The 72,089-nt window shown below is 41.1% G+C and overlaps 1 protein-coding gene across 3 annotated transcripts; it reads left to right on the forward strand.

The window, feature by feature from the left end:
• Positions 1 to 18,734: 18,734 nt before the first annotated feature.
• On the forward strand, positions 18,735 to 34,983 carry YPEL5 (yippee like 5). Of its 3 annotated transcripts, none has more exons than XM_004377649.3 (3): positions 18,735 to 18,876; positions 31,387 to 31,551; positions 33,089 to 34,983. In XM_004377649.3, the coding sequence occupies exons 2-3, from the start codon at positions 31,411 to 31,413 to the stop codon at positions 33,311 to 33,313; spliced, it is 366 nt and encodes a 121-aa protein (XP_004377706.1). In that variant the 5' UTR covers positions 18,735 to 18,876; positions 31,387 to 31,410; the 3' UTR covers positions 33,314 to 34,983. The 3 variants fall into 3 exon arrangements, with proteins under 3 accessions (XP_004377706.1, XP_023588223.1, XP_023588224.1); XM_023732455.1 differs by lacking the exon at positions 18,735 to 18,876 and adding an exon at positions 28,050 to 28,076; XM_023732456.1 differs by lacking the exon at positions 18,735 to 18,876 and adding an exon at positions 30,749 to 30,855.
• The last annotated feature ends 37,106 nt before the right edge of the window (positions 34,984 to 72,089 follow it).

A 72,089-nucleotide genomic window follows, 5' to 3' on the forward strand; every position in this document is an offset into this window, starting at 1 on the left:
TCACCAGGCCTTTCTTCCACAGTGCCACCGGGTGAGTTCGAACCACCAATCTTTAAGTTGGTAGTCGAGCACAAACCCAAGGACCTTTCCACATAGGGATTTTCAATTTTCTGTTACCTCTGCCTGGAAGACTTTTCCTCCACATTTGCACATGACAGCTCCTGTTCAAATGCCCCTTCCTGTTGTTGTTGTTAGGTGCCACTGAGTTGGTTCTGACTTGCAGCGACCGTATGTATGACAAAATAAAACACTGCCCAGTCCTACACCATCCTCACAATCTTTGCTATGTTTGAGCCCACTGTTGCAGCCACTGTGTCAATCCATCCTGTTGAGGGTCTTCCTCTTTTTTGTTGTTACCAAGCGTGATGTCCTTCTCCAGGGACTGGTCCCTCCTGATAACATGTCCAAAATACATGAGACAAAATCTCTCCATCTTCACTTTCAAGGAGCACTCTGGCTATGCTTCTTCCAAGACAGATTTGTTCGTTCTTCTGGCAGTCCGTGATATACTCAATATTCTTCGCCAACACTATAATTCAAAGGCATCTATTCTTTTTGGTCTTCCTTATTCATTGTCCAGCTTTCGCATGCATGTGAGGCAACTGAAAATATCATGGTTTGGGTCAGGCACACCTTAGTCCTCAAAGTGACATCTTTGCTTTCGAACACTTTAAAGAGGTCTTTTGCAGCAGATTTGCCCAATACAATACATCATTTGATTTCTTGACTGCTACTTCCATGGTCATTGATTGTGGATCCAAGTAAAATGAAATCCTTGACAACTTCAATATTTTCTTCCGACACTACTTCAAAAAGCCACTCCACCTCTGCCCTTCACACTGCTAAATTTTCTTCACGGCACTTGCAATAATCTGAAATTATTTAACTACTTATTTGTTCCATTTCTCTCTCACAAGAGTATGTCAACCATGAGGGCAAGGACTTGGTCTTACATAGCACTGTTTCTCCAGTTTCTAAAGCAGTGTCTGGGACATAGTAAGTACTCATAAATATTTGTTAAATGAAAGAATGAAAACATACATACGTATCCAGGATTTTTAAAATAATGGTTAATACTATATATACTTTTTTAACTTGTTCTTTTTATTTAAAAATATTACATGAATATCATTCTATGTCAGTACATAAACCCCACTTGTACTATGTTTGTACCATAGTTTATTGAATCATCTTCCTACTTATAGACATTTAGATTATTTCCAACGTTGTTTCTTTTGATTTTGGGGTTTGTTTTGGTATCACAAACTGTGCTTAAACTCTCTTTGATATATATTCTTGAACCCTTGAATAAGTGTTTTCATAGACTAAGTTCTAAGAAGTTGAATTGCTGGTTTAGAGCTTTACTTGCCTTTAAAGAGATAACTGTGGAGTAGAAGAACGAGCATGGACTTCATTTCAGAAGATCTGAATTTGAATCTCAGCTTTGCCACGCATTTGCTCTGTAATCTTTGCAGCCTCTCTGAGACAGTGTCCCAACCTATACATCCATGTGATATAATAATTGTATAAGTATCTTCTAGAATGTAAAATTCTGTACAAATGGGAAATTTATGTATAAAGCAGTACTGTGGAATAGTGGTTAAGAGCATGAACTCTGGAGTCATACCGCCTATGTGCTAATGCAGGCACCACTATTTATTAGCTGGGTGCCATGGGCAGGTTGATTAACATTTCTATGCCTCAGTTTTGTCATCTGTATATAAGATGGGGATAATAGCAGTATCTCCCAGAGTTATCATGAGGATTCCATAAATTAATATGGGTAAAATGTTTTGAATACTGAGTAGCAGCAAATGGTAAATACTATGTGTCTCAGTCATCTAGTGCTGCTCTAACAGAAATACCACAAGTGGATGGTTTTAACAAAGAGAAATTTATTTTCTCAGAGTCTAGTAAGCTAGAAGTCCAAATTCAGGGCGTCAGCTCCAGGGGAAGGCTTTCTCTGTCAGCTCTGGAGGAAGGTCCTCGTCATCATCAGTCTTTCCCCAGACCAGGAGCTTCTCTGCGCAGGAACCTTGGGTCCCAAGGACGTGCTCTGCTCCTGGTGCTTCTTTCTTGGTGGTATAAGGTCCCTGATTCTCCACTTGCTTCCCTTTCCTTTTATCTCTCACAAAAGATAAAAGGTGGTGCAGGCCACACCCCAGGGAAACTCCCTTTACAGTGGAACAGGGATGTACCCTGGGTTAGGGTAGTGTTACAAACCACCCTAATCCTTTTTAATGTAAAATTACACCCACAAAATGGAGGACAACCACACAACACTGGGAATCATGGCCTAGCCAAATTGACAAACACATTTTTTGGGGGACACAATTCAATCCATGACACTATATAAACGCTATCATTATTGTTATTGTTGTGATTTATTTGACAGCATCAAAAGCATTACTTCGTGAAGAACAGAGCTAACTAAATATTTCTTGATACTTCTTTTGGTTAAAAACATAATCCCCGTGTGTTGATAAATTATAAATATCTCTCTCTCACCATTTCCACCCCTTTACTTGAACCTTCTTACCACTTCATAAATTCGTTATCCTTTTCAACTTGCTCACAGGTCACACAGATCACTACATATAATTTTACACGTCACTCAAAAACAGGATAAAGAAAAAGAAAGCCCTAATATTTCTCAGTGCTATCTAAAAAATAAACATGATGATACAGTGCTGCTCTGAGAAAATTTAAAAATAAAAAATAAAGACTGCCAGTATACTATACTGTCATATACCATCACCAAAACATACTGGTTATTACTCATGGTGTGTTCATCTTGAAATGTAGAAGGCACAAGCATGAAAGACAAAGCTCAGCCCTGCTTGAAGTCTTTCGGCAGCACTCTTAAACTGAGCTAAACTACACGGCTAAAACAGAGCTGTTAACAATGAGTACAGTTAACTCTCTGCCTGAGCTTTCCCATGAACACAATGGCCATGGCACTGAGGAAAGAGAAGGCTATTTACAATTTGATAAACAAGCATGGATCTATGTTTCTATATACTGTGGGATCATTTTTTAAATTCTGTACTTCTCTTTTTCTTTGGCCAAGAAGCTACAAGTTTGACCATTCTTCAAAGTCCCTCATTTTGGAACCAGAGAACACAGGTCAAAAATGTGCTAGCCATGAGTCACCTCCCAGCTTACCGATACAATTTCAACCTTTGTCAAAACAAAGGGTTTTCATGAACTCCACAGAATGAAATCTTTTCAAATAAAAGCTTATTTAGCTGGTACTAATTAAAATTTAGGATTACAGTAAGGATGAAAGGTATCTTGATAGAACTAAGTCAGCCAGTCCTATCCTCAACATACGTTTAACAGACTCGTTTAATTGACATTCAATAAAGATTTGCATATAGTATTTGCTTTCCAATAGTGAGGCCTCTGTTCCTGAAAATCCAGGTTTTGGAAAATTTGAAGGATTTTATGATAAAGTCTTTGGGATTTTTTAAAAAAAAAAAAAAAACAAAAAAAAAAACCACTTCCCTGTTATCGAATGTTAAAAGAAATTATTGGTCCAGCCAGATTTCTTAGACTGGGCGTTACGGCTCATATACTATCTGTTCTCAACCTAAGTTTCCATCATCACCTATACACAGCTCTTTAGGGGTAACACTCTGTTAAACAGAGTCCCTCAGGCTTCCAGTACTGGGGAGGCACCTGGGCTGGACTCCACACACCTGGCCATGTGACTAGTCTCTGATCCAGCCAGGCCAATCAGAATCCTTCTCTGGGACTTTTCTAACTGGAGCTTGCAGGGAAGGCTTTCCTCTCAGGTCAGGAAGCCTTAAGATATAAGCATGGAACTGCTTGAGGTCAAGATTCCAAGCTCAGGGAAGTTTAAGGAGTTAACATGCAAAGAAAAAGAGAAATGGAGACAAAGCCAGTCAGTCTTGGCTGCAGCTGAGTTCCCTAAGACCAGATCAAACCGCCTTTCCTGCTCTTTGATAATATGGCATATGGGTCAATGAATTTCCATTTTATGCTTCAGCTACTTCAAGTTGAATTTCTACTACTCATAACCTACCATTCCTGAATGGTAGTGGTAATTTTGCAGAAGATGCAAATTCTTCACATGATTGCTTTTTTGTATCAATTCTCAAAAAAACCAAGGACAAACTAAATTTGAAAATGCTTATGGCTTTAAAATGTATCTTTATCAGTTTTATCATTGCCAAAGTTAATCATATGCGCTGTAAAATATCTTTATGAAATCTAGGACAATGTAGAAAATGAATATTATAGTTCTGCATAAAATGAAGCATATAATGCGTATAATGATATTATTTTACAAAAAGTAGATCAGACTATGAATATACTCCTACAAATTACAATTTCCACTTACTTAGGGTTGCTATGAGTTGAAACTGACTCGACAACAATGAGTTTAATGTATTTGGGATCTGCTCATATAGACCTGCTTGGTGCTCGGTGGTGCTTTAAATGTTTATGTTCAAAGCATGTCCTTCTAAATGACTAACCCTGGTAATGGTGGTAACTATGAGTGTGCATTATCTTATTGATGGAATTCTAGCTTAGAGCCCAGAGACCTTTGCTATTGACTTTTTGTGAGCAGACAGGTTTTGAAAGAAGTTGAATGGCTCATTTTCCATTTCCATGATATAAATCATGTCAAGCTATTGTCAGTATTTTAAGTACTCTGTTGATTCAGGGTTGAACTACACTAGAGCGCTATCAGGCATTTGACTGGCAATCTGTGAGGTGATCTTACCATTTTGTAATGTGGACAGGGCAGAGAAAATAGCAAAACCTGCTCACCCTGGACTCAGCTTTTTTCTTTTTTTGTTTAATTGTACTTTAGGTGAAGGTTTACAGAACAAATAGTTTCTCACTAAACAGTCAGTACACATATTGTTTTATGACATTGGTTAACAACCCCACGACGTGTCAACCCTCTCCCTTCTCGCCTTTTTTTTTGGTCAAAATATACATAGCCAAAGATACACCATTTCAAAAATTTCTACATGCACAATTCAGTGACATTGATTACGTTCTTCCAGTTGTGCTGCTATTCTCACTTTAGATGAAGGTTTACAGAACAAAATAGTTTCTCATTAAACAGTTAGTACCATGTTGCCCTATGACAATGGTTAACAACCCCATTACATGTCAACACTGTCCTTACTCAACCTTGGGTACCCTATCACCAGATTTCCTGTCCCCTTCTGCCTTCTAGTCCTTGTCCCTGGGTTGCTGTGCCTCATTAGTCCTGTTTTGTTTTATGGGTCTGTCCAATCCCCGGCTGAACGGTGAACCTCAGAAGTGACTTCACCACTGAGCTAAAAGGGTATCTGGGGGGCATACTCTCAGGGTTTCTCTAGTCTCTTTCAGGCCAGTAAATCCGATCTATTTTTTGTGTGTGTTAGAATTTTGTTCTACATCCTTCTCCAGCTCTGTCTAGAACCCTCTACTGTGAACCAAGTCAGAGCAGTCAGTGGCGGTAGCCGGGCACCATCTAGTTGTACTGGACTCAGTCTGGTGGAGGCCTTCGTAGCTGTGGTCCATTAGTCCTTTGGACTAATCTTTTCCTTGTATCCTGTTCTGGACTCAGCTTCTTAATTAAGAGTAATAATAATGAGAACTAACACAACAGCAATTTTTAGTAAACATGTAACATGTCCCAGGGACACTGCCAAAACATTGAACACCAATTACGTTATTTAAGATTCACAATAACCCTAAGACTACCACTATTTTTAGTAGTTAAATTGAAGTGCGCTCATGGTCACACAGCTAGGAAACAGCAGTGCTGGGATTTGACCTCAAACTAAATAACTCTAAAGTCCACCCTCTTTCCCATCATTTATACTGTCCTCCAATTTGCTCAATCACTTGTGACATTAATCCATCCATACCCCAAGTCAAATTTTGAGGTGTAAAAGTTTTCATTGTTAGGAAAGTTTGTAGAAATTTTATTAAAGCTTTTATTTTTGTTGTTTTTAAAGTAAATTTAGGGAAAGGTATTACAATATTTTCTTGGTTGGTGTGACCTGATGTAAGTAAGGGTTATGTATTTGTTGGCTAAGGTTCTGTCCCCTGACCACTTCAACAGTTGCTTGAGAGAGACAGCCCACCATGGAGACTTAGTCACACACACCATGTGGTCCCCCTACAGCAAAGAACTGAAAACCCAAGTGAAACAGATACAGATGACAATCTGGGAACACAGAATAGCAAATGGAAGGATGAAGAATTAGATTGAGCACCGAAGGAAAGGAGAAACTGAACGAAAACAGCAAACTAGGAGACTTATGGGCTGTAGGCACCATGCCAGCCAGCTTGGTGCAGTGTGGCCATCTTGAAACAAAAGTGAGCAGTGTTCATGGGTGAGAAGCGCAGGAAGATAACTTCACAGAATCCCCAACAGGAGACAGAGATACTGTGTAGACAAACCTGGACCAAAGCAAGGTGAGCAGAACATGAACTTGATCTAAAGAGGGAAAGTACAGGAACGTGAGTTTCTTAGGCTGGGTTCTCTAGAGAAGCAAAACCAGTAAAGTGTATAAATACATACAGAGAGAAATTTATATCAAGTATAAGGCTCACATGGTTGTAGAGGCTGGAACATCCCGAGTCTGTAGGTCAGGATAGAGGCTTCTCCTGATTCATGTAGCTGCAGGGCTGGCAAACCCATGATGGGCAGGTCAGACAGCAGGGCTCTCACTCACAGGCTGCGAAGATAGATGAATCCCAAGATTGGCAAGAAAGATGGCAGGTAAGCTACTAGCTCAAGTCCTAAGAACCAGAAGTCCGACAAATAGGAGCCAGCTGCAGGATCCAGAGTGAGCAAAAGCCTGCAAGTTTTGCCAGAAAGTCCGCTTATATATTCAATGTTGGCCACACACCCAAGAAAACTCCCTTTCAACTGACTACTCACAGCAGATCCCATCATGGAGGTGATCACATTACATCAAATCTCATCATGGAAGTGATTACATCATCATATGACTGCCAAACTACATCATAACTGCCAAACCACAAAGAATCTTGGCTCAGCCAATTTGACATATAACCTTCATGACCACAGTTGGCAGAAGCCCTATCCAGGCGACCATACAGCAGGGAGGGAGCCAGAAAACAGGCATAGAACTACTCACCAACAGTGGTCCCTGATCATTTGGGTGGACGGTGCTCACAGAGTGGACAATCCTTGGAGTGGTGGCTAGAGATCCCCCACCCAGCTGGACTCTGGAGAGCCCCCCCACCATCATTTGGTCAGGGCTGGTTCCTGATTGCCAGCTGCACTCTGTGGAAGTGCCTCAGCACCCATGCCAGAAACTGAGGAAACATGCTTCCTTTCCCCCTTCTGCTGCACACTCAATGACCAGTGGTGTGCCCTCCCTCACTCGCTGCTGGATGATCTGTAGCATACACTTTCATGCTGTCAAACCTGTGACCAGAGACTTGTGTTCACCCCATCCATCCTGATGCCACTCTGCCTGCCCACTGACCGGCCACACAGACACATCACCTCATCAGCAACATCAGTCACATCCTGACAAGTGCCATCTGCACCTCTGCCAGATGAGCAGATCCTAGTGCGCTCATCCAACATCTGCCTGGCTACAAAGTCACACATCCCACACCCGAACAGTTCCTGCAGGCTGTCTGCACTTACACTGAAACCCTTTGATATCCCACCATCTACTGAGATGCCAATTCATGCACGCACAGCAGGCCTACCCCATCCATTTGTGTAGCACCCCTTCACAGTGGATACATAGACATGCTGCCCTGACCTCCAGAGAATGTACTAACTGCCACCTTTAACACAGAAGTCTCACAAGGGCTGTGGAGGGACCCTGACCACCCAATAATTATCACCCATATCAGGGAAAGAACCTGCTCTCCCACCTCCACTCAATCTGGTAAGGGAAGACATACAAGCCTAACCACAGAGGACTCGCATGGGGGCATGACCCACCATACCCACTAGTGACAGGAAATTACACCCACCAAAGTCATACACAGACCAGAACCACAAAACAATAACAATTAAAATAATACAACAGAAGAAAGACACTCTAAAGAGAAAGAGAAGGAACAAAGCTCTGGATAGGTCAAAACAAAACAAAAAGAACCAGTACAAAAGAAACACACATACAATCAGTAAAGAAATATATAATTAAATAAATTAACACCTTAATGGCTAAGAAACAGCTGGCAATAACAAATCCTAAGAAGAAACAGGATAAGATGACTCAAACAAATGAGCAAAATAAAGGGGAAGAAAACCTTACTGAGGAAAAAATGGTAATAGAACTATCTGATCAGGAAGTCAAAAGACTTATATATAGGATCCTCAAAGAGATCAAGGAAACAGACAAAACCCTAGAGGAATTCAGGAAAACAATACAAGAGCAAAATGACCAAATAAATAGACAATTAGAAACCATACAAAAACAATAACTGAAAATCCAGAAGATTAACAATATCAGAAATAGATAATTCAATGGAAGATCACAGAAGTAGAATTGAATCAATAGAAGAAAGAATCAGTAAAATAGAGGAAAAATTCCCTGACACTAATTTGTTTGAGGACCAATCAGAAAAAAGAATGAAGAAAAATGAAGAAAGCCTAAGAGTTGTGTGGGACACTATCAAGAGAAATAATTTACACATAATAGGAATTCCAGAAGAGAACGATAAAAAACAGTACAGAGAGAATTTTTGAAGCTTTATGGGCAGAAAGCTTCCTTAATATCATGAAAGATGAGAAGGTTTCCATCCAAGAAGCTCAAATAACTACATACAGGATAGACCCCAAAAGAAAGTCACCAAGACATACCATAATCAAACTTTCCAAAACCAAAGACGAAAAAAGAATAGTGAGAGCAACTTGTGAAAAACGAAATATCACCTACAAAGGGGCACCAATGAAACTAAAAGCTGATTTCTTGGCAAAAACCATGCAAGCAAGAATGCAATAGGGTGACATATGTAAAACCCTGAAAGAAAACAACTGCCAACCAAGAATCACATATCCGGCCAAACTGTCTTTCAAATATGATGACAAAACTAGGATATTTCCAGACAGAAATAAAGGGAATTTGTAAAAACCAGACCCACCTTACAAGAAATATTACAGGGAGTCCTTAGGACAGAGAACCAACAACATCAGACAACAACCTGAGATTAAGACATGCAACAGCATCACCCAGATACCAACCCAGATAAAGAATTCTCAAAAGTAAAATAAAGCTGCAAAACTCAAAACAGGGAACCAAACATATGAATCTGTAAGTGACAACTTCAAAATAAAAAGGGGAAAATAAATGGTGTAGTTACAGAACTTTCACATGGAGAGGAAGTCAAGGCGATATCAAGATATAACAGACTCTTTTAAACTTAGGAAGATAAAGGTAAATTTCAGAGTAACCACAAAGAAAATTAGTAAATCTACTCACCAAAATAAAGAAGAAGGAAACCAAAAAGACTCAGTAAACACAAAATCAACAGCAACGAAGGATACAAAAAGAAAATCCATAAACAAAAAGAACTCAGCACAGAAAATTTATTGGAACAATTGTTAACACCAAAAAAAAAGCATAATGAAATGTTAGCAGTAAATTTATATGTATCAATAATCACACTGAATATAAAATGGTTAAATGAACCAATCAAGAGATAAAGACTGGAAGAGTGGATAAAAAGACATGACCCATCAATATACTGCCTACAAGAGACACACCTTAGACACAAAGACATAAATGGGTTAAAAATCAAAGGATGGAAAAAATATATCAAGCAAACTAACCAAAAGAGAGTAGGAGCAGCAACGATAATCTCTGATAAAATAGACTTTAAGTCAAAATCCATTATAAGAGACAAAGAATGGAATTTAATAATGATTAAAGGGTCAATCCACTAAGAGGACATAACCATGATAAATATTTACGCACCCAAGACCGCCCCAAAATACATAATAAAAGACTCTAACAATTGAAAAGAGAAATAGACAGTTCTACAATAATAGTAGGAGGCTTTAACACACAACTTGTGATGATGGACATTAACAACTAGAAAGAAACTCAACAAAGATACAAAAGATGTGTATAACACAATCAACCAACTCAACCTCATAGACATATACAAAACACACCACTCAACAACAGCACACTACACATTCTTCTCCAAAGCACATGGATCATTTTCCAGAACAGACCATATTTTAAGCCCAAAGCCAGCCTAAATAAATTCAAAAACACTGAAATAGTACAAAGTATCTTCTCTGATCAAAATGCTATAAAATTAGAAATAACAGCAGAAAGAATGAGGAAAAACATTAAATACGTGGAAACCAAATAATGCATTACTTAAAAACTGCTGGGTAATAGAAGATATTAAAAATAAAATTTCAAAATTCTTAAAATCAAACGAGAACAAAAACACTACATACAAAAACCTTTGGAACACAGCAAAAGCAGTGCTCAGAAGCAATAAATGCACATATCAAAAAAGAAGAAAGGGCCAAAATCAACAGCTTAATCCTACAACTCGAACAAATAGAAAAGGAGCAGCAAAAGAAGACCACAGTCATCAGAAGAAAGGAAATAATAAAGATCAGACCAGAAATAAATGAAATAGAAAACAGAAAAACAATACAAAGAATCAACAGGACTGAAATTGGTTCTTTAAGGAGATCAATAAAATTGACAAACCACTGGCCAAACTGACAAAGGAAAAAAATGAGAAGATGCAAATAACCAAAATAAGAATAAGAGACCATGGTTTGTGTGCACTATTAGTCCATGGACTAGTTTCTTCTTTGAACCCTTGGTTTGGATATCTCTAGGAAGCTATTTCCTTGATATAAATCTCTCTCTCTCTTCACAGGTTTTGCTTCTCTAGAGAACCTAGTCTAAGATAGAAGGCACATGCTAGTAAATGCACATGCATGTATAGGTGTATCTGCAGGCATATGTAGGTACACGTTTGTGTGTGCTGCTTATATATCCACATATATAACAAACCACATAGGGGCACTGTTACATTGGCTTCCTAGACATATCCAAACAACTCTCAGGATTGGTTTACTGGGTTAAAAGGCTTGGGACCATAGTCTTGGGCATAACAATTGGCATAACATAGTCACAAAGATAATGTTCTACATCCTACTTTGGTAAGTAGCGTTTGGGGTGTTAAAAGCTTGCAAGCAGCCATCTAAGATACAACTATTGGCCTCTACTCATATGGAACAAAAGAGAATGAAGGAAACCAAAGGATCAAAGAAGAACCTAGTTCATGGGACTAATAGTGCACACAAACCACAGCCTTTTCTAACCTGAGTCCAGAAGGACTACATGGTGCCCAGATACCACTACAGACCATGCTGACCAGGGACACGTTAGACGGTCCTGGATAGGAGAAAAACGTAGAACAAAACTCAAATTCCTGAAAAAGACCAGACCTACTGGACCAACATAAACTAGAGGAACCCCTGAGACTATCATCATAAAATACCCTTTGAACTTGGAATTGAAGCTATTTCTGCAGGTCCCTCTCAACCAAATAATAGTCTGGCTTATAAAATAAACAGTATCACCCATAAGTAATGTGCTTCCCTTAACAATTAACTATATGAGACCAAGTGGTCAACATTTACCCAAAAGCAAAGACAAAAAGGCAAGGAGGGGAAGGTAAGCTAGATCAATGGAATCAGAACAAAACAGAATGGAAATAATGAAAATGCTGACACATTGGAAAAATTATAACCAATGACATGGAATAATTTGTATAAAATTGTTAAAGAGTAAACTAATTCACCTAAAACACAATAAAAATATTATTTAAAAAAAGAAGAAAAAAATTGCTTGAGTCAGACTTACAGAAATAATATACATTAGAAAAAACATAGGTATGTGTATGTCTTAGTTTGCTGGTGCTACTATAATAGAAATATCACAAGTGGGTAGCTTAACAAACTGAAATTTATTTTCTCAGAGTTCAGGAGGTCAGAAATTTGAACTCACAGAGCCAGCTCTAGGGGAAGGCTCTCTCTGCTCTGGGGGAAAATCCTTGTTTCAGCTTCTGAAATGTACTTCTCAGCATTCCTTGGAGATCTCCACATGGCATCTATCTCCCATTCCTTCTTGCCTTCTTCTGTGCCTAATTTGCTCTTTTATGTCTCAAAAGTGATTAGCTTAAGATACACCCTACACTGATATGACCTCATTAACATAACAAAGAAAACCCTATTCCCAGATAGGATTACATTAACAGATATACCCAAAACCAAACCCACTGCCATCAAGTCAATTCGGACTCCTAGTGACCCTATAGAACCGAGTAAAACTGCCCCATAGGGTTTCCAAACAGTACCTGGTGGATTCGAACTGCCAACCTTTTGGTTAGCAGCCGAACTCTTAACCACTACGTCACCAGGGTTTCCTTAACAGGTATAGCGGTTAGGATTTATAACATATATTTTGGGGGGACACAATTCAATCCATAACATTGTATTAACAAAAGGAAAACTAATTATAAACAGCACCAAATAATTAGTAAGAAAACTTAATATAAAATAAGATGTTAGGCAAATCAAGAGATGTATTAGTTTCCTACTGCTGCTGTAACAATTTACCACAAATTTAGTGGCTTAAAACAACACAAATTTACTATCTTACAGTTCCAGAGATCACAAGTCCACCATGGGTCTCATGAGGCTAAAATCAAAGATTCACCAGGGCTGTGTTCCTTTTGGTAAACCCTAGTGGTGCAGTGGTTAAGAGATACTACAGCTAACCAAAAGGTCAGCAATTTGAATCCACCAGGTGCTCCTTGGAAACCCTACACGGCACGTTTACTCTGTTCTGTAGGGTCACTATGAGTCGGAATCAACTCAACGGCAACAGGTTTGGGTTTTTTTTTTTTTTTTTGGTGTTTCTTTTGGAGACTGTACTGGAGAATCCATTTCCTTGCCTTTTTCCAACTTCTAGAGCTGCCTGCATTCTGTGGCTAATGACTCTGCATCACTCCAACCAACTGGATATTTTTCAAGTCTCTTACTCTTTTTATTTTCTCTGCCATATTTATTACATTTTCTTCAACTGTACATTCTTTATTTCTAATGAGTGTGCCACAATAAGCTTAGACCCATCATCTTTCACCCCAAATGAAACTTCTCGACCACCCTATATCTAAGCAATGGTAAACCATCATCCTTCCAGTCACCTAGGATTAAATCTTCTGATTTATCTTTGAAAATGCCCTCTTCTTAGCCCACCTGAAAAAAATCAGCTTAAGTCCTGTCCAGACTTTCTTATTAAAGTTAAACCTGTCCCTTCAGTTTCATTCCTATCATCTGCCTGCCTTACCTAGTATTTGGATTACTAACTCTGCACACAAACATCATCCAGATTCATCTTTCTAAAGTACTACTTTCATCATTCTCTTTCAATTTTACAAACATTATATACAGTAAGTCTACTAGGTGAACTTGAACAAGTTACTTAATCATTGTGCCTTAGTTTACTCATTTGTAAAACGGGATGATAACAGTACCTACCACATAGGGTTATCGAAAATTAAATGGGTTAATAATTTCCAAGCACTTTACGCATATTTTTTAAATAAATAAATATCTTCCCCATTGTTTGTCCTGGTTACTTAAAGTGCTTACCTTGAGAAAAACTCATTCCTATGGGTTTGGCATTGTATGTTCTTTTCAAAATGTTTATATTCAGAAATACTTGACAAGAATTTACTGTGTAAACAGCAGTATTTTCAATAGCAAAAGATTGAAGGCAACCTACATACCCACCAGTAAAGAAATGTTTAATAAAATATGGGGAGGGCGGGGGAAAGAGGGAGTCACTGCTGAGGGGGCACTGAGCTTCTGTTAAGGGTGACGGAAAACTTTGGAAATGAACAGTGGTGATGGTTGCACAACATGGGGAATATAGTTAATGTCACTGAATTGCACATGTAAAAGTGTTAAAATGCAGTGGTGTCACTAGAGTTGGTGTCACTCAGTGCAGTAACTCATCGTGTCACCCCCCCCCCCATGGGCCTCCTCCCGTACCAGACCATACAGAATCCTTAGTGATGTTTTTGGTACTAATGTTATTCGCAAATCATAATTCCCATATATCACTCCTTCTTCTCCTTTAATTACTACTTCATTCTCAAAAAATTTAATATAGGTTCACAAACGCTAATTACCACAATATTGTAGCTAAAACACCAGAAAATTTGACAGACTCAGTGACTATAAAAACACCAGCAGCAATGAAAGCAACAGTGCAAGCTTGTAGCACATGCAGATGAAACCACATGATTTGAAGTGTCATTGTAATTGGGTAATGTCATAGATTAAATTGTCTCCCCCCAAAATATGTGTCAACTTGGTTAGGCCATGATCCCCAGTATTGTGTGGTTGTCCTCCATTTTCTGACATAATTTTCCTATATGTTGTAAATCCTAACCTCTGCCTGTGGTTAATGAGGCAAGATTCGATTATGTCAGGATGGAATGTAATGCCCTTGCTCAGGTCACATCCCTGATCCAATGTAAAGGGAGTTTCCCTAGGGTGTGGCCTGCACCACCTTCCATCTTACAAGAGATAAAAGGAAAGGGAAGCAAGCAGAGAGTTGGGGGTCTTATATCATCAAGAAAACAGCACCAGGAGGAGAGCATGTCCTTTGGACCCAGAGTCCCTGTGCTGAGAAGCTCCTAGACCAGGGGAAGATCGATGACAAGGATCTTCCTTTAGAGCTGACACAGAAAGAAAGCCTTCCCCTGGAGCTGACACCCTGAATTTGGACTTGTAGCCTGCTAGACTGTAAGAAAATAAATGTCTCTTCGGTAAAGCCATCCACTTGCAGTATTTCTGTTACAGCACCACTAGATGACTAAGACAGAATTTGGTACTGTGAGAGTAGGGTGCTGCTCTAACAGATACATAAAATGAGGAAGCAGTTTTGAAACCGTGAATAGACAGAGGATTCAGAAGGAAGGGATGAGAACTGTTAACACCGGAGACAGCACAGATGGTGAGAAGCAGCAGAGAACCGGCAGCAGCAGAACCAGGAAACCAGAGCCAGACAGTGCTGGAGCCGACCCATGGAGCCAGAGAGCTGAGTGCCTTTGTGCAGGAGGCTTCCTGGCAGAGTGGGGTGCCTCTGGGCACTTACTGGTGGAGCTAGGCTTGCTGACCCATAGAGTAAGAGAGCAGACTGCCTTCCAGCCGAAGTTTACCGGTGGAGTGGGGTACCTCCAGGCACTTATTGGTGGAGCTACAGAGCTTTGGAACACTTGCTCCAGCAGGGCAGATGCGGGCATGAGGCCCGAAGGCTAAGAGGCCAAGGAATCGGGAAGCAGAAGCTGAAGAGACAGGAACACAGGAAGCCAAGGTGCCTCAGTCTCGAAAGGTATGGCCACGACCTCTGGGGTTTCGAAGGGAAAACCATGGCCTCTGGTGTTTCTAAGGGTGGAGTCACCACTCAGATGGAGTAGGAGAATGGTGCACCTATAGCTGAGGGAGCAGAGTTGCTGTCCCAGTGGGCGTGGAAGGTGGCGCTGAAGCCCAGGGCCAAGGGGCTCCCACTCAGAATCCGGACAGTGTGCCAATACCTAGAGTCTGGAAGGCAGGCCCATTGTATAAATGGTCTCAGAGAACAGAGGATTATTTTCAAGCCTTGAGGGCTAATGTAATGTGTTCTGCTGACTTGCTTGGTGCCTGTTATCCCTTCTTTCCCTCCAATTTCTCATTTGTAATGGAAATGTCTAGCTTGTGCCTGTTCCACCTTCGTACTTTGGAAGCAGATAACTTGTACTCTAGATTTCACAGATGAAGAGGAATTTTTGGAGTTCGGACTTGATTTAAGACTTTTGCTATGATATGATGGGTTGAACATGTTTTACATGTGGCAAAGACATGAATCTTGGGGGGGGTCATAAGGGTGGAGTGTCATGGATTGAATTGTGTCCTCCCAAAATATATGTCAAGTTGGTTAGGCCATGATCCCCAGTATTGTGTGGTTGTCCTTCATTTTCTGATCGATATAATTTTCCTATATGTTGTAAATCCTAACCTCTGCCTGTGGTTAACAAGGCAAGATTCGATTATGTCAGGGTGGGATGTAACACCCTTGCTCAAGTCACACCCCTGATCCAATGTAAAGGGAGCTTCCCTAGGGTGTGGCCTGCACCACCTTTTATCTTACAAGAGATAAAAGGAAAGGAAAGCAAGCAGAGAGTTGGGGGTCTTATATCATCAAGAAAACAGCACCAGGAGCAGAGCACATCCTTTGGACCCAGGGTCCCTGTGTGGAGAAGCTCCTAGACCAGGGGAAGATCGATGACAAGGATCTTCCTTTAGAGCTGACACAGAAAGAAAGCCTTCCCCTGGAGCTGACACCCTGAATTTGGACTTGTAGCCTGCTAGACTGTGAGAAAATACATGTCTCTTCGTTAAAGCCATCCACTTGTGGTATTTCTGTTATAGCACCACTAGATGACTAAGACAGGTAATAATGACAGCTCTGACTGGAGCACATTAGAAGGTTCAAAAAGTAAATTAGCATACAGTTTTAGCCTTGTAGGTATATTGATACGTGTAAGCTGGGCTTATGAAAAATGTTTTTGTTGTTATAACTAACTACAGGGATATTTTTATAGACAGTAATTTTGGTGTCACTGCTCTGACAGTGTCAGCTGGTACAGTCCGCACTGCCGAGGGGGCACTGAGCTCCTGTTCCTCACACTCTATGCCCCCTTATTGATGTTACTGTTAAAATGGCAAAAGTTTTGTTATATATATACATGTACACGTAAATGAATGTATATATATATATATAAATATATATATACACGTGTAAATGTATATACATATATATAAACCAAAACCAAACCTGTTGCCATCATGTCAATTCCAACTCATAGTGACCATACAGGACAGAGCAGAACTGCCTCACAGGGTTTCCAAGGAGCGGTTGGTGGATTCATACTGCCAACCTTTTGGTTAGCAGCCATAGCTCTTAACCACTATGCCACCAGGGCTCCATACATACATACACTTAGCACAATTAAGGAGACCTCGTGGTGCAGTGGTTAAGAGTTGGCTGCTAACCCAAAAGTTGGCAGTTGAATCCACCAGTCCCTCTTTGGAAACTCTATGGGGCAGTTCTACTCTGTCCTATAGGGTCACCACGAGTTGGAATCACCTCGACGGCAATGGGTTGTGCTTAACACTGTAGAGAGCGTGTAATAATCTCTTTTTAAAAATGAAGTCATACTGTGGAAAATTATAGAAACAGAGGTAAATTTGTAGATGGGAGATAAATTTGGCATGGAAGGATGGCCACAACATGCTGCCGAGTGAAAAAAGTAGGATGAAGAACAAAAAGTACAGTATGCTTTCATGTACATACATGTTTCTGGAAGAAGAAAAGGACACACATGGAGCTGGTAGCAGAGGGCAGTGTTTACTCCAAAGGAATGAGGTTATACGATCTTCTACAATGAGCATGTTATTACTCTTGTAATTAAAGCTAATTACAAACAAAGGAATACTAAAGAAAAAAAATTTTTTTTAACTCCTTAGTTCTTGGAAAACTCATCAAGAGATAACTAGTCATTTTGCCTTTGATGTTCAGATTAACCTTTTGGAACTGAATGAACATACTGGTGGATTTGGGTTGCTAAAGGAGTTTGCTTTAGAACACATATTCCACCAAGGATAGCTTTAAACACCTTGCAAATTAAACTCAAAGGCTAGTTTTTTGTTTTGTTTTTTTAATCTGAGACATAAGCAACATCAAATATGTATGCTTTATCCTGAAAGTTAGCCAGATACCATTAACTACCAGGAAAATTCTAATGGGATGAGACAAAATCTTCAATCCTGTTGATGAGGGTTAAGGGAACAGCTACTTTTTTCTTCAACAAACAAACCTCCGTGGAGGCTGAGCATTTCCACGTAGAAGACTGAATTTCCTAATACTCTTGGGATTCTCTTCTTTTGACAATCACCTCCACTACCAAGAGAAAACTCAGGAAGTTGTAAACCAAGTCGGTACACTTGAAAAATCCCCTTTACCCACAGATGTTCTTCAAGAGTTCCTATGTGCTCAGTCTCAGAGGGTTTGGGGTTTCGAAGTAAAAGCTCTGTTTTTAAGAGGTGGCAGGCAGAAGTAGTCTCAGATTAATTAACTACATGGTGCATTTTAACTACTTACGCACCTGTCTTGTTTAGAAAAACAGCTTGTTGTTTTCATTTGTCATCACTGGGCCTCACTGGGCTAGGCCTTGGCCACCACCTGGTGACGCTGATGACGCGCGATATCTCCCAGCTGCCACAATTACAAAGGCTGAGCAGTCTCCTTTAAGACGGTGACTCACGTGGATGCTGTGTTGTGTGCTCTCAGCTGGGAAGGGGAGGGTGGATCCTAGTCTCACCACATTGGCTGCCTCAGGAGAGGGGGCAGAGATAGCCTCTCTGATTGGCTGTACAGTCCGAGGCGTAGGGTCAGGGGCGGGGCGAGTTTCAAGAAACCAGGCCCTGGTGTGCGGCTTCTGGGAGGGGGGGCCCACGGAGCTAGGAGGAGCGGCAGTGGGGGAGGGTGATTCTGGAAAGGGGCGGGGCCCAGCGGAAGGGGCAGGGTGCCGGTGGGAGGGGCGGGGCCTAGAAATGAAGGACGTTTTTGGCCAACCAGGAGAGCCGACATTGGCGGGGGCGGGGATACACTGGGTGATTGACGCCGAGGCCCAACCAGGGAGAGGCGGGGCCAAGGCCGGGGCCTGACTAAACCTGGAGACTCGGGTCGCCAGGGGCTTCATCCCCGCTGAGGAGAGCACAGCCACTGGGAGCCGCGGATCACACAGCCCCTTAGGGTGAGTGCCGCGGGCGAGGACGGAGTTCGGAGGCTGGTGGGGGCGAGAAGTCTCTTCGGGTCTGGCGGCAACGAAGCACTCGGGAATGGGCCCGGGGCGGGGGGCCCGCGACAGGAAGTGATTCTTCTCCCTGCACTCTTCAGGGTCCCAGAGCGGCCGCCTCTGGCCCTCTCTCGGTGGGCCCCTGACGCCCGGACTGCGGGCCGTCGAGCTGGGTGTTTCCTCTTTGTGAGGCCCAGGCGCGACGGCCGTCGTCGGCCCGCCCCCGCCGCGCAGCCGGGGTGACCCGCCCAACAACAGCCGCGACTCTCTGCCCCCGCGCCCCCACCCGCAGCCTCGCCCTCTCAGGCCCCAGTCCCAACGCCGTGGTCTCGCGGTGCCCCCCCTCAAGACACAGCTCAGAGCCCCTGCGCGTCGCTCCCGAGGCCTCAGCGTCTCCTCTCCACGGACTGTTGGGCCTTCGACCCCCACCCCACGCCTCGCCCCCACCCGGCGGCTGCCCCCGCCACAGGGTCGGGGCGCGCTCTGCCGCCGCGCACCGGGGTCCCGCCCGCAGCGGAGGCCTGCGCTGCCTTCGGCGGTCACTCCGCGCCCCCCATCCCGGCCCGCTCAGCGGCGACCTCGGCTCGCCCCTGGGGGGCGTGCGGTCTCCTGCTCCCGAGTGAAGTCCGAACGCGACTCGAGAGTTGTTTGGGCGATGTTTACGCCATGGCGTGGCCCTTCCTTAAAATGAGCAAGGAACCGGCCTTAGTCGCATTTACCTTAGGGAGGAGGAAGTGCTTGCTTCCGTTTTCTCCCCCCGCAAGGTAAATGTCCGCAGCCTTGCCCTGCTGCTCCCCACTTGACCCCTGAACTGAGGCTGCCCGCGGCTGCGAGGACGCCGGGGAGGGGTCCCCCAGCCCCCTGGCGGAGGGCGTGGTGTGACTGTTAGGGCAGGCTGTCGAGTGTACCGGACCCTGGGAATTCGGATGCCTGCAAGCCTGAGCGCAAAGGCCCGGCAGAGCGCGCTCAGACCCAGCGCCCGCCGCCCGCTCAGCTGTTTCCTGCCGGTGTTTGTTGTGTCGGAGGAGGCCCGGCCACTGCCGCGCGCCGGCCGCCTTGGCTCTGCGGGATTGGCTCGCGGGCGTCACGTGCCCCAAATCAGCTGTGGCCAGCCGGGGCTGCGGGGCGCTGCTGCCCCTTGCCACAGCCGGCCGCTCCCAGGGTCCCCAGGCTCCCCCTGCGGTGGGAGGGCAGGCGTGCCCTTGCAACCCCTTTTACACCTTTAATAGGTAGGAGGACAAATGGGAGTTGGAAAACTGAAGTACTACAAAGATCTGTTTAATCCTGACACCTATCAATCCCCCCTTTCAAGGGAGAGTTTACTTGATTAGCCAGCGAAGGTGTATACCTCATTTATTTTTAAACTTTTTCTGTTTACAGAGCCCTGTTGGTAATCTGAGTATTTTTATTCCAGATCTCTTGAGAGATGGAAAACCTGAAGTAACCTCAGGCTAACCTTGTGTTTTTGGAAAATTAGACTCGTTGAAGTAACTAGGGGTGATAGGATATTAACTACCTTTGCATAGCCACATACACAGTGCTGCCGCTGCATTCCAGCAAAGATAAACCGAAAGCACGCTGTATTTCCAGGGTACACATTCCTACCAGAGGGGAATTTTTTCCTAGAAGTTTGTGGCATACCTGTACTGTGTTAGATAAAAAGGAAATTGCAAAGAATTTAGTCCTTTCTCTAGAAGCTTACAATTTAGTAAAGTCTTAGGCAAATGAAATGAAGTAACAATACAAAGTTAAATATTACTAAATTACGAAGTGTTGTAAGAGTTCAAAAATGGAGCAGTGAGAGGTGAGAGCAGGAGTGGACTAAGGAGGTATGCTGAAGCAGATTGGTTTTGATTAGACCTAGAAAATAAAGAGGCTTTGGGTTGCTGTTGGGCAGACGGGCTTTAGGAAAAAGTGAGACATGGAGCATTTACAAATAGTGAGAAGGTGAAGCCTGTGGAATTTGGCACGCAAAATATTTCCATATATCCCTAGTGTATTTCTGGGTATGTGCTGGAACACCAGGTAGAATGTTAAGCTCCTTGGAGGGGGCAACGGGGAGACTGATGTCTACCTTTATTACACCCCCGCCTAACCCAATAATGCCTAATACAGGCTTAGTGGGTGACTTGTTTTTTACGCTTATCTCTAGCAACCATCTTATCTCTAGGAGAGTGAAGTGATGAACCATGCTCAGGTAAATTACTTAGCTCTATAGGGGAAACTCAGAGTTTGGTTTTGGATGGGAGAAACTAAATTGGGCTTTAACAGTAACTTCCAAACAAGGTTAGTAAAATACATGTAGCTTCTTCTAAAATAATGTTTGGTTGGGTCATTGAGGATTTTTTTCCCTAGACGTGTTCTTTGATTTTTCTTTTGCTGTACTTAGTGGTGGGAGAGAGAAATAGGTTTAAAAATAATAAAAAGGGAAAGGAAATAAGGCCATAAGACGTTTTGGAGAGATTACCAACTCAGATTATGTAGCTGACTCACTAAGTTATATGACTAATCTTATTGTCTAGTGATAACTAAAGATTGAGTATTATAGAAATACAGTAAACTTGGTATACATTTAACAATAAAAAACAAGGCATTATTGGGTGGGGAGGGGGCAAATCTTATGCTTAGAAGTTACTGTCAAATGAGGAGCTGATTCCACAACTAGAGAATCATTTGACAGCAAAGTAAACTGGTCAGATATTGCAAGAGAATTAACGAGCACAGCTTTCTCGTGTCACTAAAATCTTGGCTTGGTAAATATTTTCTACAAAATTTGAAAAATTTGGTTTATGGGTCAAACTCTATTACAGTAAAACCTGTGAAAGCTGGAACCTGTGTAAGGTAGAAACCTGTCAGAGAAGGAAGTGGTAAGACTGCAGCATGTCAAAGGTGGAACACTTGCCAGACCAGAAAAACAAGGCAGTCCTGTCAAGTGCCAGCTCTCACAGCTTTAACTGTATTTTACATTGTAGGTTTTCGATAGAATTTAATCAAGAATCAGTATGAAAATAGTTGATGAAATTACAGTCCCATTAAATGTTAATTATTGCCATAGTTAACCCAGCACTGCTAAAAGTTCTTTATAGGTTTTGTTCCTTTGTTTCAGGCAAGAGACTGAAAATCAGATTTACAAGCATGCTTCTGCGTGTTTCCATTTTAGCAGAATCATTATAAAATAAAACCTCCCCTCCGGTACCGAACCGATTGCTCAGTCGATTCTGACTAGTAGCGACCATACAGGACAGGGTAGAATTGCCTGTAGGGTTTCCAAGGCTGTTATTTTTACGGGTCTGCCACACGTTCTCCCACAGAGCAGATGGTGGGTTCGAATCTCAGACTTTTTGGTTAGCTTAACCACCGCACCACCAAGGTTCCTTAAAACCTTCTGTGAAGGGCAGATTCCTTTAACCCTTTCTGCACTAAGCTTCTGTGCACTCAGTTCCCTACTAGGAGAGAGTCTTTGTGTCTTGACCTTAACCACCACCTTCTGGGGCAATGGAAAGAAAAACCAGCTCCCATAGAGTCTATTCCGATTGACAGCGACCCCTTGTGCTTCAGAGTAGAATTGCAGCTCCATGGGGTTTACTTGGCTGTAATCTTATGTAAACGTTTCACCAGGCCTTTTTTCTGCAGCTCTGCTGGGGGATGCAGATTTGAACCATCAACCTTTCTATTAGTAGTCAGCACTTAATAGTTTGTGCCACCCAGGGAATTTAACCCCCTTTCAACCCTGGTGGCATAGTGGTTAAGAGCTACGGCTGCTAACCAAAAGGTCGGCAGTTTGGAACTACCAGTCGCTCCTTGGAAACTATGGGGCAGTTCTGCTCTGTCCTGTAGGGTCTCTAGGAGTCAGAATCAACTCGAGGGCAATGGGTTTGGTTCAGTGGAGTGTTTTCTGTAGTCCTTGGAAATGCCCTGAGGGGATCATTCCTTTACAGGTTAATAGTCTAGCTGTGAACTGGGTGTTTCCTGGTCAGAGGGGCCTCAGAGATGCAAATAGATACCTATTGTTCTTACCCCTGGTATTTTAGGGATGGGAAGTAGAGAATTCTATTTATCTAGCTTGAAACCAAGAACTATATTGTTTTAGAGAGAGCCAGTACGTATTTTAAGTTTTAGAAGTGTGACTTATCTCCTGCTTATCATTTCTGTCATCTGGTCACTTAGCTTTGCAGTAATTAACAGGTGGTAAAGCTAGTTAATTTTTGTTTTCATATCCTTTCTGGGCCTTCTTTTCCTCATAGGTAGTAGGAGTGGAGGGAGTTCCTGGGTTAAGTGTGCTGGGCTGCTAACAAAAGGTTGGAGATTAGAGTCTACCCAAGGGTCCCAAGGAAAAAAGCCTGTGATCTGCTTCTGAAAAATCAGCATCAAAGCCTTATGGAGCACAGTTCTAATATGACACACATAGGGTCGCCATGAATTGGAGTGGATGGCAACTGGTATATGGTGTAGTAGGAGGGGGGAAGGAGTGTAATCTAGTTTTGCAGATCTTTATTTATTGCTTACTGTGTACTAGGCACTGTTTTCATGATGCATTGTTGTTGCCATGTGTTATCTGCATTTTATTACCACAACTCAGAAGTAGATACTGCTGTTGCCATTTTATAGATGAAGGAGCAGAGGATACCTTGCCCAAGTTTTATTCAGCTGTTAAGGGGCAGAGCTGAGGTTTGAACGTGGATGGTCTGACTTCAGGGTTCATGCCCTTAATCACCACACCATATCGCCTACAAAAAAAAACCCTGTTGCTGTGGAGTTGATTGTGAATGATCGCAACCTCATGTGTTACAAAGTAGAACTGTTCCATAGAATTTTCTTGGCTGTAATCTTCAGGGAAGCAGATCTCCAGGATTTTCTTTCATGGCGCTGCTGGGTGGGTTTGAACCACGAGCCGTTAGGTTAGTAGTGAAGCACAAATCATTTGCACCACCCAGGCCATGAAAACCCTATGGAGCACAGTTTTACCCTGCAACACATGGGGTCACCATGAGTCGGAATCAACTGGACAGCAGCCGATTTTGGTTTTATATTGCCTACAAATCTATTCCTTACCTTCCAGAAACCAAAACCAAACCCGTTGCCATCGAGCCGGTTCCAACTGATAGTGACCCTATAGGACAGAGTAGAACTGCCCAGTAGGGTTTCCAAGGAGTGCCTGGTGGATTCGAACTGCCGACCTTTTGGTTAGCAGCCATAGCTCTTAACCACTACACCACCAGGGTTTCCTTACCTTCATGCACATTATATTTATGGCTATAATAAGCCACATTTCCTGGGAGGATTAAAAAACAAAAAAAAAGCACTTAGAAGTTGGTGCGTGTGTGTTTTAGAGTCCTTTGGTGTCATTTTGTAAATAACCACTTACAAGTAGGAATTAGTACCCTATTGCAAAGTTTCTCTGATAGTGCAGAACAATACTTGATTTTGATCAGTTGAAAATTAAGCATTTGTAGCATCCCTTTACTGCAAGAAATATTTGGGGTAGGGAGAGAAGAAGGCAGCAGCTGGATATAATCTCTTTTTATAATCTTTCTATAGTTCATTTTCACCATGCTAAACTGATTACAGAAAGTTAAGGATTTTAGTAGAAAATCCATGGAGAAGGAGGATGTGGTATTGAAATGACAGTGCCAAATACGCCTAGTGATCCTTAAACCTGAATGACAATAAAAGTTGAGTTTTTCTGAGGTGGAAGCAGAAGCTTTCCAAGTGAAATGTTCTTTCCTTGTCAGAATGCAGTTTTAAGCAGGAGTCAGGAAGCTATTCCTGTAATAGTAAATATTTTGGCAACTGCAAGCCACAAGATCTTTGTTGTGACTAAAACACAGCCAAATGTAAAAAAAAAAAAAAAAAAAAGGCCATGACTGTGTTTCAGTAGAACTTTATTTACTTAATTTATGGACACTGAAATTTGAATTTTATGTAATTTCACGTGTCACAAAATGTTATTCTTATTTTAAAGCATTTAAAAGTGTAAATCATTCTTAACTTGTGGATTTACAAAAACAGGTGGCAAGCTGGATTGGGGCCACAGGCCTTAGTTTGCTGATCCCTGCTTTTAACCAGAGTATTTAGCAATAAGCCAAAATGGTAAAACAAGATGCCATATTTCATTTGTTAGTATGTGTAGAAGAAACTAATAGTCTGCTTAGAAAATTGGTTTATTTACCTGACATCAAGCCAGGAAATTATATAGCCCACAATATTTAATTTTTTAAAAAATGCACTCCTGGAGACTGTCTTTCATGGATTTCTGAAAGAGAAAAATCCTGACTGGATATGTGTCATAGCCAATTCTGTGCCTTTAGCCAAGTCCTAAAAATGTAATTGCTTCACCAGAGCCTCATAGTAAAATAGAAATTGAAAATTTTACGTAACTAAATGTGCTATTTGTTGGAGGGAGAGGAAATTGAAAATAATTATTAAACTATTTTTAAATTTGAAATGTTGAAAAGGAAGAGACCTTCTTAAATAAAACTTACGCTTCAGCTGTGATGAGTTTGGTCCTAATTTTTGTAATAAACTTGAATTTCAGCAGTGACAGGTATCAGAGCACACGTTTTTATTGCTTAGGGACAAAATAAGGTGCCCCTCAAATTAACATAGAAAACATTAGCCATCTATGAAAGCAGCTCACTCTTCAGATGTTTTAGAAATGTGCGGTTAAAGAAATTTGGGACTCCTCTAAATCCATCCAGGGTGACTGGGTATATGGGAAATATTTTCATGTAAAACCAGACAGAAAGAGCAGTGGTTGCCTGTGGCTGGAGTGAGAGAGGGGATTGACTGAGATGGGTTTGTAGGAATTTTGGGTGGAAAAACACTCTAAAGCTCATCTGTGATGATCGTGGTACTACTCTGCAAATTTATTAAAAGTCATTCAGTTGTATACTGTGTAAACTGTATTTTGTCAGAAAATAAATTTCCAAGTTTGTAAAGGCATAGTAGTCTGTATGAGTTTTTTAGAAAGGGATGGTGAAGCACGTGCCTTTGACCATATTTTTGAAGCACTAGTTAATTTAGTGCAAATGTAGTGATACCTATGAATGTATTTGGTACATAATAATATAGTCCCTGACCACGAGAGGTTTACCTAGAAGTGATAAGAGCTTGAATTAAGACAGTGATGAGGGAAAAGGAGGGAAGACCTCCAAAAGTGATTTAGGAGGTCCCTGGGTGGTGCAAACCATTTGCACTTGACTGCTAATTTCTAAAGGTTGGTGGTTTGAACCCACCCAGCGGTGCTGCAGAAGAAAGGCCTAGTGATCTGCCTTCTTAAAGATTACAGTCAAGAAAACCTATGGAGCAGTTCTACTCTGTAACACATGGGGTCGCCAAGAGTTGGAATCAACTCAACGGCAATGGGTATCAATTTCGCAAGAGATGAAGAAGTTGCCAGCGTTTCTAGTTTAGGAAATTGTGTGATTGAAATTGCCACCAGCTAAAGTAGGGAATACAGAAGGAGCAGCACGGAGCCAGGAGGGGTACGTGATAAATCTCAGGAAGAATGTTAGTGAACTGGGCAGCCCTGAATGTCCTGGTCATGAGAGAGTAAGTAGGATGCAGAGATCTGGAGCAAGATTTATTTCAGATCCCAGCTTGGCAAATTTGGGAAAGTCACACAATCATCTGTAAAATTAGACTAATAAATAAAAAACAAAAAAACCAGTTGCCACCGACTCGATTCTGACTGATGGTGACCCCACATGTTAAGAGTAGAACAGCTTCATGGGATTTTCTTGGCTGTAATCTTTATGGAAGCAGATCACCAGGCCTTTCTCCTATGGCGTTGCTGAGTGGTTTGCACTGCCAACCTTTAGGTTAGCAGTCAAGCACAAGCTGTTTGTGCCACCCAGGGACCCTAGAGTAATAAATACCTACTTAAAAATTTGTCAGGATTAAATGTGGTATGTAAGGTACCAAGTTGTATTGTCCCAAACAATTGTAGACACTAAAATAATTAAAGGCTGAGTTCAGTATATCATCCAGGTCCAGAGAAGCCTGATTACATATTCAAGTGCTATGTCTTAGCTTTTTAATGACTTCCCCCTGAAAATTAATAAAGCAGCATTCTGACTGATGTTAGTCAGTTAGCCTCTTGAGTTTGGTTAGTATAAGCTAGTACTAGGTTGGTACACAACAAAAACAGGTTGAGTTTCTTAACTCTGAAATGTTAAAGCTTAACCCTGGAACATAATGACGTTGCAGAGGTATTTCTACTTCCTAAAGGCCTTTGACAACAGGTAATATTTTGCTTGCTTTTGCCAGGTTCCAAGCCATTCTAGATTATCTCTTTTGGCAAAGAAAAACTGCATTTTACATATATGTATACATAGATAGATAATATAGAGAGACAGGGAGTGAGAGAGCTCTATATATGGCAACCATAAGTAGGAATAGCGTAACATAAGGTTCTGCCCAGATATTTTTGGTCTTGGTAATGAATCATGTAATTGAATCCAGTAAAAAATACTTGGGTAAAAGAGTAAAAAATAGACTGGATCTGACACAGGGAAAAGAAGGAATGTTAAATCTGTTCACCCTCTTTAGGAATATTAAAGAGCTTAACCTGTATCCAGTAGCAGATAGTCACAGTTAGATTTTAATTTTGAGCAAAAGATAAAATGATGTATGTGAAGGTGTAGGAAAAGTTCATTTGAAATCCAGCACATTTGCCACAATAGCATTGTATCTGCTGTGGTCATTGCAGTTATTCCTGCATTGTAGTTGAAAGAAATTACAATATGAATATTTTATTTAAAAGTTCGAGGGAAAATTAGCTTAAAAAAATTGAGTTCCAGAAGACTTAGCTGAAGGCTAAATACTAGTCTTCAAAGATACACAACCTGAAGACTGTGTCTTAAGAGGTGATGCTGTGATTCCTTCTGTTAATGACCAGTATCTTATGCTGGGTTCTCTAGAGAAGCAAAACCAGTAAAGCGTGTATATATGTAGTGAGAGTTATATCAAGGAAACAGCTCACGTGATTGTAGAGGCTGGAATGTCCCAAGCCCATGGATCAGGATAGAGCTTCTCCAGATTCACGTAACCATCCTGATTCACATTGCCGCAGGGGCTGGCAAACCCAAGATCGGCAGGTCGGAGAGCAGTGCTCTTGCTCACAGGCTGTGAAGATCAGCAAAACCCGAGATTGGCAGGTAAGCTGCTAGCTCAAGTCCCAAGAACTGGAGGTCAGACGAACAGGAGGCAGCTGTAGGATTCAGTGCAGGCAAAAGCCAGAACATGTGCTAATATACAAATGCAGGCCACACACCCAAGGAAACTCCCTTTCAACTGACTGGCTGCTCACAGCAGATCCCAGCATGGGGGTGATCACATATAAACACTGAGAATCATGGCCCAGCCCAGTTGACACACAATCTTAACCATCAACTAGTAGTAGGAAACATGACCAAAATCAACTGCTCGCAGGTTTGTTGAATGCTTGATTTATGCATATCAAGAATGCTTTATTTTTATCAGAAGTCATAAACTCAGATGTCTTACAAGGTAAAGTAACTGACTGAAGCAGAGGAGACTGAGCAAATGAAAAGAGTGTTGGTGGGCGGGGAGGGCAGGATGACAGCTACCTCAGCCCTGGTCAGTTGTTACCATACAAGAATACATGCCCCGTGTTACCAGATACATGTCCCCGTTACTAAAAAAGAAGCCTAAAATACAGGCTTTTAAATTAAATCTCCCAATATATGTCAGCTCAACTGTTTATTATTATTATTAAAAATAAAAACTGTAGTCCAAATAAAACATGTCCACATATGCTTTGTGAGGGAAGGACTCTTTTTTTCATTTTTGTTTTTAATTGTACTTTAGGTGAAGGTTTACAGAACAAGCAGTTTCTCAGTTAGTACACATACTGTTTTATGACGTTGGTTAACAACTCCACGGCATGTCAACACTCTCCCTTCTCGACCTTGGGTTCCCTATTACCTACCAGCTTTCCTGTCGCCTCCTGCCATCTAGCCCTTGTCCCTGGGCTGTTGTGCCCCATTAGTCTCGTTTTGTTTTATGGGGCTGTCTAATCTTTGACTGAAGGTTGAACCTCTGGAGTGACTTCATTACTGAGCTAAAAGGGTGTCCAGGGGCCATACTCTTGAGGTTTCTCCAGTCTCTGTCAGGCCAGTAAATCTGGTCTTTTTTTGTGAGTTAGAATTTTGGTCTACATTTTTCTCTAGCTCTGTCTGGGACCCTCTGTTCCTGTCAGAGCAGTCAATGGTAGTAGCCCCGCACCATCTAGTTACACTGGACTCAGTCTGATGGAGGCCATGGGAGTTGTGGTCCATTAGTCCTCTGGACTAATTTTTCCCTTGTATCTTGTTTTCTTCATTCTCCCTTGCTCCCGAAGGGGTGAGACCATTGGAGTATCTTAGATGGCTGCTCACAGGCTTTTAAGACCCCAGACGCTACTCACCAAGGTAGAATGTAGAACATTGTCTTTATAAACTGTGTTATGCCAGCTGAGCTAGATGTTCCCCCAGACCATGGTCCCCACAGCCCTCCACCCAGTAGTTCAGTCTCTCAGGGAGTTTGAACGTGTCTATGGGGTTTCCATGACCGTTCCTTGTACAAGTTGTACTGGCTTGAGGGAAGGACCTTTCATCTGTTTGTTCATTACCGTATCCCTATACCACCAAATGAATTCAGCCTGCAGACCTCAAATTTGCAAACTCTGACCTATATGTAACAAACACTTGAGTCCTTAAGCATCTGGAAAGAGTAATGCTACAATCTTAAAAAGGCTAAAACAATAAGCAGTAAGTCTTAACTTTTTGTTGTCATTTTGCAGAAATGTAGTAAGAAAATTAAATACCAGTATCTTATGTCTTGTGTTTTTAACCCAGGGTCTTTTACTAGCTACAAATTGTAATTATAGTTACCATTTGTTTTTTTTATTCCTTTTTATTAAACTTCCATGTCATGTTTAAGGGACATCATCATGAGCTTCATGATGATGACATTTCTAATGACATTACAACTGCCCAGTGGCCAAGGAAGTTCACAGATCTAACAAAGAATCAAACTTTCTTGTTTTAACTATAATGGAATTTCCTCAGATATAAGAAGACAGTGGATTCTTATTACAAAAATGGATTCTGGATTTTTTTTTTTCATGGTGAGAGTTATATTAGTTCTGCATGCCATTTTAAAGATGTATGGGTCCGATCCCGTTTTTCATGGGGTTGCCACAAGTAAGGGGCCGACTCCACAGCCTCTAATAACAATAATATTATTTAAAACATAGGAGCTGATAACCACACCTGGAAATAAATGCTTTTTAAAATGAAAGCTATGGTGTATTCCCGTCTATACTCAGATCTTTAAAAATACTGTTTAGGAGAATTAATTGCAGTGAATTTAAGGAGTTGTACATATTAACTCTCTTAAGTTTTGAAATACTGAAGTGTGACTATCATAGTTCAGAAGTTTTATCAAAGCTTTATTTTTTTTAGGAACAGCTTTAGTTCTGGGTTAGCAGAGTGTCCAAGGGCCATAGTTTCAAACGAGAAGGAAGAAAGGGACAGCAACTGGACGAATGGGTACAGGGAACCCGGGGTGGAAAGGGGGAGTGTACTGTCACATTATGGGGATTTCAGCCAATGTCACAAAATATTATGTGTATTCATTTCTGAATGAGAAATTAACTTGAGCTGTAAACTTTCACCTAAAGCACAATAAAAAAAAAAGCTTTATTTTTTCAAATAAAAAATGAAATGCAGTTCTGTGATTTATTACATTAGCCAGACTCTTAAATGCAAACAAGTTATTGTGTTACAGTGAGTTATCTTTCCCTTCTCTGTTCTTGTTGCCCTAGCCTTGTGCAGGCCTTTACCATCCTGTGCCATCTTAGAGGAGGCAGTGTAGAGTGATGGGAGAACTTTGAGTCAGGTGGCCTGCATTCCAGTTGTTTGTATTTGAAAGGTGTGTAACCTTCGACCAGTTGTTTATCATGAGGATTACAAAGTATAGCACCTTGTACAATGCTCCATAGATACTAAAGTTCATGCCGTCACCCCTACAGTTGTAGATGCTCTCAATGACCACAAGTCCATTGACCCTATGCTCACAAACCAGACTACCCTTCTCTTGTTGTCTTATCTCTCCTCTCCCCTCTCCCCTCTTTCTGCTCTTCTTGGGTATCTCACAGCCCCTTATTGGACCATCCCACTCATACCATACAGTCTTTTCTCAAATTACACATTCAGAATGTGTACTTACACTTATGTTATGTGTTTACTTCCCTGGCTCACTGCTTTTAAAGTGTTCTTGGCTTTGATATCCCTATTCATTTGTTCAGTGCATGAACTTTGGATCCTTTTGTTCGGGGTCAGCTATTTCACATACTGAGTACCACAAAGCAGATTACATGTAAATGTTTCTGTGTGACACCCACCAAGTAGGTGCTAACAATTTTATTATAATACATTTATTTTCCTTTTCTATTGCTCCTAGGTATTTAGAACTTCAGCTGTTAAAATGGGCAGAATTTTCCTTGACCATATCGGTGGTACCCGTCTGTTTTCTTGTGCAAACTGCGATACGATCTTGACCAACCGCTCAGAACTCATCTCCACTCGTTTCACAGGCGCCACTGGCCGAGCATTTCTTTTTAACAAGGTTGGTGAGAAAGCTGACTTCATTTCCTAAGTCAGTTCAGTGGGTATACTTGACAGCAATGCCAGGATACCTCCCAGAGCTTGGAGGTACTGGGAACAGTCAAAATGAAGAGCTAAAATCTCTAAAAATGATTGCCTACAAGCTTGTTCTGTTAGGGATCTCAGGAAAGCAACACTAGAAGGTGATTTTTAACCTTGAAAGTTTAAAAAATGTCCTACAAGAAGAGGGATGGTCTCCATTGCCTTAGGAAACATTCAGTGTAAGAATTTAGCAGTGACTTTAGCACACACTATGGAAGAAGGAGCCAAGATGCCCCTTGTCCCCATGTCACTGATGTATCCATATAGGAAGATAGCTGCATTAAGCTGTCACAACTTGACAATGAAAGTAAACAAGGATCACCTAACTTGCTTTACTTCATGCTCACCAGGCATCCTTCTAATTATGATTTGACTTATTACATAGGTTTGCTAACAGGAAGAACATTCCCTGACTTACAAATGAGTGTTCAGTCTGCCTGCTTCTCTAATTTCTGGCTTTGAAATTGATACGATTCTACCTCCTGGGTCTAATGTGTACTGATTAAATTGAATTTTCAAATTTTTTAGGCTAAGGAACAGAGCTAATCCAGGTACTGCTCTTAGAAGGCCAGGTAAACTTCCCCAGTGGACACCCCTCTATTCCATGTAGGAACAAGTTTTTTCTCTAAAAAAATTGAGTGTGTGTGCTTTGATCTTTATTTAGGTGTAGAGCAAGAGTCAGCACACTACAGCCAGCAGACCAGCTGCCTGTTTTTGTAATAAAGTTTATTGGAACACAGCCACGCTCATGCATTTATGTACTATGTATGGTTGTTTTCATGCTACAAAGGCGGAATTGAATACTTGCAACAAAGACCATATAGCCCTCAGCTGAAATTTTTTTACTGTCTGTTTAACAGAAAACCAAACTGCAGAGGATTGTTGTGTGTTCAGAATCGTTGAAAGTTCTCTACAGCCATTGTATTTGAACTCACTTGAAAACCATTGTAATGTACGTTTGGTAGTAGGCTTAGTCTATCCTAGCCTGTTTGTATATTGCATGTAATTTCAGAAACAAATTTGACAACTTTTTTATGGAATATCTAGTGTGTACTTTTACAGTGATTGCTTTATTTGCACTGTTAAAATGTTGATCAATGAAATAGTGAGAACAATTAGATCCAAGCCTACATTTTATGACTCTAATTCCAGCACTCTTCACTGCAAAACAGAAGTGTAAATAGGATGTATAAATAGTGTGCCTTGAGTTAGTACAGTAATACATGATTGCATTAGATGTCTTGTGCAGTGCAATTTCCAGACGTTTACCTGTCCCAGCAGCTTCTAAAAATAGCTCTTGGCCCTCTTAGAGAGGATAGTGTAGGTTTGACTAGAGTAACAACTTCTGTTTTCTTTTTCTGAAGTTGCTGTTACTGCACCAACCATAATATTGAGTACTTGTTTGGCAAATAACTTACATGCCTTTGCAATTTTGCTTTCACGTGTGTGTATCTTAGGTGGTTAACCTGCAATACAGTGAAGTTCAAGACCGGGTCATGCTCACTGGCCGCCACATGGTTCGAGATGTGAGCTGCAAAAACTGCAATAGCAAACTGGGATGGATCTATGAGTTTGCCACTGAAGACAGCCAGCGTTATAAGGAAGGCCGTGTGATCCTGGAACGCGCTCTAGTCCGAGAGAGTGAGGGCTTTGAGGAGCATGTACCGTCTGATAACTCTTGAAGAAAGAGATAAATACCATCTATTCCCAGGTCTCCTTCACTGAAAACAAAATCTACTTACATACACTGTCACCTTAGCATCAGAGTCGGATTCATGAACTGCAGAACAAGAGGTTGTGAGAATCTAAGATGGAACCTTTCTTTCTTCTTCTTCTTCTTCTTTTTTTTTTTTTTTTAATTTTCCATCCAACAGCAGTGTGTAGAGAGAATATTATGCAGGTGCCGTTAATTTTGTTTTCCTATGTTTACATCTTAAGACAGAATAGTCTATCTGCAGCTACATAGTGGGCTAAGTGAGGAAAAAAATCTGGGCTATTTGAGTGAAAAACAGTGTGTTTTATGTAAATTTTGAAAGGACAATATGTCAAGAGCATGGTTTTTAAACTTTCAGGCTTCATTTAAAACCTTTTTTAAAACCCAGTTATTTCACCTGATTTGCTAGCTTCAGAGAAGAGATCCGAATTTGTGACCAGCGCTAAAGGTCCAGTGTTAGCATGGCTTGTGCTGGCCATTGTGCCATATTCTTGTTGGAGATGAACCGTAGCACCAGAGCCCATTCTTCTTTGTCAGTCTTGACCCAAAGATGTCACCCTTCCTAGTTATTTGTCACCACATAATTGGTATTGAGTGGAAAGTTTTCCTGAAATGGGGCAGAACTGCTTGGTTGTCTTTTTCCATGTAACTTAAGCATAGTAATATAAATAAAGTGATAGTTGGATGTTTTTGGTCCTGTGTCTGCTTTTAAAATTACGTTTTAGAAGAAAGGAGTACTTGTAATAAGTAATTGTCATAGTAGTAAGTGTTTCTTTTCATTTCTAAATGAAATTGACTATGTATAAGATATTATTCTTTGTTTAAATTAAAGCACACTTTTTAAACCCACAGTGCTGCATTTAGAAAAGAGCTGAACAGACTGTCAAGTGTGCATTCATGCAGAAAGCGTTTAATCTGCATCTGTTTCAAAAGAAGGGAGAAATGAAGCAGCTTATCTAAAAACACTGCTTTGTAAAAACATTTAAGCCTTTTCCTCTCAGTTTTGCCATTTTGACAAGTCTGTAGAACTTAATAGTTTCATCAAAAGACTAAATCTCTGTCATTAGCATCATTTTTTTTCAGATCTTTTCTTAGACATTCAGCTATTGAAACTCAAGTAGAAAAGGATGAAGTATACATTTTAACCCAAAATTTATGACATTAAAAAGCATTAAAATGTGTTTCTTTATCCAGACTACTTCTAGATATTCTAGTGTTTGCTTCTGGCAGAATAAATGACATCAAAATTGCCTAATTATTTAAATAAATAAATGGATGTTTGAGCGCTCAATTTCTAGTTCTTTTATCTAGAAAAAAAATTTGCCTCAATTAGTGAATCTTCCTGTTTTTGATATTAGAAATGACTTCTGAGTACAGTTAAGTTTTGTTTTTTTTTTTTTGCCTTTGGGCTCCTGCTTAGAGGCACAGGTCTCTGATTAAGTAGGTATAATACTGCATTTGAGATAAGGGGACACAAATTTTCCTTTCACCTCTGAGTACATCTTCAAGCCTTAACAAAGGGCGTTCATTCCCTTTCATTTGCGTACCAGCCTTTGGTTATATGCAGGTTCCTAGTAGCATGCCTTATCTACGGCACTGTGTGCATTTGCTGTCCAATAAAGTATATTTTGTCTTGCATTGGCGCAATATTGCTACTTATTTTCCATTGACCATTGTCTAGTGATCATATTGTCTTAATTTTTATCTGTGAACACATATATACCTTTGAGTGTGTACATAGCTTTCTTCAATTGGCAATAATGGGGTAACATTCTGACTTAGTTAACTAAATTTATACCTGGAGTCATTGAATTTGCCAGTATTAACTTTTCTCTGAGATTATTTTGCGTCAGACACAACTATAGTATATGAACAAAGAAAAATATCATGTTGCTGGGTTAACTCTTAGTTGACTGTGGCAGGTACCGCAGCAAGAAGCCTCTTTATGCCTGTCTTTCAGAAAATATTCCATTTGCTCCACCGCCCCCCAAAAAAAGCAATATGGAAGATCCAATCAAATTAGTTTTTTTTTTTTTTTTTTAATACAGAAAAGCAAAAACTTCACTTTATGGGAAACCACTAATAACAAGAAAGATGTTGCTTTAGGATGTTGTGGAGTAACTATCCGTACTCTAATTAATGTAAAATTGAGAGATCTATTGAGAGTAAAGAGTTCAAGCTGGGGGTAGTCTGAACTCAATGCAGTGGAATCCAGTAATCCAGTATGGCATCTCAGCAGTGACATTTTATAAGGGAGAAACAAAGGACATGAAGTGCTGTACTTGGTTGGTATTTACAAACTTAGATCATTGAAAGACATCACGTGATTGGTAATTATAGGCTTAGATCATCGAAAGACACATTACTCGATTGGTAGTAGATCATTTTAAGACGGGACTTCCTGTGGCAGGAACTTGTAAGGCAGGACTTCCTGTGGCAGAAGCTCATAAGGTAATTGGCTTGAAAGGATATCAGTTTTTCTTAGATTGGTTACAATGTGGTAATCATAAGGGTATGACTGGGTGGGGGGTGCTCACAGGGTAGTTATTATCAGCCATTCCTCAGGGGAGCCACAGGGTAGTTAATATCATCATTGCTGGACATTTGTTTCATGATTATCTTCATGGGAAATGGCTGCTGCTAGGGTGGAAACGGAACTAGCCACAGAGGAGTCACACTCAAACCTCAAGTTAACCACTGTAGATCTGAAATACCTCAAATTTTAAAATTCCTTTACACAAAGATGGAAAGTTTAAGCCAAATACAGGTGCACTTTGCTGAATAAGTGTGAAGCGGGCGTATAAAGATTTAAGTTTTTCACTTTGAAGACCTTAGAAATCCTACACATTTTAAAATTCCCCTACACATTCCCTCCTCTTGATCAAGGATTTTTAAAATTTCTTTGATCGCTTCACTGATCCACTATTGTGAAAGAAGGCTTTCTTCTGCATGGACCTTGAGCATTGGTTTTATTCTGGGTGGCTCTTTATTTAATAAGCTTTTAAGACCTCAGACACTATGTGTGTGAAAGGGTTGTTATTGTTAAGTGCCATAGAGTTGTTTCCAACTCGGGCACTCCACGCACAACAGAACAGAACCCTGCCCGATCCTTCACTATCCTCCCTCCTAAGGAGTTTTTCTCTTTGAAGACCTTAGAAATCCTTCTTACACATTTTAAAATTCCCCTACACGTTCTGGCTGTACTTCTTCCAAGACAGATTGTTCATTCTCCTGGCAGTCCATGATATACTCAATATTCTTCACCAACACCCTAATACAAAGGCATCAGTTTTCCTTGATCTACCTTACTCATTATCCAACTTTTGCATGGCTATGGGGCGGTTGAAAATACGACTTGAGTCAAGTGCACCTTAGTCCTCAATGTGACATCTCTGCCCGTCACATTTCAGAAAGGTGCTTTACAGCAGACCCACCCAAATGCAATACATCATTCGATCTCCTAACTGCTGCTTCCAGGGGCAACAAATGTGGATTCAAGAAAAATTAAACTATAAATAGCAGCAGAACATTATGAAAAGGTAGCCAGGCACTATTTGATGTCTTTACCATGCCATAGCTTTAGCCTCTTGCTTCTGTGGTTTTATCACTTGATGGTTAGTGCAGGGCAAGCCACATTAGAGGAATAACCTAACATCTGATAGCTTACTCAAGGAGTGGGCTTGAGTCTGTCTGAAATATAAGTACTGTCAATGTACATTACTCTTTTCAGAGGCATTAAATGAATCTTTTGGGTAATGGCATTTGTCAAAAGTTTCTTTCATACTATATATAATAGTCCCTACGATTATTACAATAACAGTGAGTACTATTAATCCGGTTAACAATATAGACTTAATCCATGACCCAACACCTGAGGGTAGCTAGCTGAAAATATCTAGAAAAGGGGAGCCTGAGGGTGGAAGTATATGGAGCCAAGTAGCTTTCTGGCAAATTAAAGTCTTGTTCTACCTCTCCCAAGGTGTTAATCCAGATGCAGCAAGAGGTGTTAGCTATAGCACAGACCCTTACTTGCTGGGCTAACAGAAAATCTAGGGCAATCTGATAATCTAAACTACTTTGGTGAGTTCAGTGATTTCTCTTGAGCAGTCATAGCTCTTGACCGTTTCTCTTCCTTGCTAATAGTTTCAGGAGACGAATCCCATGTAAACTCTCATTGTAAGAAAGGATGTCTAAAGGGATTCCCATATTCCAAACAGGATAAAGTCCAGATATAAAAAACTAAACCAAATCCATTGCCATTGAGTCAATTCCAACTCATAGCAACCCTATTGGGCTTCCAAGGCTGTAAATCTTTACAGGAGCAGACTGCCACATTTTTCTCCCGTGGAGCAGCTGGTGGGTTCGAACCACCGACCTTTGAGTTAGTAGCTGACCACTTTAACCACTGTGCCACCAGGCCTCCAGTATAGGGCTCTTAATATTTGTATTCACATTGGCAAAGGTGAGGTATCTTGATCCTCCACATAAAAATACATATCCGTGTGAGGCACATATTATGCCAGTACTAGTGTCTTTACCTGGGATTGGGATGGTTTGATTTATCTGTTCAAGCCAATTCTCTGTCAAGGTGTTTTGCAAATAAACAGTTGTCCTAATCTTAGCCAATTCCACATCTGGACACAAAAAGAACTTTCTCCCAGTAGACACACTGTTAAATTTCCTGGAAAAGCCACGTTCCAATATCTGGGAGAGGCATTATATGAAATTAAGAGCTTATTTTTACAATCTGAAGAGGAGATATAGGGTATTTTGGACACTCTAATTCAAGTAAGATTGAAACATGGGACCTGGGATTGAGTAGGTATCTCAGGAGGATGCCACAGTCCCACACATACAGCTCGCCTAGAGGTGATGCTACAACTGACGGTAGCAGGGGGAACAAAACTGTAATTCAGTATAGGAGTAGCTAATGGATCTGAGTTCTAATGTACAGTTTTGGGTAAAGGATGACAGATCAAGCATTCAGTTAGATTTGTGGATCATGCTGATTGCTGAGTGAGCTTAACTAAGGCATTCTCATGCCAAGAATTAATGCGAGCTGCAATGAGCAGCAGTATGGGCAGAAAGTTTAAGAAGGGCTGTATAATGGAAAAACACGGCCCAGAAGAAATAAACAAGGGTTACTAGCATGCAAATAACCAAGCCAAGCCCATTGCCATCAAGTCTATTCTGACTCATAGTGACCCTATAGGACAGAGTAGAACTGCCCCATGGAGTTTCCAAGGAGCACCTGGTGGATCCGAACTGCCAATACTCTTGGTTAGCAGCCATAGCACTTACCTACTATGCCACCAGGGTTTCCATTCAAATAAAAGTGATGACAAAATAAATGTCAGCAATGAAAGGCATAAAAGAGTATAAAAAGGCTACTAACCACTAAAAGACAAGTAGAATGTTAATGATAAAAAGATACAATGTTACTTCAATATTCATGTAACTGACATTAAGGGGTTAATAATATAAATGGTGGCAACAATTATAAAAAACAGAATTTAAAACAAAAGAACTAATATGGATTCCAATCCCAGACAGTTCATGAGAAATATAACTAATCTCTAAAAGTAGTTCTTATAAAAAGAGGTCTAGGTTCTCAGGGAAAGAACAATATATAAATCAAGGAATAATACCCCACAGTTGGAATCCAATGATAATATAAAGGATTAGGGTAATCAGAAAATAAATTTCTACTACCTCTACAGCTAAAATTTTTTACCATACTGAAAGTTCAAGTTTATGAAACAAAAGGCTATTTCAAAAGCAATGGAAAGTTATAAATTCAAATTAAGCAAAAATGACTATAATGCTCAGAAGGTGCACCACAGATGAGTTAGATCATTAATACCATCAAAATACCTACAACTAAAAATTATGATGCCCGTGACTAAAAAAAATTCAAAGAGAGTTAAAGCCCTCACTTAAACAACTTTTTTCAAAGTAACAATTGGCATAATATCACCAAAACTACCAGGATATAATCCCACAATCATGCATAACAGCTAACAAGACTAAGATACCAAAAGTGATTTTTAAAAAAAAAGGCAAACAGTCCAAATTTTACTGCAGGCTGCGTACCAAAAAAAAAAAAAAAAAAACCAGACCCGTTGCCGACAAGTAGATTCTGACTCATAGTGACCCTATAGGACAGAGTAGAATTGCCCCATAGGGTTTCCAAGGAGCGCCTGATAGATTCGAACTGCCAACCTCTTGGTTAGCAGCCGTAGCATAGGCAGAATCAAATTTGAATCAGGACAAGTTGCCCAATAGGAGAGGGCCATTGGCTATCCAGTAATAATCTCATGAGGAGTCCATTTGTGAAGTCCAAATGGAGTAGTTCTTAAATTTAAAAGGATCAGAGGCAGCATCTTAGTCCAAAGCAATTATAAACATTTGGAAAGTTTGGCTAGTTTAGTTTTCATTATGCCATTACTTCTTTCAACTAGACCAGGGGATCGAGGAAAAGGACAACGAAGTCTTTGAAAAACAGGGAAGATTTTACATATTTCCTTAATTATTTGCCCAGTAAAATGGGTGCCTCTGCCACTACAAAGGACCCTTGGGGCTCCCCATGTGAGGATAATGTTCTCAGGAGGTTTCTCAGACACGAAAGTGGCAGTGGCTTGATGACTGGGGAAAGCTTCTACCCAGTGAGAAAATCTGCAAGTCACTACTGATAGAAACTTGTAAACACTCAAGAGGGGGAGTTGGATAAAATCAATCTGCTGTTCAGGCATTGGTTCTGATGGCAGGGGGAAACTCCCAGGAGGAGCTTTATAAGGTTTTGTTGTTGTTAGGTGCCATCCGGTTGGTTCCAACTCATAGTGACCCTAGTACAACAGAATGAAACACTCCCTGGTCCTTTGCCATCCTCACAATCTTTGCTATGCTTGAGCCTGTTGTTGCAGCCACTCTGTCAATCTATCTCTTTGAGGATCTTCCTCTTTTTTGCTGACCCTCCACTTTTCCAAGCATGATGTCCTTCTCCAGGGAATGATCCCTCCTGATAACATGTCCCAAGTATATGAGAAGAAGTCTTGCCATCCTTGCTTCTAAGGAGCACTCTAGTTGTACTTCTTCCAAGACAGATTTGTTTGTTCTTCTAGAAGTCCATGGTATATTAAATATTCTTCACCAACACCGTAATTCAAAGGCGTCAATTCTTATTTGGTCTTCCTTATTCATTGTCCAGCTTTTGCATGCATATGAGGCGATTGAAAATATCAGGCGCACCTTAGTCTTCAAAGTGACATCTCTGCTTTTCAACACTTTAAAGAGGTCTTTTGCAGCAAATTTGCCCAGTACAATTCGTCATTTGATTTCTTGACTGCTGCTTCCATGAGTATTGATTGTGGATCCAAGTAAAATGAAATCCTTGACAACTTCAATCTTTTCTCCATTTATCATGATGTTGCTTATTGGTCCAGTTGTGAGGATTTTTGTTTTCTTTATGTTGAAGTGCAATCCATATAAGGTTTACTTCCTAAATTAAATCGAGAACAAATCAAACATTGGGAAGCCACTTGTTCAGCAGCTTCATAAAAATGTCCCTGCCAATATTTCTTTAAAATTTCTATCATCTTATTTCTTCCCAAATTGAGTATTCATATGTAATGAGTAGGTCTGATTTCATTCTCTAGATTTATCTGTAGGGTTAATTGTTGATGTTTAAAAAGTGATTCCGAAATTTCTTTTGTGTCAAATTTTGGTGGGCAATGTTTTATAGGTGTCATATTTACAGACACCCTAACTGTTCTATTATTATCATCTATTCCCTCCTTTTCATCATGATCATGGGTAGAATTATCATGATCATGAATGAGGGCTGAGTCTTTAAAGGCTGATTGGGAAATGGCTTGTTTAACTGCTCTATCAGCTAAGTTGTTTCCTTAAATTTCCTGTTCTTGGAACCCCTCTGGGTTGATGGGCCTGGATTTTAATTACAGCAATCTCAGAGGGTAGCAAAAGGGCTTCCGGGAGGTCGGCTACTAAAGAGCCATGTAGCTGGATTCAGAGAGGTTACGGCATGTAACCAAGTATTAAAAGCTTCCAAAAGGAGAACTTCATGAGAAGTCAGCCTACTGACTGAAAGATGTTGACTTAATAATGAATTTAGAATGGCTGACACCATCTGAGGGACATAAACGTTAATAAAATTACTCAAAACTGTATCTGCTGTGGCCTCAATTAGTCTAGCAGTTGTAGTGACTGCTCTAGGGCAAGGGGGGGTAGCACCTTGCTATGGGGTTCAGCTGGATACTATAATAAACAATGCGTTTCTGTTGTCCTCTGTATTTTTGAATGAGGACACCTAGAGTATTTTTAGAAGTCCTGTGGACAAAAAGTGAAAAGTCTGAAATATAATTAGGAAACCCTAGAGTAGGAGTGTTAATGCTTCTTTTAGTTGAATGATAGCCTTTTTGACACCCTCAGATAGTTGAAAGGGGGTCAGGCTTTGAACTCTTAGCATAATGGCAAAGAGGTTGATCCAGTAAAGAAAAATTCGATATTCAGGTTCTGTAGCAACCTCAGATTTCTAAAAATCTTTTCAATTTTTTTTTTTTTTTTTGGCAGTAGGGACAGGATAAGCTAAGATAGTCTTTTATTTTGGGATTTACAGTGACTCCCTTTGCTGAGATTGTATGTCTCAAGTACTTAACAGAAGATTGGGCTAACTGTAAATTTTCTTTGGAGGCCTTGTGATCTTCTCTGTCCAAATGTTGTAACAACAAGACATTATTGGTAAGACATGCCTGTTGAGAGTTAGAACAGCCCAGTAAATTATTAACTTATTGCAACAGTGTAGACTCTTTGTATGTTCAGAGATTCAATTAGACAAAAAAAATTACCAGCTTTTCATTTTGTTGCTCAAGGCTTATAAAGACTGTCTGCAATAATCGGCTTGGTCTAGTCCTTTAAATCCCAAGCCTTGATGTTAGATGGGTGTTTTTGCCATGCATAATCCCTGAAGTTCCTTGCACTCTTTGCTGAATACGTGGGAAACTGAGGTGTACACGGATTTAAGTTTTTCCCTTTTACTGAAGACCTTAGAAATCCTTCCTCTTTAGTTTTAGGTGGCAGTGGCCATAAATTGTTTTGTTTTTAAGCAACGTGAGTTCTTATATTTAAAAAGATCCTAAGTTAAATATTCTGAGTTAAAATCTGTTAGTAATTATGAAATTATTTAAACTATAATTGTGGGTGGCTACTTTGGAATTAGAAGAAAAAAATTGGGAAACCACCAATGGTAAAATATTCATAGATATGTCGATGATTCAGGTTCATTTCCACAACAGTTATAGAAATATCACACACTTGAAACAGATTAATTGCATGTCTGTTCTTAACTCCTGCTTCCTACCAGGAGCCATATAAAACCAAAATTCTTCTAATCTAGGGAAGATGTGAACTGAGAATAGAGCAAGATTAAACTGAGAAACTCCCACTAGGCTAGTACTTTGCCCTGATGTGAAGGTATCTATTTCTTATAGAAATAAAGCAGAACTAAGGATTAGAGATTAGTATGGAAATACTCACCCTAAATTAGGTGTTAAGTATATGTCTTCTTTATTTTAAAATATTATGACATTCCAAATTAAAGTTTCTGTAGTAAAATATACTTTCCAAAGCACCATTAAGTGTTTTGTGATCATGGGCATCCCTTTACAGAGTTAGGTTTTGTGAATCATCCTCAAGCAGAGTTTCTCAAAGTATGGAACTTGATCACCTGGGAGCCTTGTTAAACATGTGAGTTAAGCTGCTATTTCTTTCCCAGCACAGAATTGGTCTCTGAAGTGGAGCCAAGAAATCCATACTTTTAATAAACTCTAAAGGTTACTTATGTCTGCTAATACATAAGAATCACTATTCAAACGGATATTCATAACTCTGAATAATCTATAGTTGTGGTATATTGTTATTGTTAGGTGCCATCTACTCAATTTCAACTCATAGTGACCCCATGTGACAGTAGAACTGCCCTATAAGATTTCCTAGGCTGTAATTTTTACAGGAGCAGATCACCATGTCTTTCTCCTACAGAGCTGCTGGGTGGATTCAAGCTGCTGAGCATTTAACTGTTGTGCCACCAGGGCTCCTCTGTGGCATGTTACTACCTGGTAAAAGTAGATTTTTGTCATAAGAGGCTCACCGGCTTAAAAGTGTGAATAAGAAAAAACATAAGGTTTTCTACCTGTTTAAAAACGGTGCATCTTAAAATGGATAAATACAACAATTAGATAAACTGACTTTTAAAGAAGAGAAAAATCTGGAAAGAGGTATCTAGTTTCTAGAAAGATCACTAGACTTAAAATCTACACTTGTATTCAATGCTGAACTTACTGGTTATGTGACTGAGAAATCACTTAACCTCTGAACCTTAGCTTTCTCAGGTTCAAAATCTCAGGTGTGAGTTGTAAAAGAAGCTTATCTTAAATGATTCTAGTTAGAATAAAGTGATAATGTATGCATGCCATAAAGATCCCTGGTGGTGCAGCGTTTAAGAGCTTGGTTGCCAACCAAAAAGTTAGCAGTTCGGATCCACCAGCTACTCCTCGGAAACCCTGTGGGGCAGTACTACTATGTCCTACAGGGTCACTATGAGTCGGACCCAACTCGATGGCAACAGGTTTGGTTTTGGTTGGTATACACCATAAAAACCCATTGATAAGTATTATGCAAAAGTACAGGATAACTAATATTTTTTAGTAATTCTGAACAACCCTTCACAATTTAATTTTGATCTAAGTTATAGAATGATCAGCATGCTTTGAAAGTTCCTTAAGATTTTCCTGGGCTTAATAACAAAAACAAAACAAAAAACAAATCCAAACCTGTGCCATCGAGTCGATTCTGACTCATAGCCACCCTAAGTGCTAAACCTTTAGGCAAATTAGGGCATGAAATTCTCTGTTTATCAAATGTTCCCATCTTGACTCTACACCATAGGGAATCTTTCATAATCTGCTATAGCAGACGTTTTACACTACTTTCAAAAATCTTCAAAGCTCCTATTTTCCTCCCACTATGGAGCAGAAGGAAGAAAAGGTAAAAGGTTCATTGAGTACAGCCTCATTAATGATAAAGAAATAAAATAAAAATCCACCATTTTTTTCCAGTTAACATAAGTTAACTTTTTGCTAAGCATTGTGCAAGAGTGTCCACTAATAGCTGGTGACTAGTTACTTTCGGAGCCAATTTTCTTTCCAATGAGTTTGTCTTAGCGTGCCCCCTCCATACTATTGCTGTAAAGGTGTCAGTCCAGTTCTTAAATGGAAGTAATTATATATACCTAATCATCTAATTTTAACATTCTTCTGCTCTTTTGCCTTAAAGATGAGCATTTATCTCTTTTTCCTGGATTTAAAGCAAAGTACGAACTCCATTTAGTAATTACAAAAACCTGTATCATGAGCAAATTTGAAAGCCCAGTTTTGAAACATCGTATTGGTGTCCCTAAGGATTGACCCGAGGTTTTCAGGGACTGGTGAAGTTTAAGAAACCCTGCTGGTGTGTCCTGAGTAAGGAGATTGGCTTCTGCTATTCCTCAGAATTTCACAACTCTTGCACCAACTTGGCACCACTGTAGACTGCACTGTTAGCATTGGGTCACACTACCTACCGGCCACCACCTCCCCAGCTAACTCACTGTACCCACGGCCTTCCCAGAAAATGCTCGGCAAAGTGGAGACATTACTATGAACCACGCACTCATGAAGATTCAAGTGTTCTCTGTCCCCAGCTAACCTATCTTCTCTCTAACCTCAGATCTCAAGTCAGTTGGTGCTCAGAGTCATTTCTGAAACTTGTCAATATGCCAAAAGGAATAAAAAGTATTTTGATTCCTTTCCTAAAGAAGACTTAAGTCTTATTTTAGAGTAGGCTTCTTAAGATAACACCAGAAAACTCAAGTTTCAACAATTGGACTGAGGAGATATTTTTAAGACGTTTTTAAGGACTTGAGTAGTAGTAAAACATTCCAGTGGTCCTACTAAAGAAAAAAATGTTTTTCAATAATATAACATCGACTGGAACCTATGCCACCAAAAAAGTACCAGTAGATGGCATGAGTATGTAAGAAATTCAGTTAACTGCCGTTCTGACCCACCTCTTACAAAAGTATAACATCTGGAGCAGTCTGTCACTGTTACTCTTTGTCAGCTAACAGTGGAGTATCAGGCTCTGTGAAGTGAGAGACTATTTTAATCCAATAGTAGGGAGTCATCATAAAATCAGATTAAATCATATGTGAGAAAATGCTTTGCAACCTGTAAAGTACAGCACAAACAATAATACTGTTTCCAGTTTTTGTGATATGTGATTTTTTTCCTGCCATTTCTGTTTTAGTTTCTTTAAAGCTTTCACAACTTCAAAAAAAATTTTTTTAATACTGACTTCACTTTGATAATGGCAACCGGAGATCACAGAACATTGAATGTCATGGTGTGACTTTAAAGCTAGTTAACTTCCCTCTTGAAAACTCATTTCCTTAACTTTAAAATAGGGAAAATAATTCCAGAGAGAACTTGTGTGAAAATGTTTATAAGTCTGTCTTAGGCTAGGTTCTCTAGAGGAGCAAAATCAGTAAAACATGTAAATATATAGAGAGAGAGATTTATTTTAAGGAAACGGCTCACACAGTTGTAGAGGCTGGAATATCCTAAGTCCGTGGGTCAGGATAGAGGCCTCACCTGATTCATGTAGCCACGGGGGCTAGTGAACCCAAAATTGGCAGCTCAGAGAGCAGGGCTCTTGCTCACAGACTGTGAAAATTGACAAATTCCAAGATCAGCAGGCAAGATTACAGGTAAGCTGCTTCTCAAGTCCCAGGAACTGGAGGTCAGATGAACAGGAGCCACCTGCAGGATCCAGAGCAAGCAAAAGCCCACGAGCCTTGCCAGAATGTCCACTTGTATTTGATGCAGTCCACATGCCTAAGGAAACTCCCTTTCAACAGCAGATCCCATCATGGAGATGATCATATTATATCAAATCTCATCATGGAAGTGATCACTACATCATACAACTGCCAAACTACATCATAATTGCCAAACCACTGAGAATCATGGCCCAGCCAAGTTGACACACAACCTTAACCATCATAGTCCACCCCTTGTCAACTTGGCACGTGTACATATCTCCTTAAACCATACATAATCTCTGGATAAAGACAACTATAAAGTCATTCTTGCTCCTAACATGATGCAACGAACACACATACAACTGAAAATGCACTAGCCCTTTTTACATCTTATATTTTATAAATGAAGAAAATGAAAATATTTGATGTGACCTGGGTCCAGGTGGAGCCAACATGGAACTATAGACATAAGCACCACGCCATTCCCTCCACAGCAAAGACTGGAAAAACTAAGTTAAACAGCAATAAACGTCAATCCTGGAACCCTAAGTGTCAAATGAGATAAAGAGCTCAATCAAGCACCAAATGGAATAAGAAACTGACAGAGAACAGAGAGAGGAGGAGAGTTACGAGTGGAGGTCCCCTATCAGCTAACGCAGCATGGAGCCACCGTCTTCGACTCCTGTTGGAGATCGGTGGAGAGGGAGCACAGGAAAGCAGATTCACAGAGCTCCCAGCAGGAGACAGCACCCAGTAGCCAGCGAGATATGCTTTTGCACCCCTTACCCTGCCTCCCCCTGCTTTGGCCTTCACCACTTCCCAGCTGGCCAATCCGCAGCTTCTCAGTGGGCCAATTTGCTGCTTCCCAGAAGACCGATATGCAGCTTCCCAATGGGCTGAGACTGCAGCACGGAGGTGCCAGTTCCATGCTGTTTGGATTTGCCCCGCCCACACTGGCTGGCTTCTTCATTGCCATTTCTTTGTTGCCTCAGCCTCTTTTGGTTTCTTCCCTGCCTCTCACCTCCTCCCCCTCCTTTCTCTTGAACACCTGATTCTGTGTGCCATGTTTGCTTCTTCTTAACAGGCTGTGAAGCACTGCTTGGCTGGGGAACTGCTTCCCCAGTCCGTGCCGCCACATAGGTGGGATCCCTGGGGGATTTTTTTTTCTTTTCTTTTTTTGTTTGTTTTCTCTTTCTTTTTTCTTTTTTATTTTTCTTCATTTCTCAGTTTTTCATCTCTTTCTACTTACTTTCTTTTCCTGTCTCCTGAATACCTAGTTCTATGTATCTTCTCCACCCCTTCTAGCCAGGGTGTACTGAGTGGCTTGGGAGCCACTTTCCCAGTCTGTGCAGCTGTGCTGGTGGGATCCTTGGGGGCATTTTTAAATTTTTATTTCTTTTCTTTTTTTTTCCTTTTTGAATTTCTTCATTTCTCAGTTTCTCATCTCTCCACTCCAACAGCAGACTCCCTCAGGACATTTTTTATCTTTTGGCTCCTGTTTCTCTCTCCTCTCTTATTTTCCATCCCCAACCTAGCTCCACACATCACATCCTCCCCACCATCTGCTGCCTGTCTGCATCGTGTGCTGAACATTGCACTCCCAAGCAGCACAGTCACAGCCTACTGGAACCTACCTTGCACTGACACCCAGGTCACCTTGTCGGCCCCATTATGTGCCACAAACAACCCATCCCAGCCCCTCTCCTTCAGCTGGACCTGCCCTGCTGCACCATAGCTGAGCAACTGGACCTTCCCATTGGACAAGGAGGTGAAAAATATCGTGTCCACAGATGAGCATACAACAAAGAACACACAGCCTGCCTACTCAGACATAACCAAAAAAAAAAAAAAAAAAAGATGAAACAAATCTACAATCAATAAATGAAGAAAATAACTACGGAATGTCCTGAAGATAGCAGACAATATCAAAATATATATACATAAAAGGGACAGGATGATTTCAGTAGGCTTCCAAAACAAAAGACCAGATGACTTTTCATTAGAAGAAAAGGCACTAGAACTACCTGATAGGGAATTCAAATCTCTAATATTCAGAGCTATCAAAGAGTTGAAGCAAAAAGTAGACAAAAATGAAGAAAAATAAGACAAATTCATGGATAAGGCAGATGAATTTAGGGAAAATATAGACAAAAAATGGAAGAAATCAGGAAAATAACACAGGAACAAAATGCCAAAATAAATTCACAATTAGAAATCATATAAAAACAGCAATTAGAAATCCAAAAGATAAAAAACAAGCTTTCAGAAATGGACAGTATCATAGAAGGGCTGAGGAGCAGGTTTGAAACAATGGAAGACAGGACCCACAAAATTAAAGACAAACACTTGGATACAATTTTGAGGAAAAAATCAGAAAAAAGAACAAGGAAAAATGAAGAAAACCTGAGAATTATGTGGGATACAATCAAAAACAAAAATTTGTGAGTGATTGAAGTTCCAGAACAGGGGAGAAAAATGGAAAACACAGAGAGGATCATTGAAGAATTGCTGACAGAAAACTTCCCCAATATCATGAAAGATGAAAAGCTGACCATCCAAGAAGTTCAACTAACCCCATATAAGATAGACCCGAAAAGAAAATTACTGAGGCATATAATAAATCACACTTGCTAAAACCAAAGACAAAGAATCCTGAGAGCAGCTCTAGAAAAACAAAAAGTCACATACAGAGGAGAAACAATAAGACTAAGATCAGATTATTCGGCAGAAACCATGCAGGCAAGAAGGCAATGGGATGACATGTATAAAACTTTGGAAAAAAAAAAATATCAGCCAAGAATAATATATATCCTGCAAAACTCTCGTTCAAATATGATGGTGAAATTAGGACATTTCCAGATAAACAGAAATTAAGGGACTGTGTGAAAACCAAACTATACTCACAAGAATTATTAAAGGGTGTCGTTCAATCTCAGAACAAACATCAGACCACAGGCTGAATCTAGGATGCAGAATGATACTAGCCAGATACCAACCTAGGAAATGAACTCTCAAGGACTATCCAAAACCAAAATATTTACAACAGGGAACCAGAGAGGTTAATATGCAAATGACAACAGCATCAGAACAATAAAAGAGGGAATAAATGGTGTAGGTATATAATTTTGTAATGACGAGGATGCAAGGTGATACCAAGTAATAATAGACTGGTTCAAACCTGGGAAGATAACGGTAAATTTCAAGGTAATCACAAAGAAAGGTAACAAACCTACTTATCAAAATAAAGAAGAAAAACATAAATTCTCAGTAAAAACAAAATCTACAAAAACAAAAGAAATGAAAAAAATCCACAAAAAAAGGAATTCAGCAGAGGAGAGTAAGCAGAACAAAGAAATCATCAGCAGTACAAAAAAAAAAGCACTACAAAATAACAGTAATAAATTTGTACCTAACAATAATTACACTAAATGTAAATGGACTAAATGCACCCATAAAGAGACAGAGTGACAGAATGGATAAAAAAAAAGGATCCATCAATATGCTGTCTACAAGAGACACACCTTAGAAACAAACACATAAATTTATTAAAAACCAAAGGATGGAAAAAAATATATCAGGTAAACAGCTACCAAAAAAGAGCAGGAGTGGGAGTACTAATCTCAGATAAAATAGACTTTAAAACAAATCCACCATGAAAGAGAAAGAAGAACATTATATCATGATTAAAAGAACAATCCATCATGAAGACATAACCATGATAAATATCTATGCACCTAATGACAGGGCTCCAAAATACATAAAACAAACTTTAACAGCACTGAAAACAGAAATTGACAGTTCCACTATAATAGTAGGAGACTTCAATACACCACTCTCAGTAAAGGACAGAACATCTAGAAAGAAACTGAACAAAGATACAGAAGATATAAAGGCCACAATCAGCCAACTTGAACTCATAGACATATACAGAACACTCCACCCAACAGCTGCAAAGCACACATTCTTTTCCGACGCACATGGAACGTTCTCCAGAATAGACTACATCTTAGGCCACAAAGCAACCTTCAACAAAATCCAAAACGTTGAGATAGTACAAAGTATCCTTTCTGATCACGACGCCATCAAAGTAGAAATTAACAAGAAGAGCAAGGAAAAAAAATCAATTACGTGGAAACTAAATAACACCCTGCTTAAAAACCACTGAGTAATAGAAGAAATCAAAGATGGAATCAAATAATTCCTAGAATCAAATGAGAATGAAAACACATCATACCAAAACCTTTGGGACACAGCAAAGGCAATGCTCAGGGGTCAATTTATAGCAATAGATGCACACATCAAAAAAGAAGAAAGGGACAAAATCAAAACATTAGCTACACAACTCGAACAAATAGAAACAGAAAAGCAAAAGAAGCGTACAGCCAACAGAAGAAAGGAAAGAATAAAGATCAGAGTAGAAATAAATGAAATAGAGAATAGAAAAACTATAGAAAGAATCAACAAAACCATTATTGAATAAGAAGAATAAAGTAGGAGAACTCACACTACCTGACCTCAGAACCTACTACGGTAGTCAAAACAGCCTGGTACTGGTACAACACCAGATACATTGACCAATGAAACATAATCGAGAACCCGGATGTAAATCCATCCACCTATGGTCACCTGATCTTCAACAAGGGCCCAAAATCCATCAAATGGGGAAAAGACAGTCTTTTTAACAAATGGTGCTGGCAAAACTGGATGTCCATCTGCAAAAAAATGAAACAGGACCCATACCTCGCACCGTACACAAAAACTAATTCAAAATGGATTAAAGGCCTAAATATAAAACCAAAAACTATAAAGATCATTGAAGACAAAATAGGATCAACACTAGAGATCCTAATACATGGCATTAACAGGATACAAACCATAACTAACACATACAAATTCCAGAAGATAAGCTAGATGACTGGGATTTTCTAAAAATTAAACATTTATGCTCATCAAAAGACTTCACCAAAAAGTAAAAAGGGAACATACAGACTGGGAAAAAAAATTGGCTATTATAAGTCCAACAAAAGTCTAATCTCTAAAATCTACAGGAAAATCTAACACCTCTACAACAAAAAGACAAGTAATCTAATTAAAAAACGGGCAAAGGAAATGAACAGACACTTCACCAAAGAAGACATTCAAGTGGCTATCAGACACATGAGGAAATGCTGAGGATCATTAGCCATCAGAGAAATGCAAATCAAAACCACAGTGAGATACCGTCTCACCCTGGCATTACTGGCACGAATCAAAAAAACAGAAAATAACAAATGTTGGAGAGGCTTTGGGGAGATTGGAACTCTTATGCACCACTGGTGGGAATGCAAACTGGTACAACCATTTTCCTTAGAAAGTTACAAATAGAAATACCATATGATCCAGCAATCCCACTTCTAGGAATATATCCTAGAGAAATAAGAGCTGTCACACAAATAGACATATGCACACCCATGTTCATTGCAGCATTGTTCACAATAGCAAAAAGATGGAAACAACCTAGATGCCCATCAGCAGATGAATGGATAAACAAACTATGGTACATACACACAATAGAGTACTATGCAATGATAAAGAACAATGATGAATCTGCAAAGCATCTCACAACATGGATGAATCTGGAGAGTATTATGCTAAGTAAAGTAAGTCAATCACAAAACGACAAATATTGTATGAGATCACTACTATAAAAACTCATGAAAAGGTTTACATAAAAAAGAAACAATCTTTGATGGTTATGATGGAAGAGAGGAGTGGGGGTGGAAAAAACTAAATAGACAATAGATAAGTGGTAACTTTGGTGAAGGGTAAGACAGTACACAATACTGGGGAAACCAGCACAACTTGTTCAGTGTAAGAGCTTGGAAGCTCCATGGACAAATCCAAACTCCCTGAGGGACTGAATTACTGGGCTGAGGGCTGTGGGGACCGTGGTCTCAGGGAACATCTAGCTCAATTGGCATAACATAGTTTGTAAGGAAAATGTTCTACATTCTACTTTGGTGAGTAGCGTCTGGGGTCTTAAAAGCCTGTGAGCTGCCATCTAAGATACTCCATAGGTCTCACTCCTTCAAGAGCAAGGGAAAATGAAGAAACCTAAAGACACAAGGGAAAGATTAGTCCAAAGGACTAATAGACCACAACTATCACGGCCTTCACCAGACTGAGTCCAGTACAAATAGATGATGCCTGGCTGCCACTACTGACTGCTCTGACAGGGATCACAATAGAGGGTCCCAGACAGAGCTAGAGAAAAATGTAGAACAAAATTCTAACTCACAAAGAAAGACCAGACTTACTGGCCTGACAGAGACTGGAGAAACCCTGAGAGTATGGCCCCCGGACACCCTTTTAGCTCAGTAATGAAGTCACTCCGGAGGGTCACCTTTTAGCCAAAGATTAGACAGGCCCATAGGACAAAATGAGACTAAAGGGGCACACCTGTCTGTGGGCAAGGACTAGGCAGGAGGGGATAGGAAAGCTGATAATAGGGAACCCAAGGTCGAGAAGGGAGAATACTGACATGTCATGGGGTTGTTAACGAATGTCATAAAACAATATATGTAGTAACTGTTTAATGAGAAGCTAGTTTGTTCTGTAAACCTTCATCTAAAGTACAATAAAAAAAAAAGTGGAAAAAAACAAACAAACAAAGACCTATGTCCAGTACAAAACTCTTATAACCCAGCAAAGGAGCCCCCCAAAAAATTTGATGACACATTCAAAGCAGAAATACTAAGAACAATTACAGTTATCATTTCTGCAACTGGTCATGTGTTTGTAATGTGTATTTAGAACTACCTTCTTCCACCACCATTTCCATATTCCCTTTGCCCTCGGCAAGCACCTCAGCTGGTTGTCTTTCTTTGCCCAGTGGGGAGCCTTCATTCCTGAAGGATCTGGGCTGTTAGTAGTCATGTCAGAATTGGGTTGCTGTAGTTTTCCGTTGAGTTTAATCACAGGGTATGGTAGTACTAAGAGACGCCCTAAGGGATCTCCTGCATTCCACATAGTCTCTTCTTTACCTCCATTATGTAATATCAATCTGATTTCCTCTTGGTAATCAGGATCAATCACACCAGCCAGTATGGTAACTCCTTTCTTTGACTGTTGATCCAGAGGCATAAGGAGCCCAAAGTGGCCAGATGGCTTTCTTAGCTTACAGTTCAATGAAATCAGTGATGTGTCTACAGGTGGGAGCATTCCTTCCCTTGGAACTAAGACCTCTAGCCCGCAGAGCATAAGGCCACAGGTACAGGAAGCAAAAATGTTGTGAGTGGGCCACTAGGGGTAATACAGAGCAGTGCCACTCCCATTTCCACCTCTTGATTCCTGGACCCATGAATCCTGGCTATGGGAGAAACAGCACTATATATTGGTTGCTGGTTTAGAGTATATACAGCCTCCTGGGGAATATTGCCCAACCCTGCAAGGTATTGCCACCTAGCTGGTGCCGTAATTGTGTCTTTAGAAGGTCATTCCATTGTTTTATCAAACCAGCTGCTTTCAGGATGTTGGGTAACACGGTAAGACCAGTAAATCATGATCATGCACCCACTGCCACACTTCATTTGCTGTGAAGTGAGTCCCTTGATCTGAGACAATGCTGTGTAGGATACCATGATGGTGGATAGGGCATTCTATTAGTCCACGGATGGTAGGTTTGGCAGAAACCTTGTGGACAGGGAAGGCAAATCCATATCCAGAGTAAGTGTCTATTCCAGTAAGGAAAAAAAGTTGCCCTTTCAATGATGGAAGTGGTCCAACGTAATCAACTTTCCACCAGGTTGCTGACTGATCACCTCAAGGGATGGTGCCGTATCAAGGACTTAGTGTTGGTCTCTGCTACTAGCAGATTGGGCACTCAGCAGTGGCTGTAGCCAAGTCAGCCTTCATGAGTGGAAGTCCATGTTGCTGGCCCATGCATAACCTCCATCCCTGTCACCATGGTCACTTTCTTCATGGGCTCATTGAGCAATGACGGAACTGGCTGGGGAAAGAGGATGACTGGTTTTCACAGAACATGTCACCCTATCCACTTGATTGTTAAAATCCTCCTCTGCTGAGGTTACCCTTTGGTAAACATTCACATGGGATACAAATATATTCACTTCTTTGGCCCATTCAGAAAGGTCTATTCACATACCTCTTCCCCGTACTTCCTTGTCTCCAATTTTCCAATCATGTTCCTTCCAAGTCCCTGACCATCCAGCCAAACCATTGGCCACAGCCCATGAATCAGTATAGTCACACATCTGGCCATTTCTCCTTCCAAAGCAAAGTGAACAACCAGGTGCACTGCTTGAAATTCTGCTCATTGGGAGGGTTTACCTTCACTGCTGTCCGTAGGTCCCAGAAAGAAGCTGCAGTTCTGCCATTGTCCACTTTTGAGTGGTGCCTGCATATCACGCAGAACCATCTATAAACCAGGCATGAGTTTTCTCTTCCTCAGTCAACTGGTCATAAAGGACTCCCCATGAGGCCATAGGTGCAGACTGGGAGATGGAAGGTAACATGACAGTAGTGGAGACCATGGCATTTGAGCCACTTCCTCATGCAACTTACTTGTGACTTCAAGCCCTGCTTGGGCATGATCTCGTATATACCACTTCCATTTAATGATGGAATGCTGCTGTGCATGTCCAACTTTATGGCTCTGTGGGTCAGACAACACCCCCTTCATGATGGGTAGCTCAGGCCACATAGTGACTTGGTGTCATATGGTTAAGTCTTCAGTCTCTACTAAGACCCAGTGGCAGAGTGGCTTGCATGGCAGCCTGAATCTGTTGCAAAGCCTTTTCTTGTTCTGGGCCCCACTCAAAACTAGCAGCTTTTTAAATCACTTTATAAATAGGCCGGAGTAGCACACCCAAATGAGGATTATGTTGCCTTCAAAATCCAAACAGGCCCACTAGGCTTTGTGTCTCCTTTTTAGTTACAGGAGGGGCCAGATGCAATAACTTATCCTTCACTTTGTTTTTATTGTACTTTAGATGAAGGTTTATAGAACAAATAGTTTCTTATTAAACAGTCAGTACACATATTGTTTTATGACATTGGTTACAACCTCACAACATGTCAACACTCTCCCTTCTTGACCTTGAAGGACCTTTTTTTTTTTTTTTGGTGACAATGTACATAGCCAAAGTTACAACATTTCAAAATTTCTACATGTACAATTCAGTGACATTAATTACACTCTTCCAGTTGTGCTGCTATTCTCACTATTCTTTTCCAAATTATTCCATCACCATTATCTTCAATTCACTGTTTCTTATATCCTTCACTTTAAAAGGACTATCTCGACATGTCCCACACCACTGGACCTCTATAAATTTCACTAAGGTGGAGGGCACCTAAATTTTTGTGGGATTGATTTCCCAGCCTCTAGCATGCAAATGTTTTACCAATAAGTCTAGAGTCATTGACGTTTCTTCCTTACTAGGTCCAATCAGCATAATGTCATCAATGTTATGGACCATTGTGATGTCTTGTAGAAGGGAGAGGTGACCAAGGTCTCCGCGGACTAAATTATGACATAGACCTGGAGCGCTGATATAGCCCTGAGGCAGACAATTGAAAGTGTATCGCTGGCCTTGCCAGCTGAAGGCAAACTGCTTCTGGTAATCCTTCAAAACAGGTACGGAGAAAAAAGCATTAGCCAGATCAATAGCTGCATACCAGATACCAGGAGATGTATTAATTTGCTCAAGAAATGAAACTACATCTGGAGAAGCAGCTGCAATTGGAGTCACCACCTGGTTAAGTTTGTGATAATCTACTGTCATTCTCCAAGATTCATCTGTTTTTTGCACAGGCCAAATAGACAAGTTGAATGGGGAAGTGGTGGGAATCACCATCCCTGCATCCTTAAAGTCCTTGATGGTGGTAGTAATCTCCATAATCCCTCCAGGAATGTGATATAGCTTTTGGTTTACTATTTTCCTGGGTAGGGGCAGTTCTAATGGCTTCCATTTGGCTTTTCCTTCCATAATAGCCCTTACTCCATTTGTCAGAGATCCAAAGTGGGGGTTCTGCCAGTTGCTGAATATGTCTATTCCAATTATGCGTCCCTGAACTGGGGAAATCACTACTGTGAGATGGGCATGAGCTAAGACTCCATTAATAACCTGACCTCCATGTACCCCCACTCTGACTGGTGGTCCACAGTGACATTTTAGGTCTCCTAGAATTAGTTTCAGTTCAGAGCCAGTATCCAGTAATCCCTGAAAAGTCTGATTATTTCCTTTTCCCCAATAAAAAGTCACTCTTGTAAAAGGCCGTAGATCCCTTTGGGGAAGGCTGGGAGAACAATTAACAGTATTAATTTTTGGCAGTGTATTAGAGTCCTTCCTCATGGAGACCCAGCCTCCCCTTCATTCAATGGTTGTGGGTCTTTAAACTCACTCAAGTTTGGGAATTGATTGAGGGGTCGTGACTCTCTATTCTGCAATTTGAGTTAGACTGCTGTTCACTTGACCTAGAATTCTTCTGCTTGTACAGATCAAGTAAATATTTAGTATATTTCCTATCTACTTCACTCCTAGGGACACCATGACTAAACAGCCAACACCTTAAGTCCATATGAGTCCGACTATTCTGATTACTGCTTTGACTCCGCTGTTCATTACGGTAACAATGCCCACCTTGTCTTTGTCAATTGAGTGCTGCCACTTGGCCCCTACTACCATGGGGTCCAATCAGCTGCATTGTAGTTAAGTGTCTTAATTCAGTTAGGGAAGTTCCCACTGTCAAATCTGACTTGTATAAGATAGAAATTACAGCAGACTCCAAGGATGCTGGGGCTCCCTTCACAAGTTTATTCCTCACTGTTGTGGTAAAAGATGTGTCCTCTGGGCACTCCATGTGTGGGTCTGTGGGTCTAACCTGATAAATCCACTCTAGCATGCCAATTTCCCTAAGCCTTTCAATACTATCTTCTACAGTATACCAAGGCAGGTCTTCTGCTTCGACTTGATTTAGTGTAGTCCACCATGTAACCCATGCTTCAGTGAACCAACCAAATAAACTATTAGATCCTTTCCTAACTTCTTAGCTGAAACACTAAATGAAGAATCTGTGCCTAGTGGGCCCATACCAATAAACTCAGACTGATCCGTCTTTATGTTCCTTGCACCATTATCCCACACCTTTGATAGTCATTCCCACACATATTCCCCAGGTCTCTGTACATATTAGAAAAGTCAAGCAGCTCTTTTGGGGTGTACCATACCTCCTCCTAAGACACACTTTGTAGTTCACTTTTTGGGGCTTGCTGGGACTCAAGTCTAGTTAAAAGTCTAGAAGCCAAAATCAGTGGTGGGTAAATGTTTTGAGAACATTTAGCATTGTCTTGTAAAGCAACTGCCTCAGGTGATGCCCCATACAATGACTCAGACAAAGTCTCTTTAGACACAGCTGGGTTAATCTCATTAGATGGGGGTGGAGGGGCTAATGGTTTTACTGGGAAAGGTGGTTTAGCAGACAAATATGGAGTCATCTCTTCAGATGGGAGTGAGAGGCCTGGTTTTGTTGGCAGAAGTAATTCAATGGAATTTAGGGGCTCAGTGTTTCCAGCTTCCTGATTTTCTGCCCATATGTTCCCATCCCAAGTTTCAGGATCCCATTTCTTCCCAATCAATGTGCTCACTTTAACTTCAGACACCCCTCGAGGTTGACAATTGAGTTGGTGTTGTAATTCAGTCACTCTTATGATAAGACTCTGGGTTTGGTTTTCAGCAATATTAGCTCTGTTACTACAAGAAATAAGGCTTTCTTTCAAGGCACAAGTGGAAACTTTGAGGTTGTTTATGCGGAACTTGAGCTTAGCCTCTGAAGCCCTGAGCTCGTCTCTTTCTTTCACCAGTTTGTCTAGCGAAAGTAGGACCAACCAACCAACTTCCTTATACTTCTCATTATGACAAAACTGTAGAAAAGTATCACACATGCAACAACCCAGAGCCTCACCTTTCACCAATACCTGATCTATTGATGTGGTAATATTTTGCATATTTGTATTGCCACCTCACACCATGGATTAGCAGCGTCCTCTTTACTACTGGAAGCAAAGTCATCAACATCTTTAAGACTAACCAGACTTAAGAACCAATTTAGAAAACTCATCCTTACAATTTTGTTTCTCTAGAATCACTCTCGGTACCAAATGTCTTAGGCTGGGCTCTCTAGAGAAGCAAAACCAATCAAGGGTATAAATACATAGAGAGAGAGAGATTTATATCAAGGAAATGGCTGACTTGGTTGTAGAGGCTGGAACGTCCCAAGTTCTTGGGTCAGGATGGAGGCTTCTCCTGATTCACATAGTCACAAGGACTGGCGAACCCAAGATTGGCAGGTTCTTGCTCATAGGCTGCGAAGATCAACCAGTCCCAAGAATGGCAGGCAAGACCGCAGGTAAGCCATAGGTCAGACAAACAGGAGCCAGCTGCAGGATCCAGAGCTAGCAAATGCCCACAAGTCTTTCCAGAACGTCCACTTATATTTGACGAAGGCCACATGCTAAAGGAAACTCCCTTTCAACTGATTGGCTACTCACAGCAGATCCCATCATGGAAGTGATCACATTATATCTAATCTCATCGTGGAAGTGATCACATCGTTATATAACTGCCAAAGTACAACATAACTGCCAAACCCCTGAGAATCATGGCCCAGCCAAGTTGACACACAACCTTAACCACCACAAAGCCCTAAGGTATTCTAAACCAGTCGCTGTTAACTCCAACTCATTGTGGTGCAAATGGTTAATGCTGTTAACCAAAAAGTTGGTGGTTCGAGTCCACCCAGAGGTGCCTCAGAAGAAAGGTCTAGCAATCTACTTCCAAAACATCAGCCACTGAAAATTCTATGGAGCACAGTTCTACTCTGACACACATGGGGTCACCATGAGTCAGAGTAGACTTGACAGCAACTGATTTTTAGGGTATTATAAAAGTAAAGTATATTCCTATAACTTAAGTGTCTGAGGTTCAGTGAGTTACTTAACCAGTCTAGGCTTCAGTTGCTACAAAGTATTTACTTGTTCACTTATCTATTCAGCAATATCTGAATGTCGATCACGTGTCAGGCAGTGTGCTAAGAATTAGTCAACAACACCTGGCACCTACTTCCCAGAGGTCATATGAAGGATATTTGCAAAGCCCAGTCAAAGTTCTCAACGTCACTATATCAAAACTGAATGCAGCCTGCTGCTAGGAATTGCAAGACATTCGATATAAGGGTGCATAAGATCATGAAGCAGAATAAAACGTCTTCTTCATCCTTACGACAATTGATGAACTTCTAAGTTAGAAAAGATGAAACTTTCCAGACTAAATGAAAATAACAGAAACCATCTTCCCATATGCAATAGATTCTTGAACTAGCTTCATCTGTCTCCTTTACAGAAGCCAATATAAATCATTTTCAGGGCACATGGCAATAAGAAAGAACACTAGCTCACCTCTGACAGCCGTGCCAAATGGAGGACTTCTTATAGTAGAGCGAGAGGCAGGGAGCAAGGGCTCAGAACATTTTTTGCACAAGAAATATCCCAGGTAAAATGTTCTTTAAGTTGGATTGGGAGAAGGAAGAAAAGTGAAAGTGAAAGAATAGTGAATTCAGAGGACCTCAGATCTAGACATTGTCTGATCAGCCATCTCAAACTCAAATGCCTTTGGGTGCCAGGCAGTTAATGAAAATAAGGGAAGCAGGCCTGGTGTAAGACAACTGAGAGGGGTTGCAGTGTGAACAGCGAGGGTATACATCATTTAGAGGCAGTCACTTTCCATTTAAAAGACTCAAAAAACCTAGCGAGACATAGCTTATTCTTTGGGCCTTAGGGACTCCAGTTTACATCCCTAAACTAGTCCAATTTCTCATTTTAAATATATGGAAACTAAATCCAGGAGAGGTGAAGTAATTAAGCCAAGTTCTCGTTGTAAGTAGCAGAGAGAGCACTATATTCAAGATAAGGTGTTTTAACACAACAAAGAGCACAACAGAGCATGCTAAGTGTTTTGCACATTTATTAAAATTTCCAAAACAACCTTTAAAGGTGAGGCAATATAGCACACTGGTTAAGAGCATAGACTCTGCAGCCAGAGTGCTTCTGCCTGAATCCCAGCTCTAACACTTAATAACTGTGTGACCGTGGGCAAGCTTCTTAACCAGTCTGTGCCTTAGTTTCCTCATCTTTAAAATGGGGATGGGGCCATGGTGGTTCAGTGGTAGGATTCTCCCGTTCCATGCAGGAGATCTGGGTTCAATTATTGGCCAATGCACCTCATGCATAAGCCACCTCCTGCCATCTGTCATTGGAGGCTTCCGTGTTGCTACAAGGCTGAACAGGTTTCAGCGGAGCTTCCAGACTGAGATGGACTAGGATGAAAGGCTGTGATCTGCTTCCAAAAAGCAGCAGTGAAAACCCTATGGATCACAATGGTCCTTTCTGCAACCAATCATGGAGAAGGTACAGGACAAGGCAGCATTTTGTTCCTTTGTGCATGGGATTGCCATGAGCTGGGGACCAACTCAACAGCTGCTAACAACAACTTCTCAAACTAGTAACCCAGATAGGAAGGAAATGAAGCAGAACTCATGTGCTGCAGCCAGAAGAGGCCTCAAGCCATCGAGTTGGTCTTGTGCTTCCCTAGTGAGAAGGAACCCTTCTGCTACACATAGAAAAGGTCCCAAGTAACCTCCCTGGGAGGACTAATCAGACCTCACACACTTTGTTTTTCTCTTGTCCTTTCTTTTTCCCTCGTTCCTTGCCTACTAATTTATTCTTCAGTCTCCCTTCTCTTTGCTTTCTATTATGTTTTCTCCCCTCTTTCTCTTTCCCCTCCAAAGATCCTCTTACACTTACGATCACTTATTTCCTCTCATTTGTCTGTTACTTCCTGTCCCATGACTGCCACAGATTTTGCCCTGACCAGGAGCACCTGGCCAAGGAGGAGACTGCCGAGCTCACTAAGCGGAACACCTGCAGTGCCACAGCCACCCAGAAGGGGCGTCTTTTTCTCATCAGCATAAAGGCACTGTATGGCATGGCTAACCTGTTCTTTTATGTTCTCTTCTCCTTTTGGTGTGTCTTCTCTCTGTTCTGGAGAATTGTGGTGGGGTGGACAGAGCAAGGGCTCTGGAGGCAGGCCTCTGTTCATATCCTGGCTCTGCCATTTACTAATCCATGGCCTTGAGCATGTTATTTGATCTCATCTGTGACCACCTCCTTGGTAGTTAGCTCTAAATGCCTAGGGAGGCTCACGCATCGTGGGCAAGAACACAGTCTTATGAGTCTGAATGCTGACTCCTTCACTTACTGGCTGGGTGACCTCAGTCAATTACTTAGCCTCTCTAAGCCCCAACTTCCTAACCTCTTCAGTGGGGGCAATATGAGATAAAATTTGTAGGGCTGAAGATAAATGAGATAACTCAGGGAAAGTACTCAGCATCTGGATATATAGCAAACATGAAATAAGTATCAATTATATGTTATGATTTGTTATTGTTATATAGGGTTCATATATATTTACATGTTATGATTTATATATGTTGTTGTTATCTATTATTTGCATACCACCTAGCATGTGGCAGGTGCTTGTTACAGCCAGCTTTCTGGATGGCCCCCAGGGACCCTCACCTTCTGGAATTCATACGCTCGTGCAGTGCTACCGTGAATCACAGCTAGTTTGTGTGAATGTGGTTCAAGTGATAGCGTGTGTCTTTCAAGGCTTCTGAAGCACCACAGCTTCCACTCTGGCCTCTTAGATCACTTGCCCTGGGGAAGTCAGCCTCAGTGCATGAGAACCCGCAGGTGGCCTGCAGAGAGGCCCATGTGGACAGGCACTGAGGCCTCCTGCCAGCAGCCATGTGAGTCAGCCACCTTGGAAGTGGATCCTCCAGCCCCAGTCAAGCCTTGAGGTGGCCACAGCCTGGCTGACATCAGATAGCAGCCTCAGGCTACACGCTGAACCAGAACTGCCCCCCAAAACTCCATAGCTGTCAAGACTATTCTGACTCATAGCAACCCTATAGGACAGAGTAGGACTGCCCCATAGTGTTTCCAAGGAGTGGCTGGTGGATTTGAGTTGCCAACCTTTTAGTTACCAGCTGATCTCTTAGCCACTGTGCTACCAGGGCTCCCAGAATTGCCCAGCCAAGCCCAATTTATGTCCCACAGAAACTGTGGGAGATAATAAATTTTTGTTTTAAGCCACTAAGTTTTTACACAGCAATAGCTAACTAATACCAAAACCAGTTAAAAACCCGTTGCATCGAGTCGATTCCAACTATGAGCTAACTAATACAGTGCTTTTAAAAAGTTCCCTCTCCTTTCCAAGTCAGAAACAACAGGTATTTCTTTTGGCAAATCCATGCATTCTAGCATAGGAACAGCAGGGAGCGCCATTGGACCATTTTCTGCTCTAAATCTTTTTCGTGTCTAAAGTAGTAGGCACGCCTAGGCTGGGCTAGAGGAAGGGCCAGACCACCCAGGAAACAGGTCAGCTACCTCAGACCCTGCTCCTGGTGAGCAGAGTTGATGATGTCCCCAAAGACCCGTGCAGAGCAGATTTCTACCCATGTAGCTAGAAAACCCAGAGAACAGCTCAGAGTCCTTAAAGCAAATTTCTAGCCAGGGATGAATACAGCTCCCAATAAGCTCAGGCAGTGACCCTGAGCAGGAGTGCTGTGGCCTTGTGACACCATTCGGGGAGGGGCTTCTACATCTCTTCCAACTGACTCATTTGCCCCCAGAAGAACTGGTTCCATAAGGCAAGTCTTGCTCCCTCTGCCGTCCTACATGCACCCCAGCCCCCACTTGTCAGTAACCATCCTCGTGGTTGCCCGGAGGTCTGCATGTGAAAGGGTCCCACTGCTGATGGGCAGGTGACACCCTCCATCTCATGACTATGGTCTAGGCTTTGGGGCCCCTCAGTGGACTCCGACATCACTGGGGGACACCCCCTCACCCTTGCAGACCCAGGCCCAGACTCAAGGAGTGGGGCCTGCCAGCTGGGTCTGCCCACCTTAGATGTGCTAGGACACCAGGACCCACAACTAACAACCAGTCAGCCCTAAAGAGGGGCACAGAGAGCTGGAGAAGCGTTTCAGTCAGAGAGGAGGGCCCCAGTCCCCAGGAGGTGAGAGAGGCAGCTGAGCACACATACCCGCCTCCCCTCTGTGCCATCCAGGGAAATAATGGAGAGCCCTTGTGGCGCTCATCTCCTCTCAGCCTGAGAGCCAGGTACCGAAGGCCTTCCAGGTCCTTTGGCTGTCTCTTCTTGGCGTAGTAGAGGCAGAATTCGCTGTGGTGTGTGAGGGGGCAGTGGGGGGGCATATCCAGGATGCCTCATTTCCGGTTTCTTTGTTGGTGTGTGGGGTTGAGTAGGCGAGAGAGGGAAAGCCCAGGAGTTGTCCAAGCCTCGGCACCAGGAACAATGCCTGGTACCTGCTCCCCTGCCCCCAGACCTGGATAGGAGCTTGTGGACATATAGGGGCAGACATGGTTTCTCTTCTTACACGGTGTGCTGAAGGATTTACACATTAAAATATACACATATAAGTCATATTATAAACTTATTTTTATTTCTCCTTCATATCAGGACTTTATTTTATATTTTTTGAAATTACGCATGTAGATAAGTTTCAAAAATTATGAATTTTAGCATTGTAAAAGGGCATTAAAATAGTTATTACAGAAAGGGGCTTGGGTCTGATGGTGCAGAGAACTGCTGCTGTAGAGGGATCAGGTATCTCCTGGCTCTTCCCTTGGCAGTTCATTTCTATAACGCCCATTTCTTTCTTAGGCTCCAAAGTCATGCCAGCAGTTACCATTATGTAACTCTGATCAGAAGGGATGCTGATAGTACTTTCACCTTTCGTCAGGTACACATCCTAAGCCTATCCTGTATCAGCCACATTTTCAGACTGCTGCATAGCAACCAAACCAATTGCCGCCAAGTCAACTCTGACTCATGACGACCCCATGTGTGTCAGAGTAGAAATGTGCTCCATAGGGCTTTCAATGGATGATTTTCCAGTAGGAGAACATCAGGCCTTTCTTCAGACACGCCTCTGAGTGGATCAAACCGCCAACCTTTCAGTTAGTAGCTGAGAGCTTAACCATTTGCAACACGCAGGGATTCTACCATTTATTAGGTGTGTACTTCACTTATCTCCAATTCTAATAACAATCCTTTAAGGTAGATGCCTTCATTCAACAGGTGAAATAACTGCAGCTCAGAGAGGTTCAATGACTTGCCCAGGGAAACACAGCTGGCAACTAGAAGAGATCAGTTCATTTGACTCTGAGGGCCATGCTTATTCCACTATGCCTGGTGCTTCTAAGAACAAACCTGTGCTTGCCAAGCTATATAGCTCATTTGGGGAAGTCCAGTTGATAACAAGTCTGATTCCATATTATGGACACAAAGTATACCAAAGCCTAACTTCTCCATCCTTTGTCTTTCACTGGGACCCTCAGTCCTCTCCTAGATCTCAGTTCTAGCAGTGTGGTCAACTCTGGTTCTTGGGATGGTCTGCTGTTAGATGACATCACTAGCTCTAGCGTGCCAGGCTAGTCTCTGTCCCTCTCCAGGTATGCCATGTTGTTATTGTAGAATATTCTATGTTTTATTATTTGTAAGGGTTGATCCATATTAATCCCTTTTCTTTTTCAGAATTTTCCTGTCACATAGCAGGTACTCAATAAATATTTTTATAAACGAATATTTCAAGGGGCTTATGGTCTCGATCCAAACCTGTCTGTCGATTTGCTGTATGAGGGTGACTTTTATGTTGCTCTAATGCTGGAAGATATGCCATCAGTATTTCAAATATCAGCAGGGTCACCCTTGGTGGACAGGTTTCAGCAGAGCTTCCAGACTAAGACAGACTAAGAACAAAGGCCTGATAATCTACTTTGAAAATTAGCCATTGGAAACCCTATAGATCACAATAGAATATTATCTGATATAGTGGTGGAAGATGAGTCCCTAAGTTGGAAGGCACTACAGAATAACCACGACAATGGACTATAACAACGATCATGAAGATGGTGCAGGACTGGGCAATGTTTTATTCTGTTGTACATGGGGTCACCATGAGTTGGAGCCAACTCCACGGCAACTACACAACTACAATAACATGGTCTAGATGGATTGATAAAAGAAACAGTGTAATAGGAATATGTTCATTCAGCAAATAACGACTGAGCACCTACTACATGTAAGTGCTGTGCTATGTGCTGTGGGGGACTCTAAACAAACTCCTCAGATTCACACGTGAAAAAGCGCTTTCTAAAACAAGCCTCATCTTTGTCTCTCACTTTCAAGGCATACAAAATAAGGTGGAGATGTGGGCCTACCAGCTGGATGAAGTATATCAAAACTGAGAATCAGAATGCAATTCTAAGTCATTATTTAGATAGAAGAGCAAGGCCATGTGCAAAATGAAAACTACTCTAAAACCATTGGAAAGTTGGGGCAGTCGCTTCCGACCTAGGGAAGAAAGTGGGAGGCTAGGAGAATCAAAGTGGTAGGTTTTAGGGAGAAACTTGATACTTATAAATTTTTAGAAAAACAAACCAAAAAACAACTATCTGGAATATGTAGGTGAGATTGATGAATGCCCCTACCTCAGAGAAACTCATCTTTGTAATCCCTAGTCTAGTTGAGGTGTTCTTACCTGGAGTAGGTAAGAACAAGCAAAATCAGTGGAGCCTTCAATAACCCATGTTGTAGAGGACCCCAAAAGAAAAATGTTCAGAAAACTGTTACGACTCACCCATCTGTGATAAGTTTCTTGGCAGAAATGTCTTTGCCTCCTTATAAAGAAACAAGCACTCCCAACATATTGCAATCATTTCACCCACTTTCAGCAGTCATGAAATTGATTTTTTGTTCTCTCTTGACTCCCTGTGGACAGTGGAATTCAGTTATCAAGCTTCACTTCCTGTTCTCCCATTAACCGTATTTGGTGAAATTAGACTCAGGAGCTTAATTCAATGTAGTGCAAAGCCCAATGAGATTAGCTTTATGGTTGCAGACCTTTGCTAGGAAACAGAATCCTACATTCTCTATTCCCCTTCCAGAAATTGCCATACAGCTAGAGAGGGAAGGGAGAAGGAAGGCCCCTCAGCCTGGGGTCAGGGCCATGCTCCTGCCTCTACACCCTGCTCCACCCTGGATGCAGGTGCCTCTGACCCCTCTCAGCTAGATGTCCATGAACCTTCTCTGTGAAGCTTGGCCTTCACATATCTTCAGAAGAAAAAAGGTAATCCTTTTCTTAGATTTCTTTTCCACATGTTATAAAAACAAGATGACAAACTGAGATAAAACACAAAAAGCTGACATTGTTCGGGTCGCTCCCTAGTGGGACACAGTTTGCTTGTGGAATTTGATGTAATCCTTCCCTATGGTCGGTGTCTTAATCATCTAGTGCTGCTACGACAGAAATACCACAAGTGGATGGCTTTAACAAAGAGAAGTTTATTTCCTTACGGTAAAGTAGGCTAAAAGTCCAAATTCAGGGCGTCAGCTCCAGTGGAAGGCTTTCTCTCTCTGTTGGCTTTCTCATCAATGTTCCCCAGGACTAGGAGCTTCTCGGAGCAGGGACCCTGGGTCCAAAGGACACGCTCTGCTCCTGGCACTGCTTTTTTGGTGGTATGAGGTCCCCAACTCTCTGTTTGCTACCCTTTCCTTTTATCTCTTGAGAGATAAAAGGTGGTGCAGGCCACACCCCAGGGAAACTCCCTTTACATTGGATCAGGGATGTGACCTGGGTAAAGGTGGTGTTACAATCCCACCCTAATCCTCTTTAACATAAAATTACAATCACAAAATGGAGGCCAACCACACAATTCTGGGAATCATGGCCCAGCCAAACTGATACACACATTTTTTGGGGGACACAATTCAAACTATGACAGTCGTCTTTGTGGGCATGTAGGCTTTGCAGTCACACAGGCCCCACCCTCAGAAGTGCCCTGGGCTTGATTTAATGCTCTGCTGTCAGTGTCTAGAAATTCTTAATCATTTTTCAACAAAGGACTCTGCATTTTCATTTTGCACTGGACTCTACAAATTCTTTATCAGGTGTTGTCCTTACCACACCCCATTGTTTGGCAGGTATTGTTAATCCCATTTTTAAAATGGTAACTGATGCTTGAGTGGGTTCAGTAACCGACCGAAGTGCACACAGACTGAAAGTGGCAGGCCTGGGATTTGAAGCCAGGCCTGTGCTGCGAACCCCTACTCCACGCTCTAAGTGATGCTGCCCCTCGTCTTAGTCATCTAGTGCTGCTCTAACAGAAATACCACAAGTGGATGGCTTTAACAAAGACAAGTTTATTCTCTCACAGTCCAGTAGGCTACAAGTCCAAATTCAGGGAGTCAGCTCCAAGAAAAAGCTTTCTCTCTCTGTCATCTCTGGAGGAAAGTCCTTGTGATGCATCAGTCTTCCTTTGGTCTGGGAGAATCTCAGCACAGCAACCTCAGGTCCAAAGGACACACTCTGCTTCCGGCACTGCTTTCTTGGTGGTGTGAGGTTCCCACGTGTGTCTGCTCGCTTCTCTCTTTTATATCGCAGAAGAGGTTGGCTTAAGACACTATCCAATCTTGTATACCTCATCAGTATAACTGCTGCTAATCCATCTTATTAGATCCTAGTGATTGAATTTACTGCACATAAGGAAATCACATCAGATTATAAAATGGTAGACAATTATACAATACTGGGGATCATGACCCAGCCAAGTTGACAGATATTTTTGGTGGACACAATTCAACCCATGACACCCCGATTTAGCCGTCTAAGTCAGCCACCTCTCTGAATCAGGGTATTAGTTTAGGGCACTATAGGCTAAAGTGCATTAGCAGGTGGGGGTTTTTCCTTAATCATCAAGATCATTACTTCAATTCTAAATAGTTTTGAGGGTGTAGTACTTATTTTTTGACAAAATGTCTTTTAGCAAAATGTAAAAAATTTTGACTTTGAAACCTAGACAATCTTTTTATCCTCACACACTATTCAAATGGCATTAGTAACTTCAACATGAGGGACATTTGCTAGCAAAATTACATTTATTTCCAAGATGTACTTATTTAATTATTAAAACAATATCCAGGAAATACAAATACAAGATATTCATAAATCAATTAGATTGTGGTTGCTAAGAGCCAATTATGAAAGATACCTCCAATGGTTGAAGTAATAAGAGAGCAGAATATTAATTTTGATGTTCTGTGTAGTCCATGATTATAAATTGCTAAAATGGTATAATAGGTTATGGAGTTTTATTGATATTTGAGATATTCAGAAATTCATTTAATATTGAATATTCATTGTGTGTTAGAAATTAGTTGTCTTGATTGACTTTAGTTATAATTCCATCATATGTTTACAAGATGGAAGAGGGAGGGGTGCTGCAGAACTGAGAAGTCTATTTTACTTATGAAATAATAATAGTAACTAAGATGTTTGGCACCATGATTAAGAAGTTCAGACCAACCTAGATTTGAATCCCAGTTCTACCACTTTCTAGCTGTGTGACCTTGAGCAATTTACTTAACCTCTCAAATGTCCTCACTTATAAAAAAGAGTTGTGATGAGGAGTAAATTAGATACAGCCTAAAGCACATAGCACAGAGCCTGGTACTTAGCGAGCACAAAATAAATGTTAGTTCTTATGACTTTTGCTGCTACCATGGAGGAACTGGAAGGGCTTTACTGCCTTGGTTATTATGCATCAACTATGATCTTAAAAAGGAGCCCTGGAGGCAAAGTGGTTAAGGGCGTAGCTGCTAACCAAAATGTTGGCAGTTTGAACCCATCAGTTACTCCACAGGAGAAGGATATAGCAGCTTGCTTCCATGAAGATTTACAGCCTGTCATGGATTGAATTGTGTCTCCCTAAAAATGTGTGTCAACTTGCCTAGTATTGTCTGATTGTCCACCATTTTGCCATCTGATGTGATTTTCCTATGTGTTGTAAATCCTACCTCTATGATGTTAGTGAGGTGGGATCAGAGGCAGTTATGTTAATGAGGCAGGACTCAATCTACAAGTTGTGTTTTAAATCAATCTCTTTTAGCTATAAAAGAGAGAAGTGAGCAGAGAGACAGAGGGAGCTCATACACCAAGAAAGAAGCACTGGGAGCATAGAGCGTCTTTTGGACCCGGGGTCCTTGTGCTGAGAAGCTCCTCGACCAGTGAAGATTGATGACAAGGACCTTCCCCCAGAGCCAACAGACAGAGAAAGATTTCCCCTGGAGCTGACGTCCTGAATTCAGACTTCTAGCCTACTAGACTATTTTCTGTTTGTTGAAGCCATCCACTTGCAGTATTTGTTATAGCAGCACCAGATAACTAAGACAGTACCTCAGAAGAAAGGCCTGGAAATCTGCTTCTGAAATGTCACAGTCTTGAAAACTCTATGGAACTCAGCTCTACTCTGTACACATGTGGTGGCCAAGAGGCTCTCTCACTCAAAGGCACCTGTTTTTGTTTTTTTTTTGTTTGTTTGTTTTTAACGATCCTAAGGGCTACAACATTTTTGTTAACATCAAGTTGAGAAGTTATCTGGATACACTCAGTAATCGGTTCTGGGGCGGAAAGTCCTGATTTGTAGCACTTATTGATTTCCATAGTGTAAATACTCCCACCACGGTTGATTTCAAGTTACCAAAGTGACATCACTGAAGACGGTGTTGGGAAGAGATGCACACAACAAACTCCCCCATGGGGGTATGAGCCAGTTCCACACACCACCAGCAAATTTGAAATCAGTCCTGGCTCTGCTCCTCCTTATTTGCATGAGCCTGAACAGTTCACACCTTCCCTGGGCCTCAGCTTCTTCATCTGAAAAATGGGGATATAAATATCTGTCCGACATGGCTCATAGGGCTGATGTGATGACTAAATAAATAGAATGGAAATTAAATAATTGGTAGTAGTGTTGATGCACACATGGCTGTAGTCACCAGGCAGCTTTATCTGACTTAAAGCTCCCAAGAGACAATTCCTTTATCTTTCAACTCCCTGTTCAGCTGGTCCTGGAGCTCCTGGTTTATTTGCCCTACTCTTTTTTTCTTCTCTATCACCCTGGCATAGTGTTTAAGAGCTATGGCTGCTAACCAAAAGGTTGGCAGCTGAAATCCACCAGCCACTCCTTGGAAACCCTATGGAGAAGGTACTCTGTCCTATAGGGTCACTATGAGTCAGAATCGACTCATAGGCAACAGGTTTTTTTTTTTTTTTTAATCACCATTTAGCTCTTAATGATTATCTGCGTCAATTAATATAAAAAGCAAGCTAGTTAGGCTCTTTCAGGCCACTGGAAGTAGAGACTGGCTCCTGCTACTTGAGTCTTACTTAATGCAGGGATGCGGAGCAGGAACAGTGAACACAGATCCCCCACCTCCACCTCTCAGAGCACAGGAACAAGGGCTCCTTGCCCTTCAGGGACCAAGGGCCCTCCCAGGAACCTAGTCTCTTGGTTTTCCCCTCGGAAGTGGATAGCAGTTCCTACTAGTCCTATTGCCATTCTCTCTGCTTCCATCTCTGTTTCTCTAGCTATATCTGCTTCTGCTATGTTGAAAGACAGTAAGGACAGGATTTTAAATTTTCATGGAATTCACACTTTCTGGAACCATTAGGTTAAAATGACCACCTGAAACCATTATCCAGAAGTAATCTTTACACCTTGAACCTTAATCGAAACTCTCTCCTGAAAGTCATCTTTAAACCAAACAATGTTGTTGTTGTTGTTAGGTGCCGTTGAGTAGGTTCCAACTCACAGCGACCCTATGTACAACAGAAAGAAACATTACCCAGTCCTGCGCCATCCTCATGAACATTGTCATACTTTAGCCCACTGTTGCAGCCACTGTGTCAATCCATCTCATTTACGGTCTTCTTTTTTCACTGACTCTCTACTTTACCGAACATGATGTTCTTCTCCAGGGACTGATCCCTTCTGATAACGTGTCCAAAGTACTTGAGACAAAGTCTCGACATCCTTGCTTCTAAGGAGCATTCTGGCTGTACTTCTTCTGAGACAGATTTGTTTGCTCTTCTGGCAGTCCATGATATATTCAGTATTCTTCACCAACACCATAATTCAAAGGCATCAATTCTTCTTCAGTCTTCCGTATTCATTGTCCAGCTTTCGCATTCATATGAGGGGATGGAAAACACCATGACTTGGGTCAGGCACACCTTAGTACTTAGAGTGACATCTTTGCTTTTTTTTTTTAACAATTTAAAGAGGTCTTGTGCAGCAAACAATAGTTTAGTTTAATTAATAAAGAATGTTTCCCCAGGCCATTGTCCTCTTTTAAAGAATTATCTATGTGCAGTAAGTTTAACACCAGTCAACTCCAAAGCTCAGACTAGAAGGTATGTTTTAAGGTGGATCAGTAATTATTTAAATTGTTTCTTCAAGAACATGTTTTATGGAATCCTGCATGTCCACAAGTTAAGCTCTATTCTGGCCCTGTTTCTATGGCAATGTAGAATTACTAACAATAAATTGGGGCGTAAAAACCTGTAGAGAAACTTTCTTCTCTGGAACATTTTTGACTCTCTAGTCAGAAATGTCCCCCATGTGTCTTTCAGTTTGTCATACTGTGGGGGCTTGTGTGTTGCTGTGAAGCTGAAAGCTATGCCACCAGTATTGAAATACCAGTAGGGTCACCCATGGTGGACAGGTTTCATCTGAGCTTCCAGACTAAGACAGACTAGGAAGAAGGACCCGGTGGTTTACTTCTGAAAAGAATTAGCCAATGAAAACCTTATGAATAGCAGTGGAACATTGTCTGATATAGTATCAGAAGATGAGCCCCTGAGGTCAGAAAGCTCTCAAAATACTACTGAG

The sequence above is a fragment of the Trichechus manatus genome, unplaced genomic scaffold (assembly GCF_000243295.1).
Source record: "Trichechus manatus latirostris isolate Lorelei unplaced genomic scaffold, TriManLat1.0 scaffold00052, whole genome shotgun sequence".
NCBI lineage: Eukaryota > Metazoa > Chordata > Mammalia > Sirenia > Trichechidae > Trichechus > Trichechus manatus.

Bases quoted from the DNA above. Each gene is read 5' to 3' on its own strand.
- YPEL5 (XM_004377649.3), top strand. From the start codon at position 31,411: ATGGGCAGAATTTTCCTTGACCATATCGGTGGTACCCGTCTGTTTTCT. The intron at 31,552-33,088 runs GTTGGTGAGAAA...TGTGTATCTTAG, and splicing joins GAGCATTTCTTTTTAACAAG to GTGGTTAACCTGCAATACAG.